Genomic DNA, 60,948 nt, shown 5'->3' with positions numbered 1-60,948 from the left:
ACTCCCCTCTACACATTCTTTGTACTTGTAGAGACACACAAAGATACAGTCCCCACCATCAGGAAATTATTTCCTCTGGGCTTCATTAGCCATTTGTAAATATCTTTATAACTGTGCCTTTTACATCAGATTATAATTGTAGATATCTATGTCTCTCCAAATTATGGATATCAGTGAGTTCCTATGGGCAGGGAGCTGGTCATGTTCATGTTGGTATCTGCGGAGTTCAAGTAAAGTGTATTTATACCTGTTCTTGACTGAATTGACTAAAGGAGAATAAGGTAAACACATAAAATTCATCCTACGAATTGAATTTTTAAAACGAGAAAGTGGAAAATCACACTCTTTGGGGAGGCTTCTACCAGATGGAGACGGCAGTCATGGCAGAGTCAGGGCTATATGGTCACCAATGATTTCTTTTTCTTCCTGAACATTGTCAACTTTACGCACAAGGTAAAGTTTCAGAGTTAAGTGTTAAGCAAGAATATATAGGAGTTTTGCAACAAAAGGGCAGGTAGTAGAAACAAAAGAGTACTGTTAATTAAGGAATTTAGTGCTTGTCTATGTATGGGAAGATGCAAGGTCTAGGCTCACTGAAATCATTCTCTTGATATGCCCCTCAGCTATCTGGGGCAAATATCCTGTGTTTTCATACCCTCAGTTTCCTCAGTAGGCAGTGGGTACAGTTTGATGAATGGCAGGTATTCTTTGTTTCCTTGCTGAGTTCCCTCAGGGCTTACCTGCTCGCTCTTACAGGTGGCTATAACCAGTAATGACTGTGATGTCCTCTGTTTATTGAGGTGGCAGGCAACATTTTCTTTCTCAGCACAAAGTACAAAACATATTTTCTAGCCTCCTCAATCTAGCTTGCGCCAAGTAAGGCCTCCTCAATCTAGCTTGAGCCAAGTAAGGGGACTGTTATGGAACATAGGTCAAAAGAGTGTAGGCTGCTTCCAGCACTGGCCCCTAAAGTTGGTTTCCCTTTAGATTTTTCCATTCACTCTTTTTTCCTCTTTCCTAACAACCCTAGAGGCCACAATCCAAAGATATTGGTGTTATAAAATGGAAACAAATCTGGCTACTTAACTGTCTGCATATAGTCAACCCTCTCTCCCACTACCAGTTGCATTGAGAACTGTGATAAAAGCAAACAGTGAACATTTATTGTACAGAGCCCATGAAAGGTTCAGGTTGTTTATTACAGCACTGATGCCCTAATTCAGAAGAGGATGGCTTTCCAGGCAAAGAGAACCACATGAACAAAAGCAGAAAGTCAGAAAACACACCAAGCAGCTGGAAAACATAAGGAAGACAAGAGTCAGAAATCAACCCTAATAAAAACCTGAGAGCCAGATGCCAGATGCCATGAATGCCTTGACTGATGAAAGAAAATGAAGAGCAATAATTTTTTACATTGACACAATCAAAATAGTAGTTTAGGAAATATAGCTTGGCATGAATGTGATCGGGATAAAAATGTAAATTCTTTTGATGGGTTAAAATCCCAACCTAAATTAGGTTATCAAAGAAGAAGAAGGAGGGGAAGGAGAGGAGAAGAAGAAATATTTAGCACTGACTTACATAACTAAAAAGTCAGGCATAGTTAGGAGTTCCAGATCACAGTGGGTTAAAGATCCAGCTTGTAAAAAAAAAAAAAAAAAAAGAAAAGATCCAGCTTGTCTCTACAGAGGTGCTGGTTTTATCACATCCCTCTGCATTATTTCTCGATTCTTGCCCACACAGCAAGGTTTTGGAGGTGTGGCCAGTCTGGTGGGGGACTGTTCTGGCTGGGAAGTGCTGCAGCAGTGCTGGGATAGAGCTGGCAGTCTCACCATCTAGGGATGGAGGCAGGGAGGCTCTCTAGGCAGAAGCATTCAGTTCAGGGCAAGAGTGGCTCAGGGTTGACGGGAGCACCTTAGGTTGAAAGTTACAGCTCTTGTTAGGGCACTTTTAGTGGATCATTCCTGGTCCTTCTCCTGGAGTGGAAAAACACTCTCGCTAGTTGCCTTGGAGATCACAATCAAGTTCAAGTCAAGTTTGCAGCAGTGTACAGCACGTTTTATTTATGCCCTCAGAGAGGGAGGGGCCATCCTGGAGTAGGGACTGGCCCTGCTTGCAACTGGGTCTTTCCTTGTATTCCCAAGCCATAGACCTTTTTGGAGACTCACTTTCTCTTGCCCCAGGCCTGCTGATTTTTCTTGCCCCAGCCTCCCTGCCCCATGCAAAAGGGCTGAGTATTGTTTGATCTCTGTATGGGGCATATTTGATCTTCTGATTGGTTTTGGGCAGGAGCCCTTATTTGCATGATGAATAGGTTATATTAGAGGTGGGGTAAGGAATGGGAGACATTCCTTCCCTAATAGGGAGTGAGCAGCCCATGTTGCTCAAGACAGGGGAAGGGACATTATAATGAGACATGGGCAGAGACTTTTGGGCTTAATCTCCTTGAAGGGACTTGAACCCTATAACAGTTTTATCCCAAGCCCAGTGCTAAGGATCCAGCATAGCTGCAGCTGTGTAAGTTGCAACTCCAGGAACTTTCATATACCACAGGGGTGGGAGTGGGGGCATATTAAATGCAGGGGTTCATTAGGATTCAGGACTTGCTTTCTGTTACCATCAAGTCCAGCAGAAAGGGATTCCCAACTCAGAACTGAGTTTATTTTCAGGTAACATGTGGAGCTCTGAAATAATCACTATGCTTAGGTCCAGGTCACATACTTTTGGCTGCAAGAGAATAGCAACCCTATTATATTCATTACTTGTTGCTGTAACAAACAACCACAAAGCTTCAAGGGCCTATAGTGATAAGCATTTCATGCTTATATGCCTGAGGTCTGCAGAGAGCTGGCCAGGAAGGTTCGGGTCCCTCTCGTGGCCTTCCATGGCAGAACAAGAATGTAAAAGAGGAATCAGAAACTTGCAAAGCTTTTTGAGGCCTTGATTCACTTTCACACAATTCTATTGGCCATAGGAAATCACTCCAGTCATGGAAGTAAATTCCAATTCTAAAAGAGAAACCCTAAAGGTACATACTAAAGGGTATGATACAGAGAGATGAAGAGCTGGGACCGTGGATGCAAACAATCTACCATGCCCATCAAAACCCCATGAGCAGAGTGGGAGGAGAATGGTTCTCCAAGGAAAACATGTGTGCTGTTAATAGAAAAAGTGGTGAATAGATTCTGGTTGGTAAAGTCAACAGACGGCTACTTCTGGCAGACAGATTACAGCAGAAAGAGTGTGAAAATAGAAGCAGTATTATTTTCCTAGGGCTATTATAACAAAGTACTGGGTGGCTTAAAACAATAGAAATCTATTCTCTTACTAGTTTTAAAAGCCAGAAGTCTGAAATCAAGATGTCACCAGGGCATTGTTCCCTCAAGAAGTTCTGGGGAGAATCCATTCTTTGCCTCTTCCGTTTTCTGGTAGCTCCTGGCATTTCTTGGCTTGGGGTTGCAGAACTCCAATGTCTACTTCTGTCTTTTCATGGCTTCTCCTCTGTATGGCTTCCCCTTTTCTTATACAGACACTTTTAAATAAAAAAATTTTAGAGCAGTTTTAGGCTCATGCAAAACTGAGAGAAAGGTGCAAAGAAATGTACATATACCCAAGGTCCCCACTAATGGATAGCCTCCCATATGATCAACATCCTGCACCAAAGTGGTAAATTTGACACACCTACAATGGCATATAATTACCCAAGTCCATAGTTTACATTACAGTTCACTCTTTTTTTTTTTTTTTTTTTCCCCTGCTTTTTAGAGTAGAGATTCCTAATTGGAGCTACAGCTGCCAGCCTACGCCATAGCCACAGCAGTGAGGGATCCAGGCTGTGTCTGTGACCTACACCACAGCTCACAGCAATGCTGGATCCTTAACCCACTGAGCGAGGCCAAGGATCAAAACTGCAAACTCATGGTTATTCCACTCTGCCACAACGGTAACTCCCAGGCTTCACTCTTGACATTGAAATGTATAGACATACATCCATCATTACAATATTATATAGAATGTTTTCACCACCCTAAAAATCCTCTGTGCTCTATTTATCCCTCCCCCCACCCGCAATCCCTGGCAACCACCAATCTTTTAACATCTCCATAGTTTTGCCTTTACCAGAATGTCATATACAGCTGGCCCTTGAACAACACAATTATGAAGCACAGAGGTCCACTTACTACTCAAAATTTGTTAATTAAGTACATGCTACAGTACTATACAGTCCGAAGTTGGTTGAATCCACAGATGCAGAACCATGGATATAGAGGGCCAACTGTAAAGTCATACTTGGATTTTCAAATGCACTGAGGGTAAGCACCCTAAACCCGTACTTTGTTCAAGGCTCGACTCTAGTTAGAATCTTATAGTATATAGCCTTTGCAGATTGGTTGCTTTTACTTAGTAATATGCCTTTAAAGATTCTTCATGTCGGAGTTCCATTGTGGCACAGCAGAAGTGAATCCAACTAGTATACACAAGGACATGAGTTAATCCTTGACCTCACTCAGTGGATCGGGGATCCAGTGTTGCCATGAACTGTGGTGTAGGTTGCAGACGCAGCTCAGATCTGGCATTGCTGTGGCTGTGGTGTGAGCCGGTAACTATAGCTCCAATTCAGCCCCTACCCTGGGAACCTCCATATGCCACGGTTGCAGCCCTAAAAAAAGCAAAAAATAAAAAATAAAGGTTCTTCATGTCTTTACAAGGCTTGATAGCTCATTCCTTTTTTCTTTTTTTTTTTGCTTTTTTTATAGGGCCATTCCCATGGCATATGGAAGTTCCTGGGCTACAGGTCAAATTGGAGCTGCATCTGCTGGCCTATACCACAGCCACAGCAATGCCAGATCTGAGCCACATCTACAAACTATGCTACAGTTTGCAGCAATGCTAGATCCTTAACCCACTGAGTAAGGCCGGGGATCAAACCCACATCCTCATAGATCCTAGTTGGGTCCTTAACCTGCTAAGCCACAATGGGAACTCCTTAATAGCTCATTTCTTTTTAGCACTAAGTAATATTCTATTTATTCTATTGTCTGGGTGTAGCATACCGTTTATCTCTCTAGCCACCTACTGAAGGACATCTTGGTTGCATCCAAGTTTTCAAAATTATGAATAAAACCACTATAAACATTAATGTTTAGGTCTTTGTAGAGATGTAGGTTTTCAGCTCCTTTGGGTAGATGCCAAGGAGCAAAATTGCTGGCTTATATGTAAGAGTATGTTTATTTTTGTAGGAAACTGTTATAATGTCTTCCAAAGTGGCTGTCACATTTTGCATTCCCACCAACAATGGATGAGGTTTCCTGCTGCTCCATATCCTTACTAGCATTTGATGATGTCACTGTTCTGGATTCTAGTAGGTGATTCTCATTGTCATTTTTTTTTTTTTTTTTTTTGTCTTTTTGCCTTTCTCTGCCCCTTCTGTGGCATATGGAGGTTCCCAGGCTAGGGGTTTAATCAGAGCTGTAGACGCTCGCCTACACCACAGCCACAGCAACGCAGGATCCGAGCCACATCTGCAACCTACACCACAGCTCACGGCAACACCAGATCCTTAACCTACTGAACAAGGCCAGGGATCGAACCCGCAACCTCATGGTTCCTAGTCAGATTCGTTAACCACTGTGCCACGACGGGAACTCCTCATTGTCATTTTAATATAGACATTTTTCATTGGATTTAAGGTCCATCTAGTTAATCTGAAATGATGTCATCTTGTGAGCTTTAACTCAATTTCATCTGAAAAGACTCTTTTCCCAAATAAGGTCACATTCACAGATACCAGGGATTAAGATTTGGACATATATTTTGGGGGGTTACAATTCAATCCATTACAGATGCTATAATATTTTAAAAAGTCAGTATAGAATACTAACTAATATGGAGTTTTTCATAGTGAAACTATAAAAGAAAAGTGTTGTCTGTAATATGTGAGAAGTAGAATCAATAGTATTTGGTGACTGCATGCAGAAGTGAGAGAAATTAGCTCCGGGATTAGCCTAAATGGATTAAAGAACAATGGTACATTAGCAGATTTGGGAAAGTTGCAGGGAAAAGGGAGTAAAGGAAATGGTGGATTTGGTTAGAACATACTATATGGAATGGTGAAGAAAAATAATGAAAATTGAAGTAGAAGGGGATGAAGATGTTCATCTAGCTGACTCTGAAGTACAAAAACTTCATTTGATCCAGAATTTTCAGGAGCTGTGTATTGAATATCATCTTGGTCGGTACAGCCAATTCTTTGTCATAGTCATCACTTTTATTTCAAAGATATGGTTCTTAGAAGGTGAAATTCTAGAAAAACCATTAGTATTTTGTTTCTACTAACAGAAACAATTATGCTCTACCAATGTCATAATTATTTTAAAGAGCTTGATATCATGCAATACCTTTAGGACCAATAGGAAAATACTAAATTCAATTCAGTTCTGGGCTCATGCTATTTTTTTTAAGAGTATAATTCCTTTTTTTTTTTTTTTTTTTGTCTTTTTAGGGCTGTGCCTGAGGCATATGGAGATTCCTAGGCTAGGGGTCTAATCAGAACTATAGCTGCCGGCTACGCCACAGCTGCAGCAATGCCAGATCCAAGCCACGTCTTCTACCTACACCACAGCTCATAGCAACGCTGGATCCTTAACCCACTGAGGGAGACCAGGGATCGAACCTGCAACCTCATGGTTCCTAGTTGGATTTGTTTCCACTGCACCAAGACGGAAACTCCGTAATTCCTTTTAAATAAGAAATCAGTGTGTAGATTATATTGTGACTCTCTATTTACCAGGATTTTTTAAAATCAGAACATCTCTACCACATGACCAGCAAGATAAATGTAGATCTAATATTATCTTTCTAAAAACAAATGCCGGCATTCCTGTCGTGCCTCAGCAGGTTAAGAAGCTGACATGGGGAGTTCCCACTGTGGCTCAGTGGGTTAAGAACCTGACTAGTCTCCTGGAGGATGCAAGTTGGATTCCTGGCCTCACTCAGTGGGTTAAAGATCTGGCCTTGCCTCAAGCTGTGGTGTACATTGCAGTTGCAGCTTGGATCCAGTGTTTCTGTGTTGTGGCATAGGCCAACAGCTGCAGCAGCTCCAATTCGACTTGTAACCTGGGAACTTCCATATGCCACAGGTGCAGCCATAAAAAGACAATTTTTTAAAATGATAATCAACAAAATAAAATAAAAAATAAAAATAAATGCCTTTAATTATGGATAGTTCTCTGCATTCTACAGTTAAAACTCTGAGCAGTTTCTGGCATCATAGATTTTCTTTTTTGTTATTTTTTTATTTAAAAGTTTTTATTGGGAGTTCTTTTGTGGCATAGTAGGCTAAAGATCCAATGTCATTTCAGCAACTTGCACCTTGGGTCATTGCTGTGGCATGGGTTTGATCCCTGACCCGGAAACTTCCACATGCCATTGGTATGGCCAAAAAAATAAAAAATAATTTAAAAATTAAAAATAGGAGTTCCTATCATGCCTCAACAGTTAACGAATCTGACTAGCATCCATGAGGATACAGGTTCAATCCCTGGCCTTGCTCAGTGGGTTAAGGATCCGGGGTTGCCATGAGCTGTGGTGTAGGTTCCACACACAGCTCAGATCCTGTGTTGCTGTGTCTGTGGTGTAAGCCAGCAGCCACAGCTCCAATTTGACTGCAGCCTGGGAATCTCCATATGCCACAGGTGTGGCCCTAAAAAGCAAAAATAAATAAATAAATAAAAATAAAAAATAAATTTTATTTAAGTATCATTAATTTACAATGTGTTAATTCCTGCTGTACAGCAAAGTGATTCAGTTATACATATACACATATCCATTCTTTTTAAGATTCTTTTCCCATATAGGTTATCACAAAATATTTATTTATTTGAGGGGGAGAGAAAAAAATAATTTTATTACCTTGCCAGCCAAAGGAGGGTCACAGCAGGCTAATGCTTTAAAGCCTGTGGGCTCCCCCCGCCACACCGTAGGAGAGAATGGGAGGTGGTTTTATAGTTTTGGGAGTGAAAAATAGGGCTGCCGATAAGGATCAAGGTAGAGGCAAGCCTGCGTTGTTTTCAAAGCTGGTGTTCAGTAGTCTAGTGGTCTTCTTTCCAGAATAAAGAATGCTTCATTAACATCTTCCATTCATTGGGGGTTTAGTTTCGGTGTCTGGACTTACAGAGGTTCAGGTTCTTCCTGTCTTCGCAGAGAAGGAATTCCTTGAGAAACAAAGTGATAAGCAAGAAATAGATTTATAAAGATAGGATGCTTGTGAGAGATGCAAGCAGGCAGGCAAGGAGGCTCTGCCTATCACAGAATATTTAACAGAGTTCCCTATGCTATACAACAGGTCCTTGTAGGTTTTCTTTTATTTCTCCTACAGCTTCAATTAATGCCTGTTCTTTTTAGCTCTATCCTCAAAGCAGGAGAGTCAAACTACTTCTAGAGAATTTACCAATACATGTAGTCCAGAGAGAGTAAGAGAAAGAGCATGGGCTCCCTACTGCTGGATGCAGAATCAAATAGCTATGTGACTTTAGGGAAATCAGACTTTCATGCCTCAGTCTCATCAAGTATTCCTGCTTTCCATGCCTCACCAGATGTAGATATCAAATCCAGGTACCTTTCTAATTAGCAAAGTCAATATCAGGAATATATTTTCATTGGTAAATTAGTGGCTTGTTCATCTTCATGATCATTAATAAGATATCACTGGGATAATTTGTGGTGTTCAAGATGTACGATTAACTGAAATAGTTCAGAAATGCTTCTTGCACTTAGCACCTCAAGACTGACTCTCAAACAGCCTTGTGTCCATCCATTGGATTTCTTGATGCCAACTATAAAGTTAATAGCATCTGCTTCTTGAATATTTGTGAGTCAAATTCAAGTAGACTTTTTTTTTTTCTTTTTGGCCTCGCCCATAGCATGAGGAAACTTCCTGGCCAGGGATCAAACCCACGTGACAGCAGTGATCAGAGCTGCTACAGTGAAATCAGATCCTTAACCTGCTGAGCCACAGAGTAACTCCCTGAGATTTTCTCTTATTATAACCTATCATTAAAGTGTGGAGAAGTGGTTAACCTTCACCCATCCGGAACTTTTCCACTAGTTATTTAACAAAAAGAATCTTAGGTGTTATGTGTGGCGAAATATGGTAAGATACATTCACAACAGTAGTTTGAGTAAAATATTTGTTTGAAATAAAGTACAAGCATTCAGTTCCTAGTTTCTTTTTCCTTTTTTTCTTTTTCTTTTTTTTTTTTTTTTTTTTTGGTCTTTTGTCTTTTGTCTTTTGAGGGCCTCACCTGCAGCATATGGAGGTTCCCAGGCCAGGGGTCCAGTCGGAGCTGTTGCTGCTAACCTATGCCAGAGCCACAGCAACGCCCAGATCTAAGCTGCATCTGCAACCTACAGCACAGCTCACAGCAACGCCAGATCCTTAACCCACTGAGCGAGTCCAGGGATCGAACCTGAAACCTCATGTTTCCTAGTCAGATTCATTTCCGCTGAGCAAAACAGGAACTCCAGTTCCTAGTTTCATAAATCTTAAATAAGAGACCCCTTAGTATCCCCAGATAATACTAATTTTAGATGGGAGAGCCAATGTTTCCTGCTATTGTATTCTTAAGGGGCTCGAACATATTATTTCAAACATGATCAAAGTTCATATCACATATTAGTTGTGATCAAAGTTCAGTACAACAAGCAGCATGTATTATTTTAGCTTTTAAGAGCTAAGCAAAGAATGAAGATGATGAAATTTACCCCTTGACTGCATTTTTTTTTTTTTGGCTGTGTCCTAGGAATGTGGAAATTACCAGGCCAAGGAACCAACTCACCCCATGGCAGCAACCCAAGCTACTGTAGTGACAATGCCAGACCTTAAGCCACTGGGCCACAAGGGAACTCTGCCCCTTGACTGCATTTTAATTTAAATTTTAGGATCTGGGATCATAAGAATTGGGCATGAACTTAATAGAAATAATGAGTTCTTGATCACTATTCCCAGGGACCAGAAAAATTGTCCTCTGTAGGGAGGAGAAAATTCAAAGCTATTTTTTTTTATTGTTATTTTTCTTCATTGGAATTCAGTTACTAAACTCTAGGAATATTTTGAGTATAGCTTTAATTTTGTAATAGTACTCTAGAAAAAAAGGTGATCTCTAAAGCAAATTTATATAGCTTCAGAGCAGATCAAATTATCTATATCTATACTTTAGATAAATATGTACCTTGAGATACCTATCTACCTAGAGAGATTGGTCTTACTTGATTGGGTGAACCTTCAAATGTAATTACCTTCAAATTTATGGCTTGTCTTATAGATCTCGAAGATACTTTGTTAATAGCCCAAAAAGTAATTACTTTTAAATTGAGAAAAATGGGACATTGTTAATCAACTCTTTGTCAACCTTGACAAGTAAATATGTACTAGAGTTTTCATTAGTTGCAAAGGTGACAGTATTGATAACCCATATTTCATCCAAAGGCAGCTGGGTGGAAATTTACAATGCAGATGTTATTTAGAGACAATTTTCCTCTAGGTAAAAAAACAATAAAAAAACCCTACACCACCACCCCCTGGGTAAGCAAATAAAATCCCTGTGATTTCACTTTGCTGTTTTCTTTCTTTCAGTATGTTTCACCCAGCCTGTGACTGAGACACCTGCTTGCAGATCTCAGGCAGCCACCCAGAGTCCAGGAAGGTGGAACAACCTTGCGTAATTGATAAGGGCATGGTGCCTCTTCTCCAAGTTGGGAGCTGCTCTTCCTCCATGAGCACTGATAATAAAATCTGCCTTGAGGTGCCAGGACTTACCACTTGAATCACAGCAATAAACATCCAGGAGATGTTTTTTCGTTTTGGGGCAGTTTTTTTGCTGTTTTTAGGGCCGCACCCATGGCATATGGAAGTTCCCAGGCTAGGGTCTAATCAGAGCTACAGCTGCCGGCCTAAACCACAGCCATAGCAACGCCATATCTGAACCGCGTCTGCGACCTACACCACAGTTCACCACAACGATGGATCCTTAACCCACTGAGCGAGGCCAGGGATCGAACTCGCAACCTCATGGTTCCTAGTTGGATTGTTTCCACTGTGCCATGATGGGACCTCCCAAAGAGATGTTCTTTATTCATCCTTCTGTGCCAAATGCCTGTGCAAAGTTCTTCCTTCTTTAATCCTAAAGTTCCTGGAATCAGGAAGGCCTGGACTTGGATTTTTCAGGCAGGGGTGAGCTGTTTTTTTCACTTTTCCACAGAGCAATGAAACCTTCTTCGTTTACTACATTTCCAAACCTTAGGCCCGACCCAAGCCCTATGTTCTGAAAATTCCATTTTGAAAGAGAGGCGGTTGAATGGCAGGAGGCTATCCTACAGATGAGAAGGTTCAGAAGAAAATGTTTTAAGGATAGTATGAGCCAGGGGGGTTACAAACATTTAATTTAGCTTCACAACAATCCTCTGCAGTATCCCCATTTCACAGTAGAGAAATCTGAGATCTGGAATAAGCAACCTGCCCGTGCTTCTACAAACAGTGTTTGGTAGAATAGAAAGAGCCAATTCACTCCTCTATAATAGCTCTTTATTGAAACACACTTTGTCTCTCTCTCTCTCCTCAGCTCCCTCCCCTGTCTTCCCCTCCCTGCCCACCCCCATCTTCTTTTCAAGATCACAGTTTAAACCAGTGGATAATTAGTTCATGAACAGATGCCTGACATACCTTCCTTGTACTATTAGCACCCCCCTGCTTTATATTTATCTATTGTCTGCTTTCACAGACAAACTCCACAGGGTCAAAAAACACCTTTTGTTCATTTTCGTCTATAGTAGCTAGAAAAATGTCTGGCAGGTAGGGCTGTATAAAGCTCCCCAAAAATATTTGTTGAATGAATGAATGAATGAATGGATTAGCAGATGAATGGAACAGAAAGTCTAGAAAGAGATCTAACTATATAAGGGAACGCAAATGATAGAGGTGGCATTTTAAATAATAGAAAAAGTATTCAATAAAACGATGCTTTTTACAAATCATCTAGAAAAAAGATGTATCACTCTACCAAAATAAGTTTCAGAGAGATGAAAGACTTACATATAAAAAAATGAAGCTGGGGCGCCCTGAGCCGGACTCCAACGAGTGACCGCTGCTCCCCGCCCCAAGGCCGACAGGTCCCTCACTTAACACCCAGCCAGTGACCTGGGGCTCCTGGCTCTGGCTCCTCCCTCAGGGCACAGCCGGAGCCTGGCGCAGTTGCAGCGCGGATCCCCCTCCACCCGCCCCGGCCTGGAACTGCACGCCACCCGCCCCAGTGCCAGCGCCAGCTGCAGCCTCAGCTGGGATTCGGGCTCCCGTCAGGCGCCTGAACTCAGCGTTCTGGGCCAAGTGGCCTTCTACGCACGTTGCCGTCCCCGCTCTCCATGAAGCAGTTCCTGGTCTTAGGATCTGTGAAAAAGACCTCATTTATGTTTCTGTGGCAAGAGTTGCCTGTTAGATTGGCAAATATAATGAAAGAAATGTCTTCTTCCAGATAATCTTCTCAGGACGCCATCAGTTCTGTTGGTACAAATCAGGTATATAGAGAGTCTTCAGGAGCTTCTTAATTTTAAGGACAAAAGTGCTTGAAGATGCTAAAACTATATATGACTTTACAGATACAGTGATAGAGATCAGGAACCAGCACAAGGATGTGATTCCCACAGTGGCTGAAGGTGTGGTTGAATACAAGCAGAGCTTTAGGGTGGATGCTGTCACCAGCCAAAATGTTCAGTACTTTTTGGATCTTTGCTGTGTTGCCAGACAGGTTCTACAATATTTCCTTAGCTTCTTTACTTTATCCCATCTTCCTGCTCGGAAAAACAGTCACAGTGCTGGTAAATAACTTAAGCTTAAGAAAAAAGACCTAAAGGCATAAACTAGTCATAGGGTCAGCTGAATGAAGACATAATGCAAATAGGCACGCAGGACCTGTGAAGATCGGCACGCCATATGCACAGGCATGATATCCTCTAAGGAAAAAGAGAAAGAGGAACCTCATGGCCAAGTGGTTTATGAGCGATCATTAGCAGAATATGCATTAGCAAAGAGAACCAAGGTGCAAACCTAAGCACAAGGGGTTGCCACAAGAGGGCATGCCCTTTGCAGAAGCACAGTGAGGATTCTCTGGAATGCTATGCATAGCTAACTCAAATGCTAATGATTGTTATGTGCCTAAAGGTCAGAGTAAAATCTTAACCTTCTACCAGCTAAGCGGCTTTTAAAATAATAAAAGAATTTAAAAAATAGTAAACAAACCTTACATCCTCCACCCATAGCCCCCTCCTCACTTGATCTCATCCTAAAGAGCACAATAAAAGCAGTGTGGTTTCTTGAGGCAGGGCTCTTGGTCCCTGAGACCTTGAGTCCCCTGGTTCCCACCTTTACTTAAGATAAATGTCTGTGTGTCTTGTTTTATGTTAACTTTTTTCCTTAAGTTTCACAGCACCCATTCTTCAGCCCCATCCTGCTGAGCTGGTCTCGGCTTTGCTACACAAGTCCATTTCAATTAGAATGTTACTCTGTCAGCACTCATTCATTGTTATTTGGTGGAAAAGGCAAAGGAAGCCTACCTAATAAAAAACACATTGGAAGCATAAATCCAAACTGCAGTGTAGTTGAAGTTACTCAAAGATGGCTATGAAAAGCCTAGGCAATCTATATGATTTGTATTATGTTAACTTTCCTGAACTAGAACTTGAAGAACTATATGAAAAATCACCAGGACAGCCAATACAAGTGGTTTATGTACCATCCCATCTCTATCACCTATTTTTTTGTCTGTCTTTTTAGGGCTACACCCGAGGCATATTGAGATTCCCAGGCTAGGGGTCAAATCGGAGCTGTAGCTGCTGGCCTACACCACAGCCAAAGCAACACGGGATCTGAGCCACATCTGCAACTTACACCACAGCTCATGGCAAGGCTGGATGAGATTGAGGCCAAAGCAGTAAGTCCCCAAACTGTACTGATTGTTGAGATTACCTGGGGTGCTTTTGAGAAACACTTTTTCTGGGCCCTCCTCCAGATATACAGGATCAGACTCTATGGCAGGAGCCCAGGAATCTCAAGTTTTAAAACACTACTTAGATGAGACTGATGCCTTACCTAGTTAGGAAACCATGCTTTTAAAGTGAGTAATGATGATACCACATTTGCTAAAGTTAACAGATCCTTAGGTTTTGATTTTCACCTATAGAAAGGTCAAACTTTTAGACTCTGGGAGAGACAAACTGGTGCAATTAAAAGCATAATAAGAAGGAGACAAATTGACTATGGGAGAATAGTCAGGTAGCTGAAGGATTAGAACCTTAAGTGCATAAGTACTGACAAAGAAAACATATATTATTTTTAAAAATCTGTATTTTATCGGGAAAGAGTCACCTTGGGCTTATCACAGTAACCCCTCACATTCGTATGTTAACTTGTAGCATGCAAATACTTTGTTATATCATGATAACTCTATTGGTCCTTATTTTCATTTATTTATTTATTTTTGCTTTTGGGGGCTGCACCCGCAGCATATGGAGGTTCCCAGGCTAGGGGTCCAGGTGGAGCAGTGGCTGCTGGCCTACGTCACAGCCACAGCAACACCGGATCCTTAACCCACTGAGCAAGGCCAGGGATTGAACCCGAAACCTCATGATTCCTATTTGCATTCATTCCCACTGCCGCAATGGGAACTCCTCTATTGGTCTTTAAAACAAAGAGGTACAGGAGTTCCCGTCATGGCCCAGTGATTAACGAATCCGACTAGGAAGCATGAGGTTTCGGGTTTGATCCCTGGCTTTGCTCAGTGGGTTAAGGATCTGGTGTTGCCGTGAGCTGTAGTGTAGGTTGCAGACGCGGCTCCACTCCCGAGTTGCTGTGGCTGTGGTGTAGGCCGGTGTCCACAGCTCCGATTCGATCCCTAGCCTAGGAATCTCCAAATGCTGCAAGTGCAACCCTAAAAAGCAAAAAAAAAAAAAAAAGAGTCAGGGTTCAAACTTTATCTGCTTGTCATTATCAGCCACATGCTCCGGGGGACCAGGTCAGGAGACTAAGTTGTTTATCATACCTTATGTTTTAAGGTGAGAGGGAAATACACTGAATATAAATTTTAAAATAAGATTTTAAAAGTTTAAAGACCATCTTTACTACTTAAATGGGGAACTTGGAAAATACAATGAGTTGAAAGACCTCATTCTCAAAAGGATTATGTAAGCTTAACAGTTCTATATAAATTTTTAAATTGCAAGAGATGTTAAAGGGCTATTAGTCCAGGACTCTCATTTAAGAGATGAGGATCCTGAGACTCGGGGTGTGGGATTTGCCCAGGGCTACCCAGTTCATATGACCAAAGGTGGAAAAAAATCTTTCACCTGTTATTCCTTAATTATAGATTTTATGAAATACAGGATATACCAGTAGGTGATTTTGTTAGGTGTGCCGAGGGAGGACCGTACAAGGCCAAGTTGGTAAAGCAGGAGAGATTTATTAAGGCATCCGAGAGGGATGGGCTGAGCTCAAGATGGTGCCAGCTCTGACTGGGAGGGAATGCTAGGCTTATAAAGGATCTGGGCTGGGAATCTGGGGCTGGAGTTACGGGGGGTGGGGATTTGTGGCAGGAACAATGAAGAAGGAGGAGGAGAAGGTCCAGGGAGGGGTAGGGGGTTGAGTCCCAAGAGAGAAGGCAGTTAATTATTGTAGCTGGTGATTCTATTCAGGCAGTCGTTTTCCACAGGCCACTGTTTCTTGCGGCCCAACTTGAGCACCCCCATTCTGGGAGAGGGTGCAGATTTTGGCTGGGCCGTCGTACCCACGTCTGCAGCAGGTCTTCAAGGTTAACAGTCACTTTCGGGGATGGCGAGGGTCTGTCTCCATCCTCCTGGGAACCTATCAGATTTATATTAGCACAATGTGTTACCATTCTTTAGCTTCAATTTAGACTTTCTGTAATGATGAAATACTTTATAAACCTTTTCCAAGTATTCACTTTTTTTCCCTAATAGAGACATTTGTACAACTGACAAATTTTGCTTTTACTTAGAAACAACCCCCACAAGATTAAAGTCTCCTGAAAAGCTAAGATGGTGTTTTCAAAGGAAAAGTGAAATCTTTCCCTTTAGCTTCTTTTTAAGGTATAATGGCTTTTTTACTTGTTACTGTGGTAAGGGACAGAAAATTAAAATATTTTGGAGATGCTTTCTCCTAGTTTTAAATAATTATGCTACTTCAAAAGTGTTTAAATTCTCACACTGTTTTTCCCACCAGCATTTAATATGAAGCCATGTAGATTAAAGAAATATACGGAAGGATAATAAGTGGGTACTAATTAATTTTTAATGAATGTGCCAACATTTTTTAAGGAGGAATCACGAAAAATATTCTTCCCTATACTTAAAATACTGGCTGGCTTAAGAGTCTTCATACTTAATAGTGATCACTGTCTTACACTGTGAAGTTTTTACACGGAGCTGTTGAAGTGGCAGTCTACCCTATTATAAAATGTTTTGTGTATGACAATAAACTGAAAAACAGGGATCAACTCTTTAAATTTTTTTTTAAAGAATGAAGCTATAAATTCTAACCTAAACCATGAGCTGGTGGGATGGAAATGCTATAAAATTTGGTTGTGATGATTGTTGTACAATTATAAATGTAATAAAATTCATTGAATAATTTACAAAATAAAAAAATAAACCATGGGAGGAAATTTCTGTGGTCACAGATTGGGGAACTTTTATCTATTCTCATAAACCACTGCAGTTCTTTGTCAATAAAATAATTAATAAACCTCTGCTGTTGGAAACGTGTGTGGTTTATGCGTATATGTGAACCTAGAGTAAAGGGTGAGGGTGGGGGTCAGCAGAGAAGTAAAAGCTTACAGTAAAAAGGTGCTGATTTCTTTCTTTTTTTTTTTTTTTTGTCTTTTGTCTTTTTGTTGTTGTTGTTGTTATTGTTGTTGCTATTTCTTGGGCCGCTCCCACGGCATATGGAGGTTCCCAGGCTAGGGGTCGAATCGGAGCTGTAGCCCCCGGCCTACACCAGAGCCACAGCAACGCGGGATCCGAGCCGCGTCTGCAACCTACACCACAGCTCACGGCAACGCCGGATAGTCAACCCCCTGGGGAAGGCCAGGGATTGAACCCGCAACCTCATGGTTCCTAGTCGGATTCGTTAACCACTGCGCCTCGACGGGAACTCCATGGTGCTGATTTCTTTTTTTTTTTTTTTTTTTTTTTTTTTTTTTTTTTTTTTTTGTCTTTTTGCCATTTCTTGGGCCGCTCCCGCGGCATATGGAAGTTCCCAGGCTAGGGGTCTAATCGGAGCTGTAGCTGCCAGCCTACGCCAGAGCCACAGCAACGCGGGATCCGAGCCGCGTCTGCGACCTACACCACAGCTCACGGCAACGCCGGAACCTTGACCCACTGAGCAAGGGCAGGGATCGAACCCGCAACCTCATGGTTCCTAGTCGGATTCGTTAACCACTGCGCCTCGACGGGAACTCCATGGTGCTGATTTCTTAAGAGAATAGATGCCACTCTTAGACTAAAGGGAAGAAACGATGGACATGCAGATGAATTTGAAAGAGGCCATGGGAATTTGAAGAGGTTCTCAGCTGTCAGAGATAACTTCAGGACGGCTAATTTAAAAAATAAATAAATAGGAGCTCCTGCTGTGGCTGAGTGGGTTAAAAATCTGGCTGCAGCCGCTGGGGTGAAGGTGTAGTTCAGATCCCTGGCTGAGCAAAGTGGGTTAAAGGATCAGCATTGCCGCAGCTGAAGCTTGGGTCCCAGCCACAGCTCAGATTCAGTCCTTGGCCTGGGAATTTTCCTATGCCACTGGGGGGGCCCATAAAATTTAAATAAATAAATAAATAAATAATAAACAGTGCACTTGAATTAAAAGTATAATTCATGGTCCACATAGTTTCTGTTCATAAGCTGACAATTACAATATTAGCTTGTAGTCATAGATTTAATTTGACTAAATATTTTCCCTTTGATTAAGATGTCTAGTACACCCTACAGAAGCAGTCTTCCCCATTTTGGATGGGGTTTAGCAGATACATTCTCAGACGACATTCAGGTTTCTGTGGAAATTATGTCAAACTTGCCTGCTCAAATAAAGCTTTAAAAATTGTCAGATTGAGACTGGGTCCCGTCTACTATGGCAAAGGTCATGTATTCTTGGAGGAAACCTACAATGAAGACTTATCTTACCCTGAATAAAAATCAGCTATGTTTAAGGAGTTTCTGCTGTGGCACAACAGGCTAAGGATCCAGCATTATCTCTCTGGTGGGGTAGTTCTATCCTTGGCCGGGCACAGAGGGTTAAGGATCCAGCATTGTTGCAGCTGTCACATAGGTTGTAGCTGCTGCTCAGATGTGATACCTGGCCTGGGAACTTCCATATGCTGTGGGTGTGGCTGATAAAAGAAAAACACACACACACACTTAAATATTGGAAATTAGAAGAAGTAGGACTTCTCATGTGGCTCACCCCGTAACTACTCAGTGTTCCTTCTACAGTGGCTGTGGCTCAACCCCTGGCTCGGGAACTTCCATTTGCTATAGGTACAGTCGCTTGTTTTTTTGTTTTTTGTTTTTTTGTTTTGTTTTGTTTTTAAGTGGGCAGCTATGGCAAATCCTTTCTGAGTAAATGACAGCTAACTAAATCAGAAGTGTCAGTTTCTATGGGGTTTTCTTCCCCCCTGGAAATTTGGGAAGTGCAGGGCCTCTCTTAAGGAAAAATAGTAATATTGTTACCATGTACTGGGCTCTTGCTGCCAGACTGGATGCTTTATATATTTTTAGCCTCACAACAATCCTGTGAGGTAGATCCTATTAATAGCCCCATTTTACAGCTACACCACAGCTCACCTCCCCCACCCACTATCGAGGCCAGAGATGGAATCCGCCTCCTCATGGATTATAGTCAGGTTCATTTCCACTGCCCCACGAAGGGAACTCCCATTTGTATGCCTTGAACTTGAATCTTAAGAGTTAACAGAAGGGAAAAAAAAGACCTTATTTCATAAAAGGATACAGCAGAAATTGACACTATACTTTAATAAAAAATTTTTCAAATTTTTTAAAAGTAAACATACTAACTTTACAACAGGCAAACCTGGTGGCCATCATTAATCAGTTAATCAAGAAAATATTGGAAATTTTTTATTTGAGCCAAATTTGGGGATTATAACCCAGAGAGAACCTTTCAGAAAGCTCTGAAGACTCTTTCATCTGTTAGAAGTTGACAGGTCAAATGTTGCTTGAGACAGAGGGCCGTACATCAAATGATGTATTATTGACAGTTTATATAATCTAGATCTAAGCAGCATCCTGGTGTGTCATGAGACCTCTCACAAGATTAAAAAATGAATGTTGTTTTTAGAGTGGTCTTGTTGATGCTGGGATAATGTTGCTCTTTATGGTTGAGCAGTATTCCTGCCAATGAGGGAGGTCTGGCCAAAGCATAATGAAGATACATAATGCATAGTGGGGGAGAGGGGAGGCCAAAGGGCAGAGAAGAATTTTTATGTTTACATTTTTCTTGTCTTGCCATAAATTATGAATTTTATTTCACACCATCGTAACCAAATTAAGAAATTAAAACTAAAGTGGTTCAAAGTAACCTCATCAAGAATGGGACAAGCTAGCATTAAGCATTGTCTGATACAATGTACTGAGAGGGGCATCATATTACTTATGTAACAACTCTGCTATGAGAAAAGCTTAAAAAAGACAAACCAAGTCCTGGCTTTCATTCCAAAAGTTCCATGCCATAAATAACAAAGTAAGAAGTAACTGTGCCAGTTAAAGTTACCTTACCTGAAAACTGGGTTTGGTTCTTGGTGGGTGTGGAGCCAATAGACACAATCAAGGTGTGTCAGGAGAAGGAAGGATTCATTACTTGCTGCAAGTAAGAGAATAGCAGGAATCTTTCCCCAAACAGTATCTACCTGAAAACAAAGTTGGGTAAGTTCTAAGCTAAACTTAGATGCATATTCATGAAGTGGCTTGAGCAGAGGAAAATTCCTTTGAAGTGGGGCCAAGGTTGTCAACAGGGTCCAATCTTTAGTTTGCAGGGCCAAGTCATGAGGTTGACTGGGTGGGGGCCTTAGTTCCTGAAAGACTCGATGATATATTATTACATATATCCCTTGAGGAGGAACTAGGACTCTGCTTTATCACTGCATTATAGTTTTGACAGCCATGTCTCTTCCTGCTTTCCGTGGTTTCCTTAAGATCGTTAATTACTGAGACCTGTTGGAGGGCAAGCATTGCAGCCAGACTTAGATCACAAAATAGCTTAGGCCAAAACAGATTCTCTTATGTCAAGAAAGCCATACCTGGTTCTCTTTCTCCAGGAACCCCACCCCCCACCACCACTTCATCTGCTTGCAGTTATACTAGAGAGACATGGTAATAAAAACCCTAGATTGGACTTCTCAAAAGTTCAGAAATAGCTGAAGTAAAACCAGTGAATCACTGAAGCAGTAATTGGTAGAAGTTTATTGTGCGCACACCAAAAAGACAGTTTGTGAACCAGGAACACTCAAGCCAAAATATGGAATGAGGCTTGAGGGTATGTTGCTACAAGGCAGCTTATATGGTTGTGTGCCTGACTGCACAGTGAGGCCAAATACAAAAATTCGGCATTTGGAGCAGAGAAATGTTTATTTAAGGGCCAAGCGAAGAGAATGGGTGGTGAAAAACCAAACTCCTCAGTGGTTTGGGAGATGAAATTTTTGTTTTTGTGTTTTGTCTTCTGTCTTTTTAGGGCCGAACTCGCAGCATATGGAGGTTCCCAGGCTAGGGGTCTAATCGGAACTGTAGCCACCGGCCTACGCCACGGCCACAGCAACACCAGACCTGAGCCGACTCTATGACCTACACCACAGCTCACGGCAATGCCGGATCCTTAACCCACTGAGCGAACCCAAAACCTCATGGTTCCCCGGTCGGATTTGTTTCCGCTGTACCACGAGGGGAACTCCAGGGATGAAATTTGTACAGGCAAAAATTGGGATGAGAACTGCAGGTGTGTGACTTTCGTCTGATCTGTTGGCAGTGAGGTAACAAGGTGGTGTTCCAGGAATCTTGGGCTCAGCCTGAAGTTACTGTCCTGGGTTAGGAGCCTTAGATCCTGCAGAATAACTCAAAGGTAGTGTTATGTATATTCCTTGAGGAGGGACCAGGACCCCGTGCCCCCTGGTTGCACCGCTGTTTCTTAACTGTCGTCCTTTGTGTCTACCTACATTCCCTCACTGTTTGAATCTGCCCTTTGGAACTCAGGGAAGGTCAAAGAGGTTGAATTAAGCCTATTTCCTACAAATAAGAAACAGGGGATATGACAAGGAGAACTTTATCATTCAAAGAGGTATGACAAGAATCCAAACCAATTATTCAGTATTTTCATATTTGAAAAAAAGCTTATCTATCATTAGTGGGTGTATGAAAAGCAGCACAGTAAATCATTAAGCACATAGATAATGTCTTCCTGTCTCTTTAAGTATGAGGAAATTATAATGAGACCCATCTCTGTATAAACCACTGATCACGTCCTCTAGAATTAGAGTGGTGGGTTTTCTTATGTTATTCTACTTTCCAAGGATATTGGCAATAATTCTTTTTTCTCTGTCTTTTTTTTTTGAAGTTGTTTTTATATTATAGCTGATTTACAATGTTCTGTCAATTTCTGCTGTACAGCAAAGTGGCCCAGTCATACATATATTATACATTCTTTTTCTCACATTATCCAGGATCTCATTGCTTATTCACTCCAAATGCAATAGTTTGCATCTACTAACCTTTTGATAGTAATTCTTAAAGTCTTCAAGTAAAGAAACCTTGCCTCTGTTATCTACACTTGTGCTATCCTTGTGCTCCTTGGAGATTAGAAACATAGTCACCCACACAATTTGATCTGAGGCAAAGCAAAGGCCTGCTTGCCCCAACTAGTTCCTCCAGATAGTTCTGCATCAGCACCAGGACATTCATTCATAGTGACAGCTAAATGAATTTACCTGATCTTTTCAGATCTTCATTTGAAATACCATTATTAGAGTCCTTGAATTAGGGGAAAAAATTAATTTTCTGTTAATTGATTATAAATGTCATTTTTAAAACACCATAACCTGAAAAGGATTGTGAGTACGTGGGTGGAGGAGAATAAAAACAGCTAACACAGCCCCTGCCATGGCTCCCTGTCATGGCTCAGTGGTTAACGAACCCCACTAGTATCCATGAGGACACCTGGCCTTGCTCAGCGGGTTAAGGACCCGGCATTGCCGTGAGCTGTGGTGTAGGTCACAAATGCAGCTTGGATCCAACATTGCTGTGTTGTAGGCCCGCAGCTACCGCTCCAATTCGACCCCTAGCCTGGGATCCTCCATACGCCAGGAGTGCAGCCCTAAAAAGAAAAAAAACAAAGAAACAGCTAACACGTGTTACATGAGGAGGCTTCTGCATCGACATCCCAACCTGGTCTGGGAGCTGAGATCCCCACATCAGCCACTGCAAAGAAATAAAATAGTTAAGAAAGAAAAGAAAACACTGCTTGCATAGTCTTATATGTTAAGTAAGCTAATTTCCAATGTTAAAAACAAACAAACACACAAACTTTATGTAACTATGACTTTGTGGGTCCATTTTTGAGCCTCCATGGCTTACAGAGTTTCTCAAAGCTGTTCAGGAAGCCAAAGAAAACAACTGCTTAGATAAAACAGAACACTGCAGGGAACTTAACAGTTTTACTTTTAGAATCTTTTCATTGGTAAGTTTCTGCAGAGGGGCGTGTCACAAAAAACCGTCCGCAGTCTCGCGCAGGGTAGCTGAGGATCGCTGCCCAAGGCGTTCTGGTCTAGAAGGGTACGCCGGCCTCGTTTACTTGGGCGGCTGTGCGAGGTTTTTTGGGGTGTGACTGCAAGGAGGAAGGCCCCAGGGACATCCCGCTGTCCCAGCGCCTCGCCCCGCACACAGGGAGTCACCGAGGAGACGCGCCATCGCCCAAGTTGCCTTTCGCTGTCGCAGCCATGGCCACACGACTCCTCCGTGGATCTCTGCGCTTGTGGGGCGGCCTCTGTGCTCCGCGCCTACCGACGGCCTCGAGGTTAGTGCCCGCCCTGCTCTATCTGTGCAGCAGGGAGGCTGCAGGGCCGCGCGGCGACACGCACACTCCATTCCTGGGGCTCGAAACCAGTCGCCCAGAGCTTGAACTGAGCCTTGGGGCGTAGGAGGGTAGGAGAAGCAGCTGGGCTTTGCCGGGAGGCTTCCGGAACAGTGATCATACCCCCTGCGGCGAGAGCGGAGCTCTGCCACTGCAGCCTCACCGCCTGGGGAGTCGAAAGGGTGTGGGGGCGGGGGGATTGCCAACCCTTTCTGGCCTGGGTTCAGCCTGTTTGGTTTCATGGTCTACGGAGGACACCGGGAGTCTGTATTTTGAAGAGTTTCTGAGAGGCGATGTTGGGGAGTCACCTCTTGGGCACCACGACCTTTGGTCCAGTTGGAACTGTGGCAGAAGGCACCGCCCCATAGTGAACTTGGGAGTGGGACTCCCGCAGCCTCCACCCTTTGCAGGGACGCCTGGAGAAGACACTCCTGGACAGCAGCAAAGACCTGATAACGGCTCCATCACATAAGGGAATTAACTGGAGATCTGACAGATCTTTTAATTAATTAAATGCGGAGGAAGTAATAGGGTTCCTAAGTGGGTCGGTGATATTATGGTAATATTTATAAGATCAAAAGCGTCCCCTACCGTATAACACCTAAAATCCTGTCATTAGATAAACAAATTGGAAGCACTGGGGATTCTCTAATGAGAGTGACAGGAAGGTTCGATTAGTTCATTGCAGCACTCTAAGATGCTTTGGAAACAAAATTCCTCCTGTTGTGGAGGAAGGCTGGGAAGGCATCACTGAGGAGTGAGGACGTTGGGACACACATACTTTTCTAAGCTCAGTCCCAGAACTTCATAAGACGGTGAAGGTGAGACTTTTGGGTATCAGGAATATTTTGTGCTCTTAAAATTAGAGGTCCTCAAAGATCTTTTATTTATGTGGGTTTTATCTGTGGATGATATCAGTATTATACATACCTACAACACTTGGAAATACATTTAGTTCATGTAAAGTAACTCATTATATGTTAAATAACATTTTTATGGAAAAATAACTTTTCCCCAAAAAGTAAGAAAAGTGACATTGTTTTACACTTTTGTAGATCCCTTAATGTCTGGCTTAATAGGCAACAGCCCGATTCTAAGATTTGCTTCTGCATTGTCTGTTGTGACAAGTAGTTTAAATATAGGAAGAATATTGGCAAAAGGACCTGAGGGACCCTCTGAATGGGTCAAGGAGTACAGTTTTATTTTAACAGACTTCTTAAACTTTAATGTACATATGAATCACTTAGGACTGCTACTACTAAAATAAAGTTGATCCTTGAACAGCACATATTTGAATTCTGTGGGTCCACTTATGTAAATTTTTTTCAGTAGTAAATTCTGCAGTACTACACAATTCACAGTGGGTTGAATCCAAGGATGCAGAACTGTGCTCTGGGGAACTCACAAATACGGAGGGCTATATATTATATATATATGGGGGACTGTAGGTTATACAAGGAGTTTTGATTGTGCTGAGGTTCAACAGGTCCCTAACACCTGTGTCCTTCAAGCATTAGAGGCACAGATGGATTCAATAGACCTGGAAGGAGGCCTGAGATTGTGTATATATAACCAGCTCCCACGTGTTGCCTAAAGGTGCTGGTGGAGTCAAGCTCCCTTTTATAATGTAAGTAGGCTTAAAATAATAATAATAGAGTCTAACCTGTTAGATCAGTAGCAGTTTAATGCTTTAGGAAGACAATGGCTAATTTATAAAGTCAGTACAGATTTCTTGGTTTTTATTGGGAGAAAAAGGGCCTATTTATTTAGTACAGGTTCCTTGGTCTTTGGAAAATGGATGTTCCAATAAACTTTTCACTTGTTTTGATTTTCTTCGTTATGCTGTACTCTCTCTTGAACACTTCAAAAAAAAAAAAACATGTTCCCCTGTGTTTTTAGTTCCCACCTTCGGCATGCAGAAGTTTCCAGGCCAGAAACCAAACCGGTGCCACAGTTGCTCCCTGAGCCACAGAAATGACAATGCCAGATCCTTAACCACCTCAAAGCTCGGTCTCCACATACCGTCCCACTGAGAGTTTGAGCTTCAACACATGAATTGCGTTGGGGGTTGGGAGGGTGAGATTCACTTCATTGCTTTAAGCAAAGTTGTGTAAACTGAACAAAATAATCCATTTTCGGGGTGAGGGATTGAAACAACCTAATTGCCAATAAGACTGGGTCTTTTCTGAACTAAGAAGTGAAAGAGAAAGAGAAGGGAAGGATAGGGTAGGATAGGGTCAGGGTCTAAGAAGGAGAGAAACCCAAAACAGAATTTCATGGGAAACAAAACATCCTTTGGCAATATTAGAATATATGGTTAAAAGGTTTTTTAGATGTGAGCTTAAAAATGTCCAGAGTGGTACACAGATTTTCAAAAATTTTTCAGGATTACCCTGGAGAGAGAAAATCTGAAGACCATTTAAAAAAAAGAACTACAGAGCAGTCTCTTTTTAAGCTTAGTATGAGGGACAGGGACAGGAAAGGTCAGTTTCTGAGGATCTTGAATAATGGCAGAGTCATCCTTACAGAGCATTTTGATGGTGATTTTGATGTTGATTTAAGCTAGGTCGTAATGTGGCAATAAAATCAACACAGTTTGCATCTTCATACACCTGCCCGTATAATTCTGGATAAAATATTAATGGAGGGGTTACATTATTTTAAACTGTGCATATTACATCAAAACATCAGTATTTCTGTGGTCCTATTTGAATTTTACATTATTTAATCAGCATCCATCACCTGACAATACTATTTTACCTCAGCTCAAACATGTGGTTAGTTCTAGGCATGATGTCCTCTCCAAGGATTTGGAAGTCAGGAGTGTGTTGAATAAGGGTAAACTACTTCTTAATCTCATCCAGGTGAGATCAATCCTAAAGTGGATCTAATGCTCAAATTTGAACCAGTTTCTTTCTGCCTGCCTCTAAACTGTCTCTGAGGGGGAAAAAAAAATCAGAATTTTTCCATGTTATTCATTAGCACTGATTTTCATGTTGGAAGTTCCTGTTGTGGCTCAGCTGACTAGTATCTGTGAAGATATGGGTTAGATCCCTGGTTAAGGATCTGCCGTTGCCATGAGCTGTCGTATAGGTCATAGGTCCGATCGGGTGTTGCTGTGGCTGTGCTGTAGGCTGGCAGCTATAGCTCCAATTCAACCCCTAGTCTGTGAATTTACATATGCTGCAGGTACAGCCCAAAAAAGCGGAAAAAAAAAAAAATTCCATCTTGTTCAGTGACATTAATTTGGATATGAAGAGTAATACACTTTTTTCTTAATGTCTGTATATTTTTAAGATGTTCTCATTCTGGAGGGGAGGAACGTCTAGAAAGTCCTTCTGCTAAAAAATTAACAGATATAGGGATTAGAAGAATCTTCTCTTCAGAGCATGATATTTTCCGGGAAAGTGTAAGGAAGTTTTTTCAAGAAGAAGTGATTCCTCATCACGCAGAGTAAGTGGCACATTTTCTTTTCAAGTATGCACATAAGAAGTACAAGACGGACCATTTCCTAGAATGCTATGTGTTGTTCTATAGAAAAAATACTGTGTCCAGTGCTTTATTAACATTTTACCACTCCTTAGTATCATACTGTAAGGTTTTGGGATTCTGAACCTAGTTCAAAGCTTTTTAAATGAATTTTAAAATATGTAATTAAAGAGTATGTTGACCTAAAACAAATTGACTGCCATTTATTTCTTCAGCAAAAAATGGGTTTATTCTAGTCAGCAGAGTATCACAGTTCAGGTCTGCAGCCTGGGTGAACTGTGCAAGTCTGTGCACAGCTAGGGAAGAAGACACTTATAGACAGAGAGTAAGTTGGGGGGGCTAGAGTAAACAGAGCCCAGGGTTTTTGGATGGCTGAGTCCTTGCCAGGAAAGAAAAGTCATTCTTCTTCGGTCTCATGGTGTGAGAGCTCCCCCTTCTTAATTACCTTAAATTAAGGGAGCATTCCTGCACAAAATTATTCATAAATTCAAATTGTGGCCATGTAAATAACATGAAAAATGTTTTTCTGAGTTTAAAATGTTTGTTATTTGCAGATGGGAGAAAGCTGGAGAAGTGAGTAGGGAGCTTTGGGAAAAAGCTGGAAAACAAGGACTGCTTGGTATCAATATTGCAGAGCGTCATGGTGGCATTGGAGGGGACTTGTACTCGGCAGCTATTGTTTGGGAGGAGCAGTAAGTATGAAAACACTTGAAGTTCAGTCTTGTTAGCTTGCCTTTCTGTGATGATGATTTAAAAGTGCTTTCTAATCTTCTTGTAAGATTGAAAATCCCCCTTTAAGCTGTCGTAAAATAGGTGCTTCATTTCTAATTGACCCTTGTGGTTGTTGCATAGACTAAGTACATATTCAGTAAGGATTTCAGTTCATAAATGGACAATTATTTGAACCAACAATTCATCAAAAAAGAAATGTAAGTAGATGAAAAAGGTTCATCCTTACTACTAATCAGATGCAAATTAAACTAACCTAGAGGTATCATTTTGCGAATCTACAAAAGCTAGTGAAAATGAAAAATCGTAATACTCAGTGCTGACATTGATGGCATTATAAATTAGAACTATAAATGCTGTGGAGACTAAAAGCATGGATATATTAAAAATGAAAATATTTCTGCTCTTGAATCTGGGACACCATATTGGAGAATTTTACCTTAAGGAAATAATTTAATAGAAAAAATAAAAGCTATATACAAATGTCATAGCCATGTTAGATCGTTAGATCGTAATCCCCTAAACTTGTATACCATCTAAATGTCTAATAGTGGGCGAAGAATAAATAAATTGTAGTACATAAGCAGTTTGTGATATTTTGTAGCTACTTAGGATTATTATTGTGACAGCTTTTGTAAGTACGAAATTTAAACCATGACTGCACCTGCAGCTGTATTACACTACACATATCCGTGTGGCAACGGTTATTTGCCAAAATGAAAATACCGTGTTAGGGTAATACAATTGTAGATGGTAAATTTAAAAAAATATTTCATCTTTTAATTCATTAAATAAGTATTCATTGATCTCAGTGAGAACCCTGTTATTATGTTAGCGCTAGAAATTAAAAGACTAGTGAAAACAAAGAGAAAACCTTCCAGGATCTTCATAGGTTTATGGGGAGACAAGCTATTACCACACAAGGTGATACGACCTATAGTACTTTGTTGTTATTTTCTATCTGAGAGTCAAAGAAACTAAAGAGAGAGCAAAGTAACTGTTTTGTGCTTTACATTATTTTTTTTTTTTTCCTTTCTTAAGAGCATATTCGAATTGTACAGGCCCGGGTTTCAGTCTTCATTCAGATATTGTCATGCCCTATATTGCAAACTATGGCTCAGAAGAACAGATTAAACACTTCATCCCCCAGATGACTGCAGGGAAATGTATTGGTGCCATAGCAATGACAGAGCCTGGAGCTGGAAGGTAAATCAGCATTTTGGTTGGTGTTGAATCTTGGAAACAGTTCCTTGGCAGGGAATATTTTCTTTTCTTTCTTTCTTTCTTTCTTTCTTTTTTTTTTTTTGTTTTGTTTTGTTTCTGAGGGCCACACCCACGGCATATGTAGGTTCTCAGGCTAGGAGTAAAATCAGAGTTATAGCTGCCGGCCTACACCACAGCCACCTCGATGCCAGATCTGAGCCCTGGTTGCAACCTACACCACCACAGCTCATGGCAATGCCGGATCCTTAACCCAGTGAGGGAAGCCAGGGATCAAATCTGCAATCTTATGGTTCCTAGTAGGATTCATTTCCACTGTGCCACAACAGCAGGAACTCCAACAGTGAATATTTTCTCAGTGTCTGCTTTACACAAAGCTCACAACATCAAGTAACTTCAAATTCCAGTAGGAAAATAAGGCTTTATTATATGCTAATAACACAGTAGACTGTACTCCATGTTGTGTTTGAGATACTTAGTGCAATGCAAATAAAATATGTGCATTTTAGGATATGTGTTGACTTTGGGGCATGATGGAATTTAGATGTGGTGTGTCATTTCACATGGAAATGTTTAGCAGGGTTTTAGAAAATGGATTTGGAAGTCTAGACAGAGGCCATTCATAGATAAGAACAAATTAAAGCAGTGGAAATGAATAAGATGTTATTTGATGTTTACTTAATAAGTACTTTCCATGTGCCAGGTATATGGTGGTGACCAAACCAGATGTGGTCTCTGTGCTTATTGAAGAGAACGACAAAGAAACACATAAAGAAATATATTTGTGCAGTTCCCCTGTGGTGCAGTGGTTAAAGATCCCGCTTTGTCTCTGCAGTGGCTTGGGTCGCTGCTGTGGCGCAGGTTCAGTCTCTGGGAAATTCTACATGCCATGGGTGCAACCAAATTATATATATTTTTGTAATAATAAATTATAATAAGTACTATGAAAGAAACAAGGAGCTGTGCTTGAGACTCGTGGTGCATGTGTGTTTGGTGGGGAAGGAAAAATGAATTTATATATGAGTGTTAGGGAAGAGCTATAAATGTGATTATATTTCAGCTGAGATCTGACAGTCGAGATGTTTGCAAGACCTTCAATGAGGTGGGACCTGACCCTGAAGGAGGAAAGTGAAAATATGAAAAGGAGACCAAAGAGGAAACGTGTGTGTGTTTCATTTGGAACTGTACCAAAGATGTTGTGACAGCGGCAGAAGATTGAGTTTGAAAGAAGTCTAGGCAAGTGCACTGTCACGAGCTCGAGAGGAAGCGAGTTTGAAAAGGCGATAGGATGGGAGTGAGGAGTTAGTAATATCAAGGCCACAGAAAAGTGGAGAATTGAGAAAAAGTCATGGCGGCCAACCGTGGCCTTTGGATTGTGATTTCAGGAGAGAGGAGAGGCAGAAGTCACTTTGGAAGGGAGGGAGATGAGTCTTGAGAAAACAGACAGGGAATACAAACTAATTTTTTTTCAGAGTTGTGTGGTGAAGAAAGTGTCGAGCGGGGGCAGTAGTTTGACAAGCCAGCACGATCTGGGAAATGGCTTATATGGAAGAGAGCAATGACTTTGATACCAGCAGGAAACAGACAGTGCAGTGTCTTAACTTAAAGGACTTAAAGATGTGACAGGGAGTTCTCGTCGTGGTGCAGTGGAAATGAATCCGACTAGGAACCATGAGGTTACGGGTTCGATCCCTGGCCTTGCTCAGTGCATTAAGGATCCAGTGTTGTGGCTGTGACGTAGGCCAGCAGCTGTAGCTCTGATTGGACCCCTAGCCTGGGAACCTCCATGTGCCATGAGTGCGGCCCTTTAAAAAAAAAAAAAGAAGATGTGACAGAAGCAGTAATTGAAAATTCAGGAATTGTTTCTGCAGGATCAAGCCCTAATATTTTTTTTTTTATCAGTGCTATTTATTTTTAAATGTCTTAATGTACCATAGTGTCACTTGGCAATTTACTTAACATACTCTCTTTCCCAGATGTAAATCTGTAATTAAAGGCTGATACAGATAATTTTGCCAAAATTAAAAAGGTTTTGTTTAATTCTTTTGCCTAAATATGTGACCTAAAAGAAGTACGGATCTAGGGTTTCCCTTTTGGCACAATGGCTTAAGGATCCAGAGTTGTCACTTCAGTGGCTAGAGTTGCTGCTTTGGCCTGGGTTCAGTCCCTGGCTTGGGAACTTTCACAACTTATCCTCCCCCCCCCAACCAATAAGTAGCAATTTAATCTGGTTCATTTTCTTTTAAGATTATTCTCAGAGTTCCCATCATGGTGCAGTGGAAACGAATCTGACTAGAAACCATGAGGTTGTGGGTTTGATCCCTGGCCTCGCTCAGTGGGATCCAACGTTGCTGTGAGCTGTGGTGTAGGCTGCAGATGGATCTGGCATTGCTGTGGCTGTGGCATAGGCCGGAAGCTGTAGCTCTAATTAGACCCCTAGCTTGGGAACCTCCATGTGCCTTGGGCTGATTATTCTCTGAGATAACTGACTGACTGCCCAGTGTTCTGGTTGCATTGAATTTGCTTATAATCAGTGCATTTTAGTTCCAACCCAATGCATGTCAGCCTCATTTAGAGGCAAAAGAATCAGTGAACAGATATTTTTCTCTTTTTTTTTTGGTCATTTTAGGGCCTCACCCATGACATATGGAAGTTCCCAGGCTAGGGATTGAATCTGAGCTGTAGCCGCCGGCCACAGCCACAGCAGCGCAGGATCTGAGCTGCATCTGTGACCTACACCACAGCTCAGGGCAACGCTGGCTTAATCCACTGAGCAAGGCCAGGGATCAAACCTGCATCCTCATGGATACTGGTCAGGTTCATTAACTGCTGAGCCATGACAGGAACTCCTCAGTGAGAGATACTGATTTATCCTCAGCTTACGCCTACAGACAAAGTCTTGCTTGATTTGTGTTTTTGGAAATTCTCTGTGCTTTATTAACAAATTACACAAACTTGGTGGTTAAAACAACAGAAATTTCTCCTCTCATAGTTCTAAAGTCCAGAAGTCCAAAATTAGTATCATTGGCCCCCAGTCAAGGTACAAACAGGGCTGAACTCCCTCCAGAAGTTCTATGGGAAAAGCCATTCCTTGATTCTTCCATCTGTGGGGGCTACTGATTTTCCTTGCCTGGTGGCCTCATCACTCCATGATGTAGTCTCTCTCTTCTATCTATATGATCTCCTTCTGCCTGTTTCTCCTAAGGACATTTATAATTACATCCAGATAATTCAAAATAATCTTCCCATTTCAGGATCCTAAATTATCCTAAATTAATCACAACTGCAAGACCCTTTTTCCATATAAGCTAACATTTACAGCTTCCAGAGGTTAAGACCTGCCATCTTTTTTTTTTATTCTTTTTTGACCACCTGGACTAGGGATCTGATCTGAGCCACAGTTGCAACCTAAGCTGAAGAAGTGGCAATGCTGGATCCTTAACCCACCGTGCTGGGCCGAGGATGGAACTTGGGTCCCAGCTCCCCAAGATGCCGCCTATCCAGTTGTATCACCTCGGGAACTCCAGGACCTATCTTTAGGGGTCATTATTCAGCCTGATACTGAGAGTGATAAAATGCCATGGGCTATATAATATAAAGTCCATATACAAAAAGAATCAAAAAATTTACAGCAATAAGTGATGTGGATTTACTTATATAAGATGCTGTTCATTGTAAGATACCTAGGAAAATTGGAAGTGGAAGCTACCTAAGTCTTCAACAATAGGAGACTGTTTAAAAAAAAATCATGGTTGGAGTTCCCATTGTGGTGCAGTGGAAACAAATCCAGCTAGTGTCCATGAGGATATGGGTTTGATCCTTGGCCTTGCTCAGCAGTTCAAGGATCCAGAATTGCTGTAGCTGTGGTGTAGGCTGGCAGCCTCAGCTCCAATTCAACCCCTAGCCTGGGAACTTCCATATGCTGCAAGTGCGGCCCTAAAAAGACAAAAAAAAATATATATATATAACAAATTCATACATTGAAATTTTATGCCACTAATAAGAATTTTCTTACAGAAAAGCATTAGATATTATTAAGACATCAGAATCGTATGTATGGTTCCAGTTTTAAAAAAGTAGCTATATGTATATACCTGTCTCCATGGAAAAATACTAGAAAGTTGGTTTGTTTGTTTTGTTTTGTTTTGTTTTTTTGGCCACATCTGTGGCACATGGAAGTTCCTGGGCCAGGGGTGGAACCCATACCACAGCAGTGACAATGCTGGATCTTTAACCCATTGTGCCACAAGGGAACTCCTGGAAGATATTTTTTTAATGTTCATTCCAGAAGGTAGAATTACAAATATTTGTTTAGCTTATATTTAGGGAAAAACCTTGTTCTACTGTAGAGCAGGCTTATTAGAAAAAGTGACATTTGAGACATATTCTTTTATTTATTTTTTGCCCACACCCACAACAGGTGGAAGTTCCTTGGCCAGGGATCAAACCTGTGCCACAGTGGTGACCAGAGCCACTGCAGTGACAGCAGTGGGTCCTTAACATACTAGGCTGCCAAGGAACTTCAGAGACATAGTCTTTTAAATAGCTAAGCTTTTGCTCAGTACAGATAGAGGAAGGAACCAAGGTGAATAGAAGCAAGAAGGTACATGGACAAACAATCTGAGGTTTATAATAGGGGGTCATCTGAGTCCAGTTAGGGGGTCTTGGATGCTAGCTGGGCCTTGTCATGCACTATAAAATCTGACTATGTAATATCAATTGAATATCCATTCGTATAAATGGTTTAGAATATATCAGACATGAATTTTCTGTGTATTTGTGTGAACATCCCTAGTATTATTTTTTTTTCTTGTCTTTTGTCTTTTTAGGGCCGCACCCACCGCATATGGAGGTTCCCAGGCTAGAATCAGCACTGTAGCCACCAGCCTACACCACAGCCATAGCAACGTGGGATCCTTAATCCCCTGAGCGAGGCCAGGGATCGAACCTGCGTCCTCATGGATTCTAGTCAGATTCATTTTCACTGCACCATGATGGGAACTCTTGAACATCCCTAATATTATTTAAATGTCGATTTTATAATTGTGTATATGGTTTGAATTATGATAGATACATACTTACATAACAACATTTGCATAGTTCACTTTTTACCAAATATTGAATTTTTTTACACTTTTTCAATTACAGTGATTTGCAAGGAGTAAGAACAAATGCCAAGAAGGATGGAAGTGACTGGATTCTCAATGGAAGCAAGGTGTGTAAAGTAAGGCTTCCATAGCCCTCCTCTCCCGAGTCAGGCCAGGGGTAACAAAGCCTTGAGACCACTCATCACTGATTCTGTCAGCTCTTGAGACTCACACAGGAAGTGAGTTTACTCGAGTTGGCACAGGAATGAGCTGTTTTGTTTTGGAGACAGTGAGACTTGTACAACATCTATATTATCTGAGATCTATTCCTCTTCTGTGTTTTGTTTTGCATGTCCCCTCACTAATAGGGAAAATGTTATTTTAGCTTCCAAACCAGCCCTTATCAAACTAGAAAAGGGGAAGGTGAGAGGCTCATGATGTCCAAATGGGGGGCAAATAATACTTAATAGTTAATGAGCTGGATGTTGATGAGAAATTAGGGAAAAGACTTCTCATAAATATTGCAAAGAGTTTGGAGGGTTTTTTTTTTTTTTTTCTTTCTTTCTTTCTTTCTTTTTTTTTTTTTTTTTTTAGGGCCACACCCACAGCACATGGAGGTTCCCAGACTAGGGGTTGAATCAGAGCTATAGCCACTGGCCTACATCACAGCCATAGCAACACCAGATCTGAACCATGTCTGTGACCTACACCACAGCTCAGGGCAATGCTGGATCCTTAACCCACTGAACGAGGCCAGGAATTGAACCCCCATCCTCATGGATTAACTAATCGGGTTCATTAACCACTGAGCCATGACAGGCATTCCGAGTTTGGAGTTTTGTGGTACAGTGGGTTAAGGATCTGGTGCTGTCACTGTAGCAGCTTGGATCACTGCTGTGGCCTGGTTTAGATCCCTGGTCTAGAAAATTTCATATGCTGTGGGCACAGCCAGAAAAGAAAAAAAAAAAAAAAAAAAAAAGAAAGGAAGAAGAGTTTGAAAAAACCTTAGGAGAGAAAGATACCTTTGATGGAATTTGAGTCCTTTAGTCCTTCAGAAACTCACATCAGTCCACTGATAGAAGTGCAAAACACTTCCAGTTAAGGTTACAGATGGGCTCAGGAGTTAATATATCCTTAGAGTCTGATATCACTGATGGCAGAGGTTTCTGTTTTCCTAAAACTGCTCCTGGTGTACACTCAGTAAATATTTGTTGTTGACTGAGTGTTAAGTAAAGAAAAAATGTCCATTGTCTACAAGAAGGAAATCTTTCCAAAAATGTTTCTAGGCCTGGTGAAGAACTAACTTTTTAATTTGTTTTCTTTCAACATTAAAAAAAAAGTTACTTACTAATTTTAGACTAATTATCTTTGCATTTGCAAAATCACAAACTTTAATGTTCTGGCACTATTAAATTGCTACATATTTTTCTGAACACTCAGTTTCCACGCTTACATTATCTGGGATTAATAACAGTTTGTAGGACTGACATCGATCTGAGGAACACATTTTGAGTTGCCCAGTTCTAAAGAATATTCCATAATCTAGTTTCATGGTTATTATACAGAAAAACAGTATCTGTGGTATCAACTAAATTTGGAAAATGTGCTCTACTTCTCATTTTCTGATAGGCTCATTTTCTGAAAATTTTAAAAGATGGATTAACTTTTGAAAGTTGAATATAGTGTGTCTTTTGCCCAAGGAAATTCTCTCTCTCTCTCTTTTTTTTTTTTTTTAGGACTGCACCCATGGCATACGGAAGTTCCCAGGCTAGGGATGGAATCAGAGCTACAGCTGCTGGCTTATGCCACACTCACAGCAACGCTAGATCTGAGCCACACTCACAGCTGTGGTCTGTGACCTATACTGCAATGTTGGATTCTCGACCCACTGAGTGAGACCAGGGCTTGAACCTGTGTCCTCATGGATACTAGTCAGATTTGTTTCCACTGAGCCATGATGGGAACTCCAGGAAATTCTCTTTTTATAGATCATCTTGAGTTACTGGTATTCTGGTGTCCTGTGGGGTGTGGTTTTGGGGGCCTTTTTTTTTTTTTTTGGTCTGTGCCCATGGCACGTGAAAGTTCCCAGGCCAGGGACTCACCTGAGCCACTGCAGTTACAATGCCGGTTCCTTAACCCACTGTGCCACAAGGTAACTCCACTACCTGTTTTTTTTTTTTTTTAAGTATATTTAAGTGCTAACTATGATATATAATCAATTAACTGTACACAAAAGGCTTATTTTGACAGAAGGATAGGTTATTTGGTCAAAAGTGAAATGGGAACCACATTCTCCCATAACTCCAGCTGTCTAAACAGGCCCAGTCTGTTCAACCATGGAAGTGGTTGAGATGATCCTGGAAGGATACAGAATGAGAATTAATACTTGCTTTGTGCATATTTTTTCCTGAATAAATATTATCTGATAAACTTATTTAGTTTGTGGTTTTTATCCCTCCTTAAGTAATGTCTTCCTTATTTAGGCCATTTGGAAAGAAGTAGGCCAACCATCATGAAATAGAAACCTATGCCTTTTCAAAAACTGATAAATTTGAAAGTACAAATACTTTAATAGTATAGTGCCATTTAGAGCAGATTCTTTTTTCTTTTTCTTTCAATTTTTAGGGCTCCCTGTGTGGCATATGGAAGTTCCCAGACTAGAGGTTGAATTGGAGCTGTAGTCGCCAGCCTATGCTACAGCCACAGCAACATGGGTTCCGAGCCACATCTGTGACCTACACCACAGCTCACAGCAGCACCAGATCCTTAACCCACCGAGTAAGGCCAGAGGTTGAACTGTGTCCTCATGGATACTAGTCAGGTTCGTTACTACTAGTCAGGTTCGTTCCTCAATGGAACTCCAGATTCTTTTTTATCTGAAGCTTCTTTCTAAAGTATAGTTTATCATCTTTATAGACAATTTTGTTTTCACTGGAAAATAACAATAATTTGTTAATTATTGTTACTTATTAATAGTGGAAAGACAGTGTATAGGGTTCATTCTTTGAAGTACAGAATAATTTTCCCCATACTCTTTAATGATCTCATGTATGAATAATTAACACTGCAGATAATTCAAATAGAGTACAGAGAGGGTATAAAGCACGTTTTGTCTGATTTAGTCTTCTTGAGTATTCTTTCCCCTGGTCATGACTTACACATGGACCTGAGTTATTATGGAGCATCACAGCATCCTTGGGGTTTTGCAGGTATTCATCACTAATGGGTGGCTAAGTGATGTTGTGATTGTAGTGGCTGTTACAAATCGTGAAGCTCGCTCTCCTGCCCATGGCATTAGCCTTTTTCTGGTGGAAAATGGAATGAAAGGATTTGTTAAGGGGCGAAAGCTACATAAAATAGGACTAAAAGCTCAGGTAAGCCATAATATAAATTTGTATTTATAATATAATTTACAATATAAATTGTTTGTAAATATAATTCATATTTATTATTTATTAATAAATTGAGTCTACTCATTACGTTTCCTGTATAGAATTACATATAGCACAATCGTACCTTCCTTCCTATGCTGGATTCTTAAAATATGCTTTTCAGTAATGATAGTGGTATTTCATTGTTTATGCAACTGTGGTCAGCAATGGAAGTGAATCAGTGTTTTGAAAATCTGCTTTAGAAGTGGCAACATTAACTGCATGCTAATAGACCCTCTAGTTATGAAATGGATGAAAAAAATATGAAATAAGAACAGAAAATATTTTTTCTACTATTTGGTAATTTTTTCATTACCAAAAAGAAAAGCATGTTTTATTTGATAGGCATTAGAAATCCTTAATCCTCAATACCTTCAGAACTGGGCAGTATTAGAGCTAGAATGATAATGTATTGCAGTGGGAAAGTCACTTTTGGAATCAGTGGGAAATGGGTTTGAATCCCTGGTTTACCACTTACTAGTTGTGTTCATTAACCGCTCCAACTTGGTTTTCAGTTTTGTTTTATTTTGTTTTTAATGGAAATAATATTAGTCTCATCAGGTTATTGGGAGCTTTAAATGAGATGATCCTGTACTCAACTGTATGCTCTCTTAGGATACTGCAGAGTTATTCTTTGAAGATGTACGGTTGCCAGCGAGTGCCCTACTTGGAGAAGAGAATAAAGGCTTCTATTACCTCATGCAAGAGCTTCCCCAGGTCAAAAGTATTATAAAGTCTGTCTTTTGATTAGATAATAGACTGGAATAGAATAATATAGAGCTATATAAATCATGCATGCAAAATTTGTGATATATATAAATTTTGTAGGCTGGACATGTGATTAACTGAACTCTAGGATATCCAATCAAAGTGAGTCAGGAATGTAAGTTTTTCAGTTCTTTGATTGCTTCTTGGAATGATTTTAGCATCTTAACTGTAAGTCAAGAATTTTTAGCTCTTCGTAAGGAAATATCAGCCAAAACATTTGACAGGGTTTTTTAATTTGTTTTGTTTTATGATAATAACTGTGAATCAAAAGAGAAAGTTTTTGAGTTCAAATTGAAAAGTTTTAGCCACAAAGGGTCAGCCTCTTGTTTTTGAAGTATGGTTGCTGAGTGATTATTAGGCCTCGCATGCCAGCATAAGAAGGTGTCCTGTCAGGTGACAGCAACAGCACGGACTAAACATGAAATTGGGCAGGGGGATCAAAGATTGTTGTGGCCAGTGCTTGGGTTGGAAAAGAATTTCCAGCCTCAGAACAAAGTGAAGAGAAAGTTTATTGAGACAAGAAGTGTTGCTGGCATGGCAGGCTGACTCCCGATGATCAGGGAGAGCCTGCAGAGAGTGATTCTTTGTCTTTTCTTTTTAGCCTGAACAAAGGAGTAAGGAGTGGTCTTACAGTATGTTTGCTAATTGGTCGGGTGTGTATAGTCTTATGGTACCTTTGCTTGTTGGTTGGGGACCTGTACTTTCCTATAGGGTCAGGGAGAGGAGCAGGCCAAATATGGGGCAGGAACAGAGTAGGCCAAGTTTCTCAGAAGGTGCTCAAGAACTGTCTAACAGTTGCAGTAAGATGGGAGGGGAGATAAGGGTCTGGTAATTTTTATCTCGGCAACATTGACATCCTGAGACTCTCTGAGTTTATTTTGAGTTTATCTTGTTAGAGAGGATTGGAGTACCACTGGAAATAGAATATGAAAATCACCAACAAGATGAAATTAAACTGACTATGGATACTTTGTAATAATTTAACATAAATGTTAGGACATGTGGTATGCCGAGATCAGTAAGTAAAAATCAACAACTTTGCCATTTTTTTCTCATTGATGCATAAAGAGGAGAGGAAAATAAATTACTTACATATCTATATATAGTAAAGGCAGTCATTGATTAAAATAAATGATTTCATTTAAAGAGATTATAAATGTGTCAAAATATTCTTAGAAATCTTGGGAGTCTTTTAAAGACTTAAGAAATAAGTTAATCTTTAAGTAGGAGTTTTATAGCGATTATACATGTGATTTATTATCATTGAAATTGTGAAAATCAGAGTCCCTATTGTGACACAGCAGAAATGAATCTAACTAGCATCCATGAGGAGGCAGATTCCATTCCTGGCCTCACTCAGTGGGTTAAGGATCTGGTGTTGCGGTGAGCTGTGGTGTAGATCACAGACACAACTCGGATCCCCCATGGCTGTGTCTGTGGTGTAGGCTGGCAGCTGTAGCTCCCATTCAAACCCTAGCCTGAGAACTTCCATGTGCTGCGAATGTGGCCCTAAAAAGCAAATAAATAAATAAATAAATATTTTTTTAAATTGTGGAAATCACTTGTGTACTTAGAATAACACTCCTGAATCTAATTTTGGGGTTATAGGAAAGGCTACTGATTGCTGAGTTGGCAGTTTCAGCCAGTGAATTCATGTTTGAAGAAACTAGGAACTACGTTAAACAAAGAAAAGCTTTTGGAAAGACAGTGGCACATATACAGGTAAGCTTGTTGTTATGGTTTGGTATTCCATAGAATCACTTTACTTATCTGCAATGGTCTAGTCTAAACTTGAATATGGAGTAATTTTCACATAGGTGATGTCAGCTGGAAAAAATGTGCATAACTTAAAAGTTGAGGAAGTTCCTTGATGCCTAGCGGGTTAAGGCTCCTGCACATTCTCACTGCTGTGGTTCTAGTTGCTGCTGTGCAGCGTAGGTTCAATCCCTGGCACAGGAATTCCCACATACTTTCTGTGTGGCAAAAAAGAAAAAAATATACAAAAAAAAAAAACAAAACAAGAAAGAACCTGAAATAAATGTTGCAACTCTCATTTTCAATAAATAAATACATTAAATACATAAATAAATAAGTTGAGAGCTATGTTTTATTTAATGGACAAAACTGAGGGCTTAAGCCCAGAAGACAACCACTTAGACAGCTCTGAGGAATTTTGTGACTAAGTAAGGAAAGAGCCAAGATATACAGGAGTTTTGCAACAAAAACTAGGTAGTCAGAGCATCAAAAGATTACTGTTAATAAAGAAAACCAGACTTCTCAACTTAATTAATTTAGTGCTTTTTTCTATATGGGAAGATGAAAGAGTCTGGGCTCATTGTGGCTCAGTGTTAAACCTGACTAGTATCCATGAGGATGGGGGTTCGATCCCTGGCCTTGCTCAGTAGGTTAAGAATCTGGTGTTGCTGTAGCTGTGGTGTAGGTTGCAGACTCGGCTCAGATCCCATGTTGCTGTGGCTGTGGTATAGGCTGGCAGCTACAGCTCCCATTCAACCCCTAGCCTGGGAACTTCCATATGTCATGGGTGCAGCCCTAAAAAGACAAGAAAGAAAGAAATAGTTCCTTTGATATATGCACCTTAACAGTATCCTGCTTTTCTCTATCCTGAACCACCTTGAGGTGCACAGTTGGGAGTGGCTGCAGTGGCTGCTGGCTTGATGGCCACAATATCCTTTGTTTACCAATATGGCAGGTGACATTTTTTTTTTATCCACAGGGACATTAGAATCCATGGAAGTGGATGAGATCAGTGAGGGAGAGAGTAGAGAGTAAGACAAAAGAAATCCTAGATCGGAGTCTTCCTGCAGGAGAAATGAGAAGATTTTAAGGTAGAATGGGAAAGGAAGAGACTCCGAGGATAACTAAGAATGAACAGCTAGAAGGGAGAAAGCAAACTATGCAAGTATTTTTGCAGAAGCCAGGAGAAAAGAGGATTTCACATAGATGGGAGCTACTTAGAAGGAAAATAAGATGAAGGTCAAGGAGTGCCCACTGGGCATAATGATATGTAGGCTATTTTGTAAGAGCCATTGATGGGCTGGTATGGTGCCAGACCAGAGTGACTAGAGGAGTAAATGGCAAGTGTTACTGAAACTCAGCCTCTGTCCACCTGTGCTGAATAGAAACTCAGAGTTGTGGGTGAAGGAGAAAAAATAGCTTTATTGCTGTGCCAGGCAAAGAAGGGTCACAGCAGCCTGATGCCCTAAAGACGGTGCCTCCCTTGGTAGAGAACAGGAGGTGGTTTTTTACTTTGGAGAGTAGAAGGTAGGGCCACAGATAAGGATCAGGGTAGGTGCAAGCTTGCATTGTTTTTCAAAGCTGGTGTTCAGTGGTCCCAGGACTGGTTCTGGTGGTCCTTCTTTCTGGAATGAAAAATGCTTCATTAACATCTTCCATTTTTGGAGTTCCCGTCGTGGCTCAGTGGTTAACGAATCCAACTAGGAACCATGATGTTGCGGGTTTGATCCCTAGCCTCATTCAGTGGGTTAAGGATCTGGTGATGCCGTGAGCTGTGGTGTGTAGGTCACAGACTTAGCTTGGATCTGGCATTGCTGTGGCTCTGGCGTAGGCTGGCGGCTACAGCTCTGATTAGACCCCTAGCCTGGGAACCTCCATATGTCACGGGTATGGCCCTAAAAAGACAAAACGAAAAAAGCAAAAAAAAAAAAAATTTATTTTCTTTAGCTTACTTTATTGTAAATACTTATGGTATATAATAATAATCAACCACTTATGTTATTGGAAAGGCTTCTGATCAACAGTAGGCTATTAGTAATTAAGTTTTGGGGAAGTCAAAAGTTATAACCTAATTTGGTTTTTTTGGCTGTGCCCGGCCATACAGAAATTTCCAGGTCAGGGACTGAAACTGTACCACAGCTGCAGCCTGAGCCACAGCAGTGACCACAGCAGATCCTTCCCCACTGTGCCACCAGGGAAATCCTATACTCCAGTTTTTGAACTGTACAGGTGGCAGCACCTCCAAACCCCACATTGTTCAAGAGTTAACTTTATTATTATTCCCTTATATAATATAAAAAAGACTCCATTTTGTTCCAGTAAAGGGAGTCTTTTTTTTCTTTCTTTCTTTCTTTTTTTTTTTTTTATCAGCTTCTTCTCTCACTCAGCCTGATCTGAACTTAAACTCTATGTCATTTTGGGAAGTATTTACTACCTATCTATATGTTCATCAAGTTAACTTTCTCCATTCTTTTTTTTTTTTTTTTTTTTACTTTTTAGGGCCACACTCCCAGCACATATGGAGGTTCCCAGGCTAGAGGTTGAATCAGAACTACAGATGCTGGCCTATACCACAGCCACATCAATGCAAGATCTGAGTCTGTGACCTCTGCCACAGCTCATGGCAACGCCAGATCCTTAACCCACTGAACAAGGCCCAGGATCGAACCTGCAACCTCATGGTTCCTAGTTGGATTGGTTTCTGCTGCACCACAATGGGAACTCCAACTTTTTCCATTCTGAAAAAAAAAACTTTCCATCGTAACTTTCTTACTAATTTAGCAGATCTAAAAACAGTTGTTCTGAATCTATAAAAATGAGGCACACACTTAATCAAAGAAACATGTTTAAAAACAGTGTGACTTGATGAGCCTAAATTGTGCTTTCCTTAAGAGAGGGAAACAAGGATGTTTTCCTTTCATTTATGTATCACTGATGTCTACATATTCCTAGTTTTCAATGACTGCCTTCTTCCCCCATCCATTTAGAAAGGTCAGGGAGTAGGGTACAAAGCGACTGGGATGGGAAGAGGTATTCAGTGCCCTGGAGGCCAGTGTCGTGAATGCCCTGTGTTCAGAGACAGCTTTGAATAACAACTCATTGCCTTACTCCAAAGGTCGATAGTCTCCCTTGGAGAAAGACTGACTGACATGATTTGTTTCACTGAGCAAATATGTATTGTTTGCCCTCTAGAAAGGTTGTGTACTCAAATGTAATTTGGTAGGTATGACTCTGGAGCTACACACTGTAGGTTCCTAGCAACGTGAAGAAAGTTATACCACTTGATACACTCTGTGACTTTCCCAACCATAGCCAAATTGTAATTAGTATGCTTTGCTTCTCAAATCTAACCACCAACACTTTCACATCAAAAATGTTAAGGTGCAAGAGGACCAGCAGTGTCTTGGGAGCACTGGGATGCAAGTTGGATCCTTGGCCCTTCGTTGCCACAGCTCTGGCGTAGGTCGCAACTGTGGCTTGGATCTGACCCCTGGCCCAGGAACTCCATATGCTAAAAATGGCTAAAAAATAAAAAAAAAAAAGTTTATTAAAATGCACATGGCCTTACCCCTACCCTGGCAACTATAAAAAGCGAACCAAATAGACACATTTTCGGTCCCCTTGGAAATCTACACCTCCTATGTTTATGAACTTCATATTAAATTATACAAAGATGACTACGCTATTACCCAGTTTGGCTTTAAAGTTTAGAACTTTAAAGACAAAAAAAGGGGTGGGGGGAGTTCCTGCTGTGGCTCAGTGGTAATGAACCTGACTAGTATCCATAAGATGTGGGTTGGATCCTTGGCCTCTCAGTGGGTTAAGGATGCAGTGTTGCTGTGAGCTGTGGTGTAGGCCAGCAGATGCAACTCCAATTAGACCCCTGACCTGGGAACTTCCATATGCCGCAGGTGCCACCCTAAAAAGACTAAAACAAAAACAAAACCCTTCAGAAGTTTAAATGTGATTTGACATTTAACCATGAAGAAAATAGGAAATTGGTATACTATTTTCCCATAGGAAAAAAAGTTTCTTCTAAAATATTTATTTATTTAACAATATATGTATGTATGTATTTTGAAAGCAAAAAAAAAAAAAAAATCTTTTTAATCCTTCCTTTTCAAAACAAGTATTTTATCGTTGCCTTCTTTCAAAAGTAGTTTACTTTAAATTCACTAGGTGGCAGTAGCACTCTGCTTCCACAAGCGTGTATAGTATTGGTAGGAGCAGTATTCTAAGTAAAAGTGTAGTTCTGAGATTTCTGAGGTATTCTAATCTTGTTTTATATGAATAAGTATCTCTGAATAATATTTTCACATCAGTCTAGATGTGTATTCGGAGAAGATGAGTGACCAGTACATGCTTGCACCTTCTATTCTAGAGCTGGGTGTACAACGGTTTCAGTATTACATTGAAATAGAATGGGTTCCCATTGTGGCTCAGCGGGTTAAGAACCTGACTAATATCCCTGAGGATGTGGGTTCAATTCCTGGCCTCGCTCAGTGGGTTAAGGATCCGGCATTTCCCTGACCTGTGGTGTAGGTTGCCGATGCAGCTCAGATCCTGGGTTGATGTGGCCGTGGCATAGGTGGGCAGCTGTAGCTCCAATTTGACCCCTAGGCTGGGAACTTCCATATGCTGTGGGTGTGGCCCTAAAAAAATCAAATTAAATTAAAATATAAGACTTTTAAAAGTTGTATTATACTTGGCTAAACATCATTTTTATGACCATATAACTGCCTCATTTCCTTTCTCTTTGTTATTCTTGAATTTTGAACATTTTGAGGCTTTCTGACCACTTGGATACATTTCACAAAATTTATTTTCTTTGTAGAATGGAGACCTACCATACTTAAGTTGTAGTAGTTACAGGATTTTTCATTTCATCTCATCCATATGCTCCATAGTTGATATCAAGTCTTACGATTTTCTATGGATTGTACAATATGACAGTAAAATTCGGATATTAAATAATGCTGTGCTAAATGGATTACCTCTTTTTTTCCTTCACAACTCCATGTAATAAATATTATATTTATCCTTCTTTTCAGATAAGGATATTGAGGCATGAAGAGGTTAAGTAACATGCCCAAGATGACAAAAGTGTTCTAACTCTGGAACCTACACTCTTAACCCATTCACTAGTTTTACTACTCAGAAATCTAAAGTAGATAGATTTTTTTCTTTCTCCATCTCTTTCACCCATGGACAATGAAATGAAAATTCAGTGCAAGCTTTGGTTATTGTCTATGTGGTATGTGCTCTTGATTCTAAAGGCACAAAGTATTAGAAAAAAAATGGGAGAGGTAAAAAAAATAACACTTCTTCCTTACCTTTCTCCAAAAAAGGAATATACAGTTCTTAGACCTTGAACGTGAGGTTAATTAACTATAAAATTAGGTAGCAAACCTAAGTTGTTATATTTATACCTGAGTCATAATGTATTAGAGTTCATCTCATGGTGCTTTTTAAGTGGAATTCTGGGCTCAATAACTTCTACGAGGTGTCTTCCAATTCCATAATTCTATGATTCTAAGAACTGTGTTTCAGAACTCTGAAGGAGATTCTATTGGATCCACTTTAGGGGAATTTTTTTTTTTAATAAAATGCTACCTGCGTATTATCAATAAGCTACTATTAATGAATATTAAATAATTTCTCTGTGTATGTTGATTATTCCCAGAAAGTGCCTTACAATTATTAGCTACCATTCATTAGGGAATAATTTCTAAAAGTATGATGCAGTCAGTGTCTGCAGTGAAGAGCAAAGACCAAATCTGTTTGGTTAACACCCACCTCATTACCCAGAGTATGTGAATATTTAATCTTTTTATCCCCCTGAGAGTAATATATGCACTCTTGAAGGCATTAATTCCTTCAGACTTGTGGGCTTCACTGAATGCACTAAAGCAAGAATTCTAAATGAGCCCATCCTGGTCTGAAATTTAACTTTAGCTTCTAGAAACTCCTGGCCTTTCCATAGAAATAGCTCTTCTATGAGATATTTGGACTTAGAGGTCTTGATTCTCTCGTATTGTAAATAGTGCATAAATTCGCAAATATACCATCATGGGGTAGGGAAGTGTGTGCAAAAGTATCTTGAGACTTGTCAGATTCCTCCTTATTTTCCAAATGAAGTGTCATAGATAATGTCATTGACCTAAACCAAGAGTAAGCTAAAACCCTCCGTTCCAGGGATTTTTGTAGTATATATATATACTTATTATTTTGTTAGAAGGGTATTTATTATTAGGGTATACCCTTATTATTAGAAGGGTATTTCCCCACTTTTTCATTTCTTATTGCATCTTTAGTTTTTTTTGCCTTTTTTTTTTTGCTTTTTAGGGCTGCATCCACGGTATATGAGGTTCCCAGGCCAGGGGTCCAATTGGAGCTACATCAGATCCAAGCCATATCTGCAATCTATACCACAGGTCACGGCAATGCTGGATACTTAACCCACTGAGCAAGGCCAGGGATCGAACCCGCAACCTCATGGTTCCTAGTCACATTTGTTTCTGCTGTGCCATGATGGGAACTCCAGCATCTTTAGATTTTTCTGCAAGTAAGCTTGGATGTGTGCGATGGTAGTGGGAAACTTGGTGCTGATTGAAGGGTAGATTTTGTATAATTAAATATAAACGAATAGAAAGAGAGATGGAAAAATTAAGGGAAAGTATGAGAGAAGAAGAAAGTTTTGCTGTAACCTGGCAAGTTCTGAATTAGAGGCCAGGATACACAAAGTGGAGAAGTGTGGTGCCAGCTTTCCCTCAGCTTGGTTTTAGAATCATTCGATACCAGTCACATTGTCTGTTTCTAGAACAGGATGGAGTAAATGCGAGGGAAAGGCAGTCATTGGGTTTTTCATCAGCACAGTAGTTACATATATGAGGAGTCTGTCCCCCAGAGCTCCTTCTCCAGCTGAAATACCCTGATCTTGCCTGGTATTGGGTCTTACCATACTCCTTTTCTACTCTTTTTCCAGAAGTGGAAAGTACACACAATACGTCCACCACAGTGATGCTTTGCAGGGTTTGGTTTTGCGTTTTGAAATTGCTGTAACTAGGAGTAAAGACAAAGCCAACGCGCGCCTCTTACCTGGTTCCTGAAGCCTTTCTGAGTACACAGTCATCGCTTTGTATTTTACATTTACCTAGGTGGGATGCATTTATAATTTCTAGTTTGAGTTTCACTGTGTCAGCTTTGTCACTGACTTCCGTGCCTTTTATTAATCACAGTGAAGGTTTCACTCATAAATTCCAAGCAAAACTCTGTTTCTGTCTGAATTGCCACAAGAAAGACAGAGTCAGCTGACCAGAGCTGAGCTGCAAGCCTGAGATAACTGGAATGGGGTGTATTTGGGAGATTACCCAGAGTGGAAAGCCAGTAGTGTTTCAAATCCAAGAGTTGGTGCCAAAGAGACCAGATGCAAACTCAAAATTCAGGGTGTGAGAGCCAAGAGTCAGGAATGCAAGAACATTTGAGGTTAGAGCCATCGAGAACAATTGAGGCAGATCTGGATAGAATGATTTTCAAGAATACTATTGGTTGTCTATGGCCAGAAGGAGGTGGTATGTAGGTAAGTTAGCATTGACCATCCCACACCATTCAGTTCAAATTAGAGACTGTGCAAGCTATGGAGAGAGATGAGAGGAAGGAAGAGTGGGGAAATGTGGAAGAGCTTAGGGGGCCTAGACTTGGATGTCTTGAGTGTTAGGATTCTGTTATTCTGTTGCATTCTGTAGATCTAGATTAAATACTTTGTGATATAAAATAATAATTCTAAGAAACATTTTTAATGTTGTCCCTCTAGCTTGTTACATTATTACTTTACTCCAAGATAAGTAGAACAGAGAAATGTGTATACTTGATTTCATTAATAGCAAAAAATTGTTCGTGGATTTAAATTCCAGAGAAAAATAGGTCTTTTCAACAGGTGTACCTGAAGGACTGTACCACAAGGTGGTGCTCACCCATTTAAGTCATGCTGATTTTCAAAAAGTTTCCTTAGTGGTCTAAATTTTTTAACCTAAAACATGAGATGTTATTTAGATATTTCTCTATTTTGCATCTTTTCTTTCAGTTCAAGTTTTCTTAGAAACAAAATATAGTGGGTTTTTAACTTAAAGCTATCTGGTTAACATTCCTCTTTTTTGGAGGAAAAAAAAACCCCAGCAATTCCACTTTTGTTTTGCTTTAAAGATCTTTTATTACATAATTCTTGATATGATAAGTCACTTAAAATATGCTTTTCTCCTATGTTCATCTTTTCCTTTCATTTCCTTTAAACTCAAGACGGTGCAGCATAAGCTAGCAGAATTAAAAACACACATTTGTGTAACCAGAGCTTTTGTGGACAGCTGTCTCCAGCTGCATGAAACGAAACGTCTGGAGTCTGCCGCTGCTTCCATGGCAAAATATTGGTATGCATGCTATAGTAATTAAAATGTGGTGTTTGCACAGGCTGTTATGGAATTCTTCCAGCTTGAAACTCAGCCTTGAGGGTCTTAAAGAAGAAGGCAGAGTAAATGAAAACAATCAGTAAGAACCAGCTTTTTAAAAAATACTGAAAGGTCCCACCAAGCCTATTTATAAAGTGCTGAAACTTACTCAAGTCATTTTTTTAACTTTTGGTTTGTTATTGAAAATAAAATATTAAGAGACTAAAGTAGGATGACTGATTATGTCATCCAATAAATGGTTTAATTTCAAATTATCTGTAGAGTGGCAGTATAGCGAGATCAAAAAAGAACAGTAATACTTACAGTCCTGAGAGTCCCAATTCTTTTATTAAATAATCGTAATTAAATTTAATTCTTTCTGGGCCAATATTTTGATACTTATGAAATGAGTAGATTTGAAAAGATTTTTCGTTTGAGATGTTTTCCAGGAGTTCCCATCCTGGCTCATCAGAAATGAATCTGACTAGTATCCCTGAGGTCACAGGTTTGATCCCTGGCCTCACTCAGTTGGTTAAAGCTGTGGTGTAGGTCACAGATGCGGCTCAGAGCCCATGATGCTGTGGCTTTAGGCTGGCAGCTACAACTCCTAGCCTGGGAACCTCCATATGCCTTGGGTGCGGCCCTAGGAAGGCGCCCCCCGCCCAAAAAAATGTTTTCCAGATCTGAGAAAAATTTATGAAGAGTTGACTATCCAATCAAAAGTTGTCCATTTCTATTAAGTAAAAGGAAAAAAGTGTTCTATAGAACAATTTTTATTTGTATTAAAGGTGACTAGCAGTGATAGTAAAGATGAGTTAATTGAAAAAAGACCCCTGTAAGGCTTTTGTGTATTTTAGATGCAAGAACATAGTTTAAATCAGATCCTGGAAGTGGGTTTCGTTTCCTCTGTTTTAAAAACAAACATTCTCACATCTCATTAGTCCAAAAATAACTTAGAAAAAATTCCTGTCATTATTCATTAACTTTTGTTCAGTTCAATTAGAGGTAGAATGGGGAAATATGCAGAATAGGACTTTATGTAATGATTCCAAAATAATTAAGCTGCCAGGTTGAAACTTACACTTTAGGGGGAGACATTTTATATTTGCATTTACAGTGATTTTCTTTGACTAGTGGGAAGAAGTATAAAAAAAATTTAGTTAAGATATTTTTGGAAAAAGAGATATTTTGATAGCTGTAGGCCTTATTGTTCTTTGAAAATACCAAGTTTGTAGACATATTGGTATTTCACATTAGACCAGAGGAAGCAACTAGTTATACCCAGTACATTTTTCATTAAAATACTTGCCAAATACAAAATTTATAGAATTCCAAATATTATTGACCCCTGAGTCTTGTCTGTCAATCATTATATTGTTACTGTATTTCTCAGGAACATCCTGACCTGTCCTATGGCTTGAGTTTAAAACTATTTTACATAGGATAAAGTGTCTGTGCTCACTTTTGCTTTATATTTACCACTGTTGAAAAGTTAGTTGGAAAGATTTTGAACTAACCTGTACTTTATGTTGAGATGAATAAAATTTCTGTCAGTTATTATATGGATTTTTAACAATAGTTAAAATTATAATAAGATCAGAAAATAATATTTCTCAAGCACCTCATATATATATATGTGTATATATGTATACATGCATACTTGAGAAATAATAAATAATCAAATAATATTTAATAAGATTCCTGTATGATAGTATATACTTTAATAGTGGACTATCCTCTTAGGCTTTCAATTTTACTTTCAGTTTATTTCTGAAAACCCTAAAAAAATATTTTTTCACAGGCACTAAAATTCAGAATTGTAACCTTTGGGTAGGAAGTGACATATTTGAAGAAAAAAAAAACATACTACACAAGGCAAAAGATAACAAATGGCTGTATCATTATACAGTTAACTTAGCTCATATAGATAATCTAAATAAATTAGACCAAATTCAAGTTTTTACCTTTGCAGACTTAAAGTAACCAAAACCTAATAAATAGTTTAAGCTTTCTACATTTTGTTTCTAGACTTAACAAAAAACCCAGTCAGAAATATAGTTGATGAAGAAAGTATTTGCTATGTGTAAATTCTCCTAAGATTTATTTTACATGTAGTTTATATCAATCTTCTCTGGTGGACTAACATGCCTAATTTTAATTGTTCAGTAAACGTATGCATTTAAACAGTCATAAATAGTTCGATAAATGTATGCGTTTAAAATCATAATTTGTTTCCTGATTGTAAAGTGCTGCATGAAAATTCATTTCAGATGTTCCTTTTCTGCCTTTTATCTTGGCCATCTAGGGCATCTGAGTTACAAAACAGCGTGGCTTATGACTGTGTGCAGCTGCACGGAGGTTGGGGATACATGTGGGAGTACCCCATTGCCAGGTGAGTATGCCTGTTTTGTTACACTGCTGAATGGTGTGAAGACAAGGGGAATTTCTTTAACTGTCCTTTGCACATTGAGTAAGGCGAGGAGGTGCAAAACCTTGCATTTTTCAACTGACTATGGAATGTTTTTAAGTGGGTAGACCAGCTTCATGTGATCAGCTCACCACTAGGATTTTATTTTGTTTAAAAAAAGTGAAGATAAGGAGTTCCCATTGTGGGTCAGTGGTAGTGATCACAACTAGTATCCGTGAGGATGTGGGTTTGATCCCTGGCCCCGCTCAGTGGGTTATGGATCCAGCATTGTTGTGAGCTGTGGTGTAGGTCAAAGACATGGCTAGGATCTGATGTTGCGGTGGCTGTGGTGTAAGCTGGCAGCTGCAGCTCTGATTCGACCCCTAGCCTGGAACTTCCATATGCCATGAGTACAGCCCTAAAAAATGACCAAAAAAAGTGAAGATAAACTTTGGCCTACAATATTCAAACACCTTCTTCCATTTATCTTAGATACATGTGTTTTTGATTGCAACAGGACAGAGTCCTAAAAATAGCATTGCTATGGGAGTTCCTGTTGTGGCTTAGGGGTAACAAACCCAACTAGTATCCACAAGGATGCAGTTTCAATCCGTGGCCTTAGTGGGTTAAGGATCTGGCATTTCCATGAGCTGTGGTGTAGGTCACAGATGTGGCTAGAATCTGGCTTTGCTATCGCTGTGGTGTAGGCCAGGAGCTGCAGCTCCAATTCGACCCCTAGCCTGGGAACTTCCACCTGGTGTGACTGCAGCCCTAAAAAGAAAAAAAAGGAAAAAAAAGTAGCATTGCTAGTTCAAAAGTATGCATATTTTAATGCATTTCAGATCATTTCCTCCAGTTTGTAGCAACTTAAACAAAAGTCTGACAATGACTTCTCCTAAGCTGCAAGTGTTATTGCCTTTTAAACTTTGTGCTAATCTAATGGGTAATAAATATGTTATTATTCTTCCTTTAATTTGCATTGACTATCAATTGTTTTGGTTTGGTTTTGGTTTTATTTTACTGTGGCGAAAACATTTAACTTGAGATCTACCCTCTTCACAAAATTATAAGTGTACCATACAGTATTGTTAACTCTAGGTACAATGTTTACAGCAGATCTCTGGAAATTATTCATCTTACATAACTGAAACTTTGTGTTCATTGATTAGTAACTCCTCCCCCCCCCCCGCCCCCTTAGCTCCTGGCACCCACTATTCCTCTTTAAGCCTATGAATCTGAGTATTTTAGGTTCTTCATATAGGTGGACTCATGTAGTATTTGTCCTGCTATGACTGGCTTATTTTACTCAGCAGAATGTCCTCAAGGTTCATGTAGGTTATGACATATTATAGAATTTTCTTCCATTGCAGGCTGAATAGTATCCCATTGCTTGTTATACTACAGTTTCATTATCCATTCATCTGTCCATGACATATGGGTTGTTTCCACATCTTGGTTATTGTTAACAATCCTGCAGACAAAATGTGAGCACTAGTATCAGTTGAAGTCTTATTTTTTTTTTCCTTTGGTCTTTTTAGGGCTGTATCCGTAGCATATGAAAGTGCCCAGGCTAGGGGTTGAATTGGAGCTACAGCTGCCTGCCTATGCCACAGCCACAGCAATGCAGGATCCAAGCCGCATCTGTGAGCTGCACCACAGCTCATGGCAACACCAGATCCCCAACCCACTGGGCGAGGCCAAGGATTGAACCTGCATCCTCATGGATACTAGGCAGATTCTTAACCCCCTGAGCTACAATGGGAACTCCCTCAGTTGGAAGTGTCGAATTAAATTCTTTTGAATAAATACCTAGAAGTGGGACTTCTGGATCATGTGACAGTTCTGTTTAGTTTTTTGAGGAACTTCCATTCTGTTTTTTTTTTAGCAGCTACCATGCATCACTTATACATTCCCTCCAACAGTGTGCCAGTATTGCAATTTCTCCACATCCTCGACAATACTTATCTTTTGTATGTTTTTTGGTTAATAGCTATCCCAAAAGGTGTGAGATGATATCTCATTGTGGTTTTGATTTGTATTTCCCTGGTGATTAGTGACTGAGCCTTGTTTTCATATACCTATTGGTTGTCTGTATGTCTCTTAAATCAGAAAAAAAGTAGGCATAACAGAAAAATTAACCTGCGTATGAAAATGACCTAAGTTGTCCTATCTTAAATTTTTTATTATTTATTTTTCTCTAAAAACACATCAGGAGTTCCTTGGTGGCTCAGCACATTCAGGATCTGGCATGGTCACTGCTGTGGCTCTGATTTGATCTCTGGCCTGGGAACTTCTGCATGCCTCGGGTGCAGCCAAAAAAAAAAAAGAAAAAGAAAAAGAAAAGAAAAGAAAAAAGAAATAGAAACAAAAGTATTATTTTTTTCTAAGTGGAATATACATTTCCTACAAATTAAAATAAACTAAATACAGCTTTTTTGTTATATTACATGTGAGTTTGTCAACAGGCAGCAAGCATCCTCTTCCATATTTCTTCCTCCATCTCTATAATTTCTTCTTTCCCTCTTCCTGTGGTCTTTCGCTTCAATTGTCTCCCCTTGGCATTTCTCCTCAGCATTCTAGAAAATACATGTTTCCTTCTATTTGGCAATATTTTCAGTTTATAAAATTATCCTGAGGAAGTTTTTGCTACATAGAGAGAACATTAATTTATTTCTGGATCTGAGAATGAGAGTGCTCTGGGCTTCTAAAAACTTCTTATACTTTTAATCTAAATACAGAGTATCTAGAGGGAAAAATTTTCAAACCAGTATTTAAATTTACTTTCATATTCATCCTTTTGGCAAGCATAATTGTAAACTTTGATATGTTTATAGTGACTTAATGAGGAAAATAAACACCTTACTCTCAAGGTCTGTTAAGAACCGAAGCTCCAGCATAGATATAATTTACTAATTTTCTGTGGCCACTGAACAGGTCAGAAAGCTTTAATCTCGGGGCAGATGTAATTTATAATTTTTTATAAAAGCCCAGCAACACGTAGGGTTTTTTTCCCTTCCTTTGGAATGTAAGCATGAAGTAGGTAAATGATTTCCTTTTCTTTATCAATCCTTGGACTTAGATTTTGGTATATCCTTTCAGAACTACTTCAAGCAGGCCTGAGTCAAAAGCAGATTTTTTTTTTCTTTATATGAAATGAGAAAAAAACACTGAGTTACACTATCACAGATTAAATCATTGCTGGCATTTTTCCTGTGTGTTTTCATGGTTTATTCACAGTGTTAATCCATCTTATTTACAATGCTAAGAAAGTAAAATAATAATGAACATTTATGTTTTTCTACTTTGTGCTATTATAACTGCTGCTGGGAATGTAGACAAATAGTGGCTCAGTGCTTGTCTAGTTATGGTTTAGTTTCTAAGAAAAGCACATTAGATGAAAAGGAGTCAGCCATCTACATGGTCCAAGATTAGAATGGAGCCTAAGTCCTGGTCTCTGTGTTCTCAGAGGCAGTTCCTTCAGGTCAGCGGCAAGCAAAAATTGTAGCTTGATGGCTTATTTAAAACCTCTAGTTTCAATTTGAGAGGCTTATATTGCCTTTCAGAAATCATAAGTCCCTTTTTGGCCAGTTTGTTAGTTTGAAGAGTATATGAACTTTTAAACTAGACTGCTTGGAGTTCCCATTGTGGCTCAGCAGTAACGAACCCGATTGGTATCCATGAGGACGTGGGTTCAATCCCTGGCCTCATTCAGTGGGTTAAGGATCCGGCATTGCCATGAGCTGTGGTGTAGGTGGCAGATGCACTTGGATCCCGCATTGCTGTGGCTATGGTGTAGGCTGGCAGCTGTAGCTCCCATTCGACCCCTAGTCTGAGTACTAACTTATGCCACGGATAAGGCCCTAAAAATAAAAAATAAATGAATAAATTAGACTGCTATTTTTCTCCCCAAAGACATAGGGAGGGAACTTTTCATAACATAATGTGCGAGTAGTAGATAATATCAAAAAAGCTAATTAGTTATATTAGATGGTATCTGTATGAAGTGTACAGACTGTGATGTGATAGAAAAAAATCATTCTGTGTTTTTTATATCCTCAGATTAAGCTTTATTTTGTGTGTGTCTGTGTGTGTTGCTGAGTCTTGGCTTCACAGAGTTACTGAGTTTGCTTTTTTGTTTTGTTTTATTTGTTTAAAAATAACTAGTCTTAAGCATATGAGTTTATTTCAGTTTACTCATTAGGCTTGGACTATGAGAAGTGAGGATTTCTCACTTTTAGATTTTGCCAGTTCAAGACTTGTCTGTGTTGCTGGGAAAAGCAGCCTGAGATACAGAGCTTTATCATTGTGTGGTTAAACATTCCTTCTGCTGCTTTCTCTGTTAATTTTAGTTGATGACTGAGTTTAATTAGTAACCTATAAAAATATCTGCTGGTCTCTGTCAAAGTTCCATTGGAACTTTTTTAATGTGAAAAAAAAAAAAATAGGCCCAACCTCATCCAAAAAGTTCTAAAAGCATTGAGATTGCTGAAGGCGGCTGAAATGCCAGGTAGATTCTCTAAATGGAAGTGCTAGATTTTGTGGGCAAAAATGGAATCCTTTCAAAAGAAAAAATATATTTGAAAACGCACATCTCTAGATTTCAAGTTTCATCAGAAAGTAGGTATTGAGACACAAAAATTCCCTTGTAACACAATAAATCAAATCAATGAATATTTGCTGAGTACTGACTGTTTGCAAGGTACTGTGATGAATATGGACAAGGATAAGTCCAGAACTGGTCTTGTTCCTAGAGAGCTGGCATATTTAATTTGTCCCCAAAATTAAATTTTTAAAAATCCAGATTTAATGCTTGAAAAAAATGCCTTTGAATTGTCTTCTAGTAAAGTCCAAAGCTCAGTAACTAATCCTGCATGCCTGGGCCAATGAAAATATTGAGATATAATAATAATAATAATAATAATAAAGATACTTGCCAAAGTAGCAGGATACCAACATTTTTCAGTCCAAGCTGCCAATGATCTGTTATGTGACCATTAAAGAGCAACCATTACTTAGTATATGTATTTATTAACTTTTCTGCACCTCAGTTCTTTTATCTGAAAAACAATAATAATATTTATTTTTCCCAATCCCAGAGTAGAGGGGATAAAATGAGATAAGAAAAGGTAAGAACAGCTATATAGTATATGGTTGCTGTTATCACTACCAAAAATGAATTCCTTTTTGGTTTTTTATGGCAGTATATTCAGCTACTGAGTATTTTAACTTCATACGTTACTGGGATGACAATTAATCATTCCCCAAAAGTAAGTTACTTGTTAACTTTGTGAAGTAATATTTCCTGAAGCATCAGTTTCTGCTCCCGGTAGCAGCAGTAGTGATGGAATCTAAAGGATGTTAGAAACTATGACTGCACTTTCTTTCTCTCTTTTGTTTTTTATAAAACCAGTAGATTTCAATTTTGGAGGCGCACATTAAAAGTAACAAAATGTCAAGACATTCCATGCACTTCTAAATCTAAAATGGCCCCGTTGGGAATGTTATTATGTATACTGAATTTTATAAAACTAAATCAAAAGAAACATACTTATGTTATTTTGAATTTGTAGGCTCTTCAAGCAAACTAAAACAGAGCTATACAGATGATCAGTATCTTAACAATTTTATAATTTTACCAATCTAGGATGAATAGCATACTGAAAAAAAAAGTAATTTATGAAGAACTTTTATTGTTTGGATGTCATTTAAAATAATATTTACCTGGTTAGACAATTATTTCTAATAATTTTTGTTTATGCATTCATCCATCTTCTTATTTATACAGAGCTTATGTGGATGCCCGAGTTCAGCCAATCTATGGTGGTACCAATGAAATAATGAAGGAGCTGATTGCAAGAGAGATCGTCCATGACAAGTAGACATCTGCCCACATCCTGGAATCCTATTACAACTAATCTGGGTTTAGATCTACTTAAGCTAAAATACAACCTGGAAAGGGAGGGAACACTAAACATGTTTTTATATGCTCTTGCTATGGAGAAAGAAATCAAATATAGATAAAAGATGAACACAGTGGAACAAGAAATCTTTGCATCCAAAGATTCTAAAATTTTCTAATATTAAGGTTTAACTTTTAATTTTTTTACATCTAAAAGGCAAAGATTTTCTGATGAAGCCTAGTCCTTCATTTTCCCCTAAAGTTCTAAAAGCATGTAATGCTTAGATCTTTAAAATTGAGACAGAAATAATTTTGTTCTTATACTGTAACATCATTAATATTTACAACACATTCTCTTTGAAAGGTAAAAATAAATATAATTCATAATGCAAAATAACTTTAGTTTTCTTTTGTTCCAAATTTCACAGAACTGTGGTTTTTTCCACCCCACCCGAAGCCTGTTTTTAAGCAATGGAACAGTTTTTTCAAACCAAAGCTTATGCAGAGTCCTTGTGAAATCCTGATGTATGAAGAGCTGTTCTGGTTAAGGCAGGAAGTCTTCCTACCTTACAGCCCTGGAACCCCTGGTACTCAGCTAAGCATTTACCTAACCCTGACTGGAGAGTGTCATTGCTGCTCTCAACTACAGACGTGGGGTTTCAACAGATTTCCATCCCAGTTTAATACTAGGAGAACACAGAATAATCCATCACCCTTTAGTTTCAAGATATTGGGGAGTTCCCGTCATGGCCCAGGATCTGACTAGGAACCATGGGGTGCAGGTTCGATCCCTGGCCTTGCTCAGTAGGTTAAGGATCTGGCGTTGCCCAGATCCTGTGCTGCTCTGGCATAGGCCGGTGGCTACAGCTCCAATTAGACCCCTAGTCTGGGAACCTCCATATGCCTCGGGTGTGGCCCTAAAAAAGACCAAAAAAAAAAAAAAAAAAGATATTGATGTATTTTGTACATATCAAAGCAGTGATTTTTGGAGTTCCCATTGTGGTGTAGACAGAATAAATCTGACTAGTATCCATGAGGATGGGGGTTCTATCCCTAGCCTTGCTCAGTGGGCTATGGATCTAATGTTGCTGTGAGCTGTGGTGTAGGTTGCAGACACAGCTCGGATCCTGCATTGCCATGGCTGTGGCATAGGTTGGTAGCTGTAGCTCTGATTCGACCCCTAGCCTGGGAGCTTCCATAAGCTTTGGGTACAGCCCTAAAAAAGCAAAATGAAATGAAGTGAAATGAAATAAATAATATAGGAAAGTAAGGGAGTTTCTGTTGTGGCTCAGCATGTTATGAACCCAACTAGTATCTGTGAGGAGGCAGGTTCAACCCCTGGCCTTGCTCTGGGTTAAGGATCCTGCATTGCTATGGCCCTAAAAAGCAAAAAAATTAAAATAAAATAGGAAAGTGAAGGAATTCCCTTGGTGGCACAACGGATTAAGGATCAGCATTGTCACTGCTATAGCTCAGGTGCAGTTGTGATACATGTTCAATCTCTGGCCCCAGAACTTTGGCATTTGGCATGCCACAGGTGCAGTCAAAAAACAAACAAACACTAAAATAAGAAAGTGAGGAAATGACATTTGACATTTGATTTGAGACTTTAATTATTATCAAAAAAGAAACCATTGATTTGTAAACTGCTAGCATTTTACTTCTTGTTTTTCTTTGCACATATTGATGAGAGTGAATAAAATATTTTTTGTTTGTTTGTTTGTTTGTTTTTGTTTTTTAGGGACTCACCACCCGTGCCATATGGAGGTTCTCAGGCTAGGGGTCAAATCAGAGCTGCAGCTGCTGGCCTACACCACAGCCACAGCAATGCGGGACCCAAGCCGCACCTGCCACCTACACCACAGCTTGTGCCAACACCAGATCCTCAACCCACTGAGCAAGGCCAGGAATCAAATCTGCATCCTCATGGATACTAGACGAGTTCGTTCATCACTAAGTCATGACGGAAACTCCTAAAGTAGTTTTTTGTTGTTGTTGTTGTTGTTGTTGTTGCTATTTCTTGGGCCGCTCCCGCGGCATATGGAGGTTCCCAGGCTAGGGGTCGAATCGGAGCTGTAGCCACCGGCCTACACCAGAGCCACAGCAACACGGGATCCGAGCCGCGTCTGCAACCTACACCACAGCTCATGGCAACGCTGGATCGTTAACCCACTGAGCAAGGGCAGGGACCGAACCTGCAACCTCATGGTTCCTAGTTGGATTCGTTAACCACTGCACCACAACAGGAACTCCTCCTAAAGTAGTTTTTAAATAGAAATAAATAGACATATTCTTGTTCAACTTCGAAAACTAAACATTTTATTTGGTGTTGTGGGTGTTACATGGTTTTAATGCAGTATTACAACTGGGTAGAGCAGAGAGAAGAGAGAATACTGATCCCTTTTTATCCTAGTCTTGCATACCTTTGATTTATTCTTGGGTAGAAGTTTGTCTCATTACCAGCTTGCATTCTTGCTCATTAAACACCATGCAAAATGAATTAAAATAAATTTTTATCAGCTATTACTGTATTTGCAGCTTTCACCTCATTTTTACTACCAGGAGATGATAGAGAACTAGGCAAGACCAACCACTCCCTTTCCCCACCCCAGCCCTTTCCCAATCTTAAAGAAAACTATATTTGGCGAATATAACATCTGTAGGATAAAAAGTAAATTTACATAGTAGGAGATGTCAATATGCAGAGGGGAACAGACCTAGGTTTGAATGATGACTCTACTATTTATTAGCCATTGGACCTTGGACAAATTATTTTTCTCAGGTTCTTTCAGGTGCAAATGACAAAGAAACCCAGTTCAAACCAACTTAAACAAAAGCTTGAGTGTGCTAGCTAAAATGGATTGTGGAGCAGCAGATTTATGAAGAACATTCCTTAACTTGATAAAGGTTATTGACCAAAAACTGACCAACATAATGCTTAACTGGAAAACCTTTGAAGGAGCCTGTAAAATCAAGAATAACACAAGGATATCTACTATTTAACCACTTATACAGTCTAAAGAATTATAAGAACTTATCTCTCAAGGGCATGATTCTGGGGTTTAGAACTGCCCACACTTAGGCTACATTCTCTTATTTTTACTTTTCTTTGCAATTTGTCCTAATGAATGTTGCAGAGAATTTTATTACAGGGCCTGTAAAAATGACCTTGGGCTGCTCCAGGCCTACATCCTTCAGCACAATGTCATTAGAAAAGTGAGGGGAAAGTGTCCTATGATTGACAGTCCTATCAGGAACACACAGACGGGGGAAAGCAGTTCAGGAAGCAGAGAATGATATCATCAAAAGAAAGGGAACACCAGGCAGACCTAAATCACACTCACTCAAGTCCACCAGAGCTAGGAATAGGTTCTTATAATTTTTATGTATCAGAAAGTGAAAGGATTTATAAAGTGGAATATTTTCTTGGAATGATCTCGGGATGTTTTCTCTCTCTTCTAAGCTGATTGTTTATCTTGAAAACTCCAAGGCTTCTGCACCTCCCTGCCCTCAAAGAAGCAAGTTGAGCTTAAAGCAGAAAGCAAAACGGAATTCAAAATGTGTTCCTTAACCTTTTATTTGGTTTTCATTTTAAATAGCTAATCTTTGTGTTTTGCCTGTGCGGCTTTGATTGTTGTTCCCTACGGAAGGAATTTATCATCTGTATTTCACACAGTGCTAAGTGCTCAAGAAACGATAAATAATAATAATGCTCAAAAAGAAGAGCACGACCAACACAGCAAGAAAGCTACACTATGTAAATAATTAATGTGAATCAAAAAGCCTGAGTAATTCTGGTTTGGGGCTGAGATTTTTAGAATTATAATTACTGCCATAAAATTATTTTTGCTCTTTTTTTCTTTGATGGTATCATTGAAAATGACAATGCATAAAAGAAGTTGTTTTGATTTGCTGTCTTAAAATCTAACTGCAAATCTTTACTAATCTAGTAATTTTAGTAGTTTACTGCTCAAGGTATAAGATTTCTAGGACACTGGGTTTTTTTCTTATGTCAGTATTATTTTTGGCGCACACAGCATTTATTTGTTTATAGAGTCATTAAAAGATTTGACATTGAGATGGAAGCCAACTATAGGCCTATCATGTCTACTTCTTTAAAATAAATGTTGAAAAGAAGTTCTTTATTTTTGAAATCTCATTTCCATGAAAAATTTTAAGGAAAAAACTGCAGAAAAATTCAAACACACTCAAAATAGTGAAGATAGTGTAATGAACTTCTGGCTTCAACATTTGCCAATGTATCTCCCCATTTTTTCTCAATAATTTTGAAGCAAATCCCTCTTAATCCTATTTCACATACATATATTTCAGAGTATGTATCTAACTGATGAAGTTATATAACCACAAGACCATTATAATTCAAAAGCTTAAATTTAACATGTAGTTCCAAAGTAACAGTAAAATATTTCTTGGTTGTATCAAGAATGTCTTTTGTAGTTAGTTTATTCAAAGTAGGATCCAAAGTCCACAAATTGAATTTTTTGGTATTGTCTCCTACTTCTCTTTTTTGTAGCA

The 60,948-nt window shown here is 39.7% G+C and overlaps 1 protein-coding gene, 1 long non-coding RNA gene and 1 pseudogene across 2 annotated transcripts; 2 read left to right on the top strand and 1 right to left on the bottom strand.

Moving 5' to 3' along the window:
- Positions 562 to 12,235, bottom strand: LOC106506344. Its single transcript, XR_002339471.1, has 3 exons — positions 12,089 to 12,235; positions 7,912 to 8,213; positions 562 to 3,532 (listed from the first exon to the last, which is right to left on the bottom strand). It is a non-coding gene; the product is annotated as an uncharacterized LOC106506344 (long non-coding RNA).
- LOC100737432 lies at positions 12,236 to 13,822 on the top strand (annotated as a pseudogene).
- On the top strand, positions 23,052 to 56,802 carry ACADL (acyl-CoA dehydrogenase, long chain). The gene is given in 11 exon segments (NM_213897.1): positions 23,052 to 23,128; positions 26,483 to 26,638; positions 27,229 to 27,366; positions 28,445 to 28,609; positions 33,773 to 33,839; positions 36,921 to 37,085; positions 37,758 to 37,859; positions 39,519 to 39,632; positions 47,961 to 48,088; positions 50,412 to 50,498; positions 56,299 to 56,802. Coding segments are annotated over 11 exon segments (1,293 nt in total). The 3' UTR covers positions 56,393 to 56,802.

The sequence above is a fragment of the Sus scrofa genome, chromosome 15 (genome assembly GCF_000003025.6).
Source record: "Sus scrofa isolate TJ Tabasco breed Duroc chromosome 15, Sscrofa11.1, whole genome shotgun sequence".
Taxonomy (NCBI): domain Eukaryota; kingdom Metazoa; phylum Chordata; class Mammalia; order Artiodactyla; family Suidae; genus Sus; species Sus scrofa.
Note: the sequence above shows the minus strand (reverse complement) of the source record. Positions and strands in the feature narration are given on the sequence as shown.